This window comes from Rhea pennata, chromosome 3 (assembly GCF_028389875.1).
Source record: "Rhea pennata isolate bPtePen1 chromosome 3, bPtePen1.pri, whole genome shotgun sequence".
NCBI classification, from domain to species: Eukaryota; Metazoa; Chordata; class Aves; order Rheiformes; family Rheidae; genus Rhea; species Rhea pennata.
In genome coordinates this window covers 92,438,130-92,510,218 of record NC_084665.1, presented here as the reverse complement: position 1 = coordinate 92,510,218, position 72,089 = coordinate 92,438,130, and the positions used below count along the sequence as shown (strand labels likewise).

Sequence of the window (72,089 nt, the reverse complement as noted above, 5' to 3'; positions counted from 1 at the left end):
AGGAAGAATATGTTTGCTGGGGACATGAGTAGAGAGACTATGTTGTAAAGACTGCTATAAAATCTTTTTTTCTCATAACAGTGGAAAAGGTCAAGATCGGGTGGGGGACGGGGAGATAAATGGTACAAATAGCTAAGAGAGTTGGCTCACATCCTTCTGAACTCTTGCCATAAACAATGTCTGGGAATGGCCAGAGGCTCCTCCAGCATAGAAGCTGTGCTCGTTCCAATGGCAGAAAACTGGAATTTCCAGTGTAAGTTCTGTGTGAATTACAACAAGGTCAAGCTGCCCAAACCTGCGCTTTTCTGAAGATCCAGAGAGAACAGAACTAAAATGCCCACATTTAATGCTATTGTTATTCTTTTCCTGAGTTCTCGGTGGACACTAGAGAAAACTGAGACAAGCTCTCTGATCTGCTGAGTCAAAATCAGTCGGTAAGGTGGGAAAAAGCACGGGGTGGTTGAAAGAGAACATCCCTTTTAATCTTTACCATGCCGAGGTAGCCCTGGTTTTTCTCTAACAGTTTCAGCACAGTTCATCGCCTCTTCTATCGCCTTGCAGAATCAGTGGTAGCAACGAAGTGACAGGCTTTTCATATTTTATTTGAAAAGAATATGAGTACAAGTTTTCAAAATCTTCAGTGACGGTCCCTGGAAATTACCATTCAAGTAATGTGAGAATTATTTTTGAAGGCATTCTCCATTCTCTTTGCTAAAATTACTTCAAAGTGATATGAATAATATCTATTCTCAATTTGTTAAAGCAGTAACTTCATATGTTTCAAGCTCCAGACACACACCAGGAACACTGAGAACACTAAAGCATTTGGATTTTATAATGATGAATTAACAAGTAAACAGGAAACCATCATTTTGAAAGTCTCATGAGGCAGATAAGGAATGAGAGAATTCTGGCCCAACATATATCTCTTCACATATTTCTATGCATACCTAATAAATACACATTACATAAACACATATATTTTTGAGTACACACATATGTGAAAAGGTTTAAAGATACAATTTCTACATTGGCTTAAATAATAAATACAAACAATTTTAATTTAATGGAATAAGGGTAACACAGTTAAGCTTTAAATATTTAAAATGTGTCCAAATAAGTTTGCACAGGAAACTTTACATTTTTCTTTTCTGTGCCATATGCCAAGACAATATTTCATTCAAGTATCATACACTTATTTTTCCCCAGAGGGTCTCTGTCTGTTTAATGCACAGGATGGACTGTTCTCAATGAAAAAACACTTAATGATAATAAATCAAAATACTTAAATTTTTAAATATGTAGTCTTATGGCTTGTTTACATTATATTATTGAAAACCTGCTCTAGACACATAATAAGTTCCATAAGGGTTCATCAGCATAAGGCGTATTTTACTTTAAACGATTATTAGTTAAACAAAAAACATACACAATAAACAGAAGTAATTGGGAAAATAATAGAAACATGAGTAGGAACTGACAACTACGTCACAAAAATAATCTTCTCTCCTTCATCAGTCCCCTGCCCTAAACTTTATCTACCTTCTGCAGCAAAGGAGGGAGAGATCCTGCAGGCAGCAGCTGCCTTTACTGCATTGCCCTGATTTACCCTTGGAGCACTGGACATGCTTTTGCAGAAAACATGATTAGTACTCTGGTAATTCAGAGCTGCATTACTGTGCCTGCATATACACACGTAACTCCCCTAAAACTTGCTGAATGGCAGCATTAAGTGCTAGAATTTCAGCTGTCTTGTCTCTAAGTTTGCCAGTCTCCTCTTGCCCCACCACCTCCTTGCCCCCTGTCCTGCCACCCACACCAGGCTCCTTTCCCGCAGTGGCCGGCTCTCTTATCCCTCCTCACTTGCTTTGGGATCAAGAGTTGCAGTTCCTGCTCCCAGAGCCACAATGATTGCCGGCCCTTGTGAGGACCAAGGGTCCTGCAAGGTCCCCATCGCCCCTGGAGGGAAGGTGCGAAGGTGCTCAGCACGGTCTGCTGGCGGGGCAGCACAGCAGTGGCAAGTGGCAAGGGATACATGCGGCGCATGCAACATCCTCCAGAAATTAACTGCCGGCTGTAATGAACCGGAGCATTAGCATACGGATTTTCAAAGGCACATTCATTGGCCAAGTATGAGTACATTTACAAAGGAATAACACCTAAAAAGCACCCTCTATCCCACAAACAGCCTCCCCCAATATACTCTGCTTGATCCCAAATGGGGTACCCCAAAAATATTTTTTATCACAGAAAATTTGAGGGTCTTTTTATTAGCAACCATTGTTCCTTTTTTTCAGCCCCTCTCCTTCTCATCTCCAGGGGGGAAAAGGTCAAATATTTAGTGTGAAAAATCACAAACAAATAGGTTAAAGTTTGGACAAGTACATTAAAGTCTGTTTTGTAAGGGAAATTGCCAGGCAACCTTATTTGTAGCCACTTCTACCTGAGCTGTCTGCAGGTAACTCTGCGAATGAGATCAGTTAGGGCGGCGAGTGCTAACGGGCGTTCAGTCACGGCGGTGGCGGTAATGGTTAGCCTGCCTGTACGGCCTTTGGGATACACACTAGTCGAGACGTCCCAGCCCTGTGGTCTGCGGAGCACTTGCCTGTGGTCCACAAAGAACTGCTTTGTTACACGATGCTAGATCTCCTCGTTTCCAACTGCTCGGTTGCGTTAAAGGACAGACCAGCTTTTCTAACATTTGTCTCAATGGACACAGGCCACTACAGGAAGAAATGTTACTGTAATTGTTTGGAGGAAGGGAAAGTTAATGTCATCACGGACAAAAGAGAAGTATGCTCACAAGATGATCACTCTCAGAGGATGCGGTCTGTGGTGTAAAATGATGGAGAGTCATTGCATTACACCATTAATTTCACTGATGTGATGTATGATGAATCCTTTCCCATACCCTTCTGCCTCCCCTCCAGCTTGCAGTCAGTTCTTTACTGCACCAGTGGGAAAACAGCGGGGATGTCCTCAGTGAACCTTGGGCCTTACTGGTTTTGATGGGAGTCCTCCACAGGCATGGGGAAAGCTGCCTCAATCGCTCTCATTTGCAATAGAAATAAAAGGGTTATTTGCTGTGTAAACAAGCTCTATCACACTCTTGGCATGACTTTGTCTGAAAACTCTCCCCATGAAGAAACTATTGCATCAAGGCAAGTGAGTCCCCCCTTCACATCATTTAGACGGTTTAGCATATTCATTACAGTACAGACACTTCACTGTAAGCATAGGCAAGAGGGAGAGGGAAATAAAAAACAGAAATAGCTATTCTCGCCTCCACATCTACACACAGAAGAGAACCAGACAGAGCAGGTCTGCTGTGGTGAGGCTGGAAAACAAAGAAGCAGCAACTCCAAGGAGATACCTCAGACAGACAACTGTGTACGAACATGCCGCAAACTTGAAACATCTCAAATAAGACAAAAAGGAGGAAATGCATTGCCACTGCTGGCAACATTATTTCCCTCTGTGGATATGGGTTTTGCAAGGTATACAGCAGCCCTTCTCTCCAGCACTACTGGGCCAAGATACGGTGGGCCTTTCTGAGTTGAGAAGAGCACTCTGTATGCAAACAAGAATGGAGAAGATGGTTCTGTGGTCTTCCTCTCTGACACGTCTGCTGAGGACAGTCAAAAAAAGAAAACAGGAAGAGAAAATAGCCATCAGTGCAATGTGGCTGGATAGACCTGACTGAAGAAACTTGAATACTTGGCATTGCCCAAGAAAAAAATGCAAACAGATTTAATATAAAATATATATATTAATATCTTAATACATTGAAAATTCATATATATGCACACATTCATGCACAAATTTATTTAAACACACATACAGTGAAAATTGCAGTAACTTCTGCACTTTTAGATACACTGTTATTTACCAAACATTACTTACAGTATCTTAGTTTATCTTGAAATTAAACACAGATTCTATTCCTGTACCTGAATTCATTCTAACACTGCAGTATTTATCAAAAGCTACTTTTGGAGACAAATATTTGAAAGATCATAGCATGAATATACATTTTCATCATTAAAGAGGAAAGGACTTCCTCCTGGGAGGACTACAAAATTTTTATATAGAGAGCCTTCTGGGGAAACTAATTGTAAGAAAATAGTTGCTAATTTTCTGTTCAATATTTCAAGAAAAAGCCCATCAATGGATAAGAAACCTGTTAACATGTTTTAAATCCTAGAAAAATCGTTAAGAACATCACAAATGAAGAATTAAACAACCAAAAATTTGCCAACCCAGAGAAAGAGCAGAGGACTGTCAGATGGCTCATCAGAAATCAAACATATAATATTGATGTTTCAAACAAGAACATACTGTCTATTTAATTCAAAGTAGAGGTCCTTTTGCAATAGAATGTTTCTCATTTTCAACTGAGAACTATCTTAAACAGTGTACTGTAATCAAAAACCAGGAAGATGTGCTATTTTCTCAACAAAATCAACATCTGCTTGCGAAACTACAAATCAGATATGCTAGATCATCTCCATGAATTGCGTAGAGGCAGGCAGGTTTTTTTCCTCTAAATGCCTGCCAGAAAGTAAAGTCTGGAACCCAGAAATATTTGTCAGAGATTGTGGTTATGACTCTGTTTCTAAGTCTACCTTCAATCTTGATTGGACTGCTATAGGTAAAATACTTTGTGTATCAATAATAATAATAATAAAAAGTAGAAAACAATGGTAGAAAGATTTCCTTTGAAAGGTCTTTGGAGGTTCCAAGGTCTAGATTCATCCCATCTAACTTCAGACACTTGACTGAGGCACTGAAGATTATTTTTAGTCAGTGAAGACTATAGGACATTTCTATCAGTCTGAAAGACCTCTTCCTGCCAACCACAGAGGAAATCTTATGTGACTAGCTTTCTAATTCAGATGTCCTAGTTAAACACCAAAAATTGGGTGTGACGAAACCAAACTTACGACGGTACACTAAAGTCTCCAGCTTTTTGTGTTCCTAAGAAACTTTACTTCTAACTAAAAGATGAAGAGAACAACCCCAGCTCTTTGTATTTGTCAACATAAAATAATGACAACCTCTATAAAAAGAGTTCACCTCAGCCATGTATATCCCCCAGTGTCTCAAGAGGTTTGGGAAGTATCTTGTTCTTTTCCCTCCAACCACATCCAGTGACAGTTGCTTTTTCAAAGCCACAACGCAACCTGATGATATCTGAATAACCATATTATTTCAACAAGATCATCTTTGCTGAAAACAACTGAACCCCATCCGTCACTAGCCCATCTTGGTCCTGCAGCTCAATACAGAATTAGGTGCGATTAGTCAGATCTTATTTCAGCGCAGGCTGCACACCGTTCCACAATGGATCCTCTAGAAGTTACAGGCACAACTCAGAAGTCATTTGATTTAATTGCACAGCCCATAATACCTGCAGATGAAAATAGGTAAGCCTGGCAGGACCCATTTAGATTGACATCCAAGACCACAGACTTTTCATGCCTGCTGTAAATGACTACTTTGGAGAAGGCTAACAGCCACAGGGCTCATTTACAGAAACTGAGAAAAAGAGATCGAGTCTGCCAATGACAGCAGAATAACAAGACAGATGGAAAGGAGAATAAGCAGTTTGCTGGATCTGACAGAAACAGTTCATAAAGAAATCAGCATCCATGTTAATTGTTGCTTTAAAGTGTTGAGTGTTTGACAGCAGCCAATTTCTTGATTGTTGAATGAACAACTTAGCATTCATTCATCACACAAAAGAAATACTCCTAGTCTCCAAGGCAAACCCACAAGATACACACCGTATTTTCTTCTACTTGCAGTTATTCATGATCAGCTCGATCTGATAGTTTCAGAGCCAATGCCTCACTACTGTCCCTTTTCCCCCTCCCTGGACCTGGACCAGATGAGAATGGGGGCACACGGCACCACACTGGTCTCCTCACAACTGCATGGGTCTCGTGGGTAGGGAAAATGCAAGTATGAGGGGCAACGTAGCCCTGCAGGTAGGGAATGGCCACCACAAAGAGGCCACAGATACAGAAGCAGCACGAGAGAAGAGGCGGTGGCACTGGCAGGCCTCAGTTCACCACTGAGCTGGAAGGAGTAGGAAGGCTCCAGTGTGGTAGACCATTAGGTCTACTACACTGATCACATCCCCAACATTTGTTTTTCCTCTTCATGTGTGCCTATTAACTCACCCTCTTTAATTTCAATTTTCCCCTCAACTATATAAGATACTAAAGGACTGTATGTAGAAAAAAAAAAGCAAAAACAGAATGATTTTAAGAGGGAGGTGATTTGGGAGGTGGTGCATTGAAGAAAGAGACCAAAATATGAACGCATGCCACTTTCAATGTGAAAAGACATTTGTTTTAGTTTTTCTAAAGGAAACTTCCTCATTTTAGTCACTTCCTCTTCTCTTTTTCTCACCAACACAAACATATATGCACATGTACACACTCCCACAGCATACTCCTGAACCTATAATCCTTTGTCTAAAATCTTTCTCTCTGTTTTTATTAGCTGATTTTTCTTTGGAATGAGCAAGATTAAATAAAAAATCCAGCACAACATTGGAGGCAAATCTGAGGCAGGAATGAATGACCAATAGCATGACCAGGGAGAAAATGCAGAAGCACTGCCAGATAAAAACTTTCATCAAACTATAGTCCTTGCAAGTCTATATTTCCAACTGCCCATTGAATCATCTGAGTTTTTGCTTGGGCTTAGATATTTCTTAAAGAGTGATTTGTAAGGTCAGGGTTTCCAGTGGACAAAAGAGGAAATATCTCATGAGTTAAAACCCTGTAGCAACAGCCTTCACATTATGTGCTCACAAAAGAGGAAGACAGAAAACAAATAAACACAGAAGAATTCCTGGAACAGATTCAAGTACTAAGTACTAATATTAGATTAGATGTACAGCTTATTTAAATCATGAGCATTTGGAAAATAATCCCTCATGTTTAATTTTGCTGTTTAATACCTAGAACTATACAATATGGAAGAATTTAAGAACAATTGATTCTGCTTAAGTTCTAAGGAGTGAATTACATGACTTTTTAGTCTGATGTTTTTTAATTCTTCAGCTCATGACTGGAACTTTGCTACTTTTGCAGTGTCAGTAGGGAAGATGCTACAACACCACAAATAAAAGTAATGCGATCATGGCATCTACTAATCCAACTGGCTTGCCATTTGTAGTTCCCTACTACAGAACACTGCTGTGTAGTAGAATTTTAGACCATTCCACAACTTTCAGTTCACCAAAAACATCCCCATCCACTTTAGAAAATGTTTCATATTCAAGATAAGAAACTTCAAGAAAAGTGGTATGTCACCAGAAGGGAGGAAGGTAAGGTTCCTGCAATAGCAGGAAATTACTACAGTGAAAATATCCAAAGATTAAGAGGATCCAGTCCTTGCAGTGGCAGGACCTAGGCTGCACTTTTGAGACTCTACTCCTCAGGAGAGGAAGAGATGGGCTGGCTGTAAGCTGCTCGCCAGCTGGACCAGAGAGGCTTGGGTTACTCTGGGCACTGGACAGTATTCAAAAAAAGAAGGAAAGAAAAAAAGATCGCAAACAACAATTACTGTAAATCTGACTTGAAGAAAATCTTTTTCTGGGCATTCATTTAAACCTGGCTACATGAGAAAGACATATCAGTGAAGCATGTGAGATTTACAGCACTAAGGTGAAACAAATAAATATCCCAAAGACAACTGTAGCACTTAGCAAAATGAGGTGGGAAGGATGTCTGCCTGACCCCCGTAGATGACTGATAGAAACTCTAACAAATGTCAGTGTTTGCACACAACTGCAATCTGCTAACACTGATCAAGTGTGCTTTCACCACTCCCTTGAGTAAGCCTGAACACCCTAAGTCTCGTATAGGTAGTAGAGGTAAAGCTGGAAATTGATATTGTGCTTCATACACTTCCCTTCATGTGGTCAACAATCATCTAGTATTATTTATGTGATTGTTATTCACATTTTTATTCAGCTTCATATGATTCATATTCATATGTCTACTTATATGATTATTATTCATATTTTAGAGTCCATATAAAGAGACATATGGCAGGAAGAGGATGGGAATTCAAACAATCTTTCCCTCTCTGGCTTCAGTGGTTAAACCATTGAACCCAAATATTTTTTGGTCTGTGAGGAACTTTGGTTTACTCTATGAGAATAGGCCACTACATAAAGCATTAAAGAAAATCCCTTTACAATTCACAAAATGCTTCCTTTTAATTAAAAAAATACATACTTGAGGTACGTATCAACACATTCAGAGTCAAGTCCTCGCAAAGTCCTTGGTCTCACTTAAAACTAGGTGGTAGAAAAAAAAAGACATTTCTTGTCAAATCCGAAGGAGATGAATTAAGAAATGTGATTTGGAATTCTTAGTTATTCTAATGCAAATTTACATCCAGAACCTTCAGATGCATCTGAAGTTTAAAATTACTGGGATATATAACCATGACTGCTACCCGTAAGAAATATGGATATATCCTTCTGCTTTATCAGTTCTGATACAGCTTCAGCTTAACACTAGGTGTGGTTTGGGAAGACATGCTTTAAGAAAGATGTAGTTCAAATGAAAAGCATCTGGAGGAAAAAAAAATGAGAATACTCATAGTGATAGAAAACGTCACCTCCAAAGCACAGGCTGCTAAGTGTATGAAGAAAAGACCAAAGTGTGCAAACAAAATGGGAAGGAGCATATGGCTCCTATATAAAAAGCTTCTAGAAAAGGTGGATCTCAGTGCTTGCAATAGACAGGAGAAAGGAGAGTAAATGATAAATGGAAGTAGCATGGAAGATACAGCTAGATTTGGGGAAAAACCTTCTAATTATAAGGACAGTGAAATATAAGAATAGACTGCACACTCTAGGCCTTTAATGCTTGCATCTATAACTGTAAACATCTGTTAACTTGTTTAAAAGCCAGCTTAATTAAATTAGGACAAATCCCTGTGTGGCATTTTGTTGAGTTAGTTAAACTAAAAATCAGAGGATTCTAGGACTGGAAGGGATCTCAAGAGGTCACCTAGTCCATTCCCTGTCCCCAGGCAGGATCAACTTGACTTACGTCATTCCTGACAGATGTTTGTCTATCCTGTTTTTAAAGGACCACCAAGAATGGAGACTTTATAACCTCCTTAGACAATCACATTACTGTGAGAGTGGTTTTGCTAACCTACACAGTACAATATTACACAGCTGTAGTGAACTAGGAGCATACACTGTCAGATACTAAAGTGATAAAAAGCAATGTATTAAGCAAAGGTAATTGCTTTTAATCATGTGAACATATTTATTACCATCTTTCAACAAATTACAGTGTATCACTGACAGATGGTAACTAACCAAGCACACACACAACGTATCTCAAATATGAAATAAAATACATTTGCTTAGACTGAAGTTAAGCCTTTTACCTCCATTTGCTAGAGTCTAAAAACATGTACATGATTAATTATTTTTGCTGAGTTGGCAGCTGGTTACTTATTAAATCAGAACTCTATTTTGCCTCTAAGCTCATAAGTAATTTACATTATAGGTTGACTTACAAGGGGTTATGTGAGAAGAAGAAAATCATTCTACTTACAGTGTTTGTATACTTTCCTTTATTATGTTCATATGACTAACTCTGTGAGCTCTAATAGGGCAACAATAAAGATACCAAAAAACCTACATTCTGCACATAACAACCAATAGCACTCCTAACCACTCTTTCCAAAACTACTGCCCATGCTTTCAAGACAAAAAGAGGACACAGTCACCAATACCACAGAGTGAAATTTGCTCTTAGCTCTGTATATAGCAGAGACGGGATGTGCCAGAGGAAACATTCTTCTTCTCAAGTATTTTTTCTTTTCAGTTTAAGTCTGGCTCACTTTGCAGCTGCATTAGTGCATTGCAGCATAATACACACACTGCTAGTCTGCAGCATCTGCTGCATGCATATGATCTGGTTTCTTGAGGAAACACCCCAGGCACTTGCACTGTGTCTCTACCAGTGCTAACAATAACTTTCACATCCACTGGTCAGATTCAAATATATTTGATTTAATAAAAGGGTCAGCCTGGATAGAAGAAAGACATCCAAATTACTGCCCAGACAAAAGCAAGGCCATAATAACTATATTGCTTTGTTCAATGAGAAAGACACTAGCATGTGTCTACAGGTTGCCACCAACAACCACGTAACTCCATGTCAACAACAACATACACTGCCCTTTGCCAAGCAAAAATGCAGCTATTTGAAACTCACAGACTGGAAGGGGAGAGGGATGAGATTCACACAAAAAAGACACAAACCCATAGGAAAACAAGCTTTGATAGTTCCCCTGCTCTTTGAACAGTAGGGGTTTTTTTAGAGGTTTTTTTTTTTTTTTTTTTTTTTTAGTTTTTAGTTTGGTGGTACTATACCACCACTTAAGCATATTCAAGGTTTTCAAGCAACTAGGCTCACTTTTCCCAAAAATGATTCTGAGAAGAATCATCAGAACATACACATAAAGATGCTAAAGCATGATATCACAAATCAAATAACTGAATATAATACAAAAGTATTATATCACTGCCATAGAATCAACATTAAATTAATGTTGAACTACTAAGCCAGCTCATTTCGTTGTCTAATGAAAGACTCAGCTGCTCAGTCACTAGAAGTCCCTCCACGTGGAACACAGGTTCCATCCAATTACCAAGATGTGTCATATGGATACATCACTCTTTATGGTATTAATATAAATCCAGGATTTGTATTTTACCTTTTCACAGAAGTTCATAATGAGATCACATGTGTTACAAGAATCAGTTCCTAAACTACAAACATACCCCAAGCTGCCCAGAGTCACCATACTTTCCCTCTGAAAGGGCACCAGTGCTTTACAAGTTTATGAGAAACACTAACAAAGGCATTTCAAAGGTTAAGATAATGTGAAAATTTCTGTTTGGTGTTTCCTTTTATAAGATTTTGGGGGGAAAAGTATCTAAAAGAAATAGTTTAGAAGATATTCCAAAAAATACCAGTGTCCTTTCAACAGATTTGTAATCTAGCAAAGAAAGGATAAAATGAATGATATCATAAAATCCTACTATGACAAGTGATCCAGAATGAATTAACTGCTGGCTATTTAAAACTGCACTGACACTTCAAGATAATTAGTTCTAACATTTTCAGAGAATGAAGAACTTACTAAATCATACCATTCTTCTTAGTGCATTAACATTGATGTTTGTGGTGCTTGATGATTCCCCAGGCTCAGCTGAGAACTTCTTTCTTGTATTACATTTTAATAACCATCAGACTCTGGTTAAATATGCTATCTTCATAAAGCTGATTTAGAAAAAATGAATTTAAAACAGAGAAAGTAATTAGTTAGCAGAATACAAATAATCTCATAGATTTATATGTTTATTGTATCTTATATATCTATCCACAAAATACCTAAGGTTGACACTAGCACACATTAGCCACAATAAAGACTATTTGGCACCTTACAATCAGAGATATTTCCCTGAGCTTTATAGATGAAGCTGCCAGTCCTAATGAGGATCAACCTTAGAATGGCTGGATAACCATCACTGTCAATTACCTGACACTGGCTAAACGTCTAAGGACAACCTTCTGCCTTACTTATGCACAGAACAACGACAAAAAGTGCTGTTTCTGGCTGGTTTGCATTCAGGTTGTTTCCTTGTTTCCAATCTTTGATTGCTCTAGACTTGGGAGGGCATTGCAAATATCTTTGAAGAGTGCCAGGGCATGTCATCTTCAAAATAAACTTTAATAAAAATAATGCAAAAGAAAATTCTCTGTTGCCAAGAGGGATACTTTAAAAGTATATTGATTAAAAAGAAAGAGAAAAAAGAAAAAGATTGATTCAAATCAAGTACCATCGGTGGTAACAAAGATGTTCCTTACCTGAAATTAGAAGTCTTTGGAAAAGATTTTACCATTTTTATGATTCTTTGGATTATAATAAGAACTTTGCTAGAGTTTGCTGATTATCTTCTTAAATTTTTAAATAATTGGAATCTGACAGTAACTGGCTAATGAAAGCTTGACAGAAAGTAACTTCCACCATTAATCAAGCTCATGAATAAGATGCAAAATTGAAAGATTGGCTTGGTTCTTTAGAACTGCGGTAGATTTGAAATTATTGTACTCTAGAGCTAAATACATCAGCATTAATGAGCTGTGCATTTGTAATGTGCTTGAGGTAAGACACAGGTAAGACTGATGTGCTGAAGTTTTAAGCTGTAGATAAGTGCTCCCAAGACACACATTATCTGAGCATCTGGATACACATCTTGTATTCAGCTGAAAATCTGGTTTAACAAATCACTGTCACGGAGATGCATGTTCATGGTTTGCTGTTCTGGCTAGAAATTATCAGACTGCACCTAATCAATCAATAAGTCCTGAAAATCCAGGAGCTATCAGCAGGGGGAACTACCAGATAGAAGAGCAAGTGAACACACAAAAACAAAGTAAATTGTTAGAAAAGTGACCAGCCTAAACTCACGTAGACGAGAGACATATTTTTGAACTTGTGACCGCTCAAGCAGTCAACATATATCTTGTAATTAAAACCGTCTCATTTTAGAGAATCATTAGCTTTAACGTGGCAAATCATTTCTGGGTTCTTATTCCAGACAACCTGTAACCCAGATATCCTCTGCCTTTGAATAAGCTATCTCAAAAGTATATCTCACACATTTCAATTTAGTGCATTTTATATTAAAGAAGTTGTTTTCTGAGAAGTACCTTTTTCCCCTAGTGTCATATGGAAATGTGATACCTTATTTGTTGTTCATTACATCAGACCTAAGAGATTTAGTTTTCCTGCCCTGTATTTGTACAAGATCAGTGAAAGAAGCACCTATTTTACAAAGCAGATGTACATTAAATTGAGCTGTCAATGCTCAGCACAGCACAGATATGGCCACTTTTATGCAAACATCTGGAAAAGACCACCACTGCTCCTCAACCTCCAGAAGACTAAGCAAGTAGAGCACCCTTGTCTCTGTATACTTTGTTAAAATTCATCTCTGGGACTCTAACAATATTCAATTTCCTCATCACGTACTAAGATCATTCTTAAGACACATCTGACAGGAAAGAAAAATCACATTCACTTTTGCTCTATTCTGCTGGCAGCGTCAAAAGGAACATCAGCTAGGGCATTAATTTAAGAAATACAAACTTGTCCCCAAAGAACTAAACTGAGATTGCACAGGCCCCAGAGAAGGAGCTTAATGATTTATTGGCCGGGTTACACTTCAGTGGGAGTTAAGATCAACTCACGCCAAGTCCAAGTTTGGTTCTGTATGTATTTACTATGGGATCACAGAACAGAGCAGCCATTAGACTGGCCTCACTGCTTGCTGATGTTGACCAGAGATCCTGGCCCTCTGCCTTTTATCTTCTCCTTTATAGTAAGGAAATTCCAGAAAATTAAATCAGGCTGTGGATCTTGAAGAGTCACTAATTTGACAGATCATGATTAGAACGTAAGCTGCCGTTACCATCTTTTTAGTATCTTTGATTTTGCATAATCTGTATTAACAGTCAAACCAATTTTCTACAGATCTACTAACTTTGCGGTAATTCAAACACTAACGGTTTCACTTTTAGATGTAGTTGATTATACAAAAGGTCCAAAAATTCTAGGGAAAAAAAACACCTTTATTTATATTTAAATATTTGTAACAGACATAAAGACTTCCTGTTTTTCCCTCAGCAGAATAAATAGAAAAATGCATGCCATCTGAAGAGCTATTCATATGAGTTATTGGGGCAGGCTATTCATTAACTGCTCATTTGTGTGTGAATACTCAGTGTTATGCACCAAAATTACATGTATTCCTGGTTTTTCCAGTTCACGTAGTGTTCCGAACCACCACTTCATTCACATATAACCATGTTCCATATGATGATGTGCAAGAGATAAAAAAAAATAAATAAAATTGGCCTAAAAACAGCTGTCTTGACTAACATTAGGTGGAATGTTTGCACTATGAAACAAGCTAGCTATTGCTTCAGTCTCTGCTCTAATGCAGATCATTCATCTGAGCTATCTCCGGTAAAATGAAGAGAGAACTTCTTTATAAAGAAGCTTTATGTTGCTTCACAAAGCATTTCCTTCTGTTCCATGATCCCCTTGAGTTCCCCTGACTATCAACAGCATTTCAGATTAGTCAACAGAGAAGAGAAATATAGCAGCCAGGACATCAGGTTCAAAACACTGACTTACCACTCTTCTCTCCCCAGTCCCCCAAATCCTTAAAAACAAAAAAAAATTAAGTTTCCTGGACCTTCCTGAAAGGCACGAATGGTCATTAGAGTATTTTAAAAGTGTATTCTAGAAAGCATCTGTAAAATATATGGGAAAACAATTGCTGTACTCAGCTTTTTTTTTTCTTTAAGCAAAACAGTATTCTACAAAGATTAAAAAAAAATAAAATGCTTCAGGTTTGGTTTTTTTTTTTTTTTTTTTTTCTTCCTTTCTGCTTCATTTTCTTCTTTGAGACATCTGGAATCAGTGAAATACATCCTGGTTGACAGACAAAAGAAATACATATGCTTTTAGTTGTAAATCAGTCATATTGGCCAAAGTTTTACTGCCCTGCTACATCACAAGATACAGCGAAAACTACAAAAAATTCAAATCTTTAAAACAAAGAAATAACTATTATTCTTCATCTTTGTTAATACATACCAGGTCAAACACAAGGGCCCAGGATCCAGTAATCAACAAGGAGTAGTTGCAGATGTTTAAGGCAAACACTTGAGGTGTGTATGGTGGGAGGGAGCACATCATAACACTCCACCAAAAGTGTCTCCCAGCCTTCAGCATTTTGTGACACAAAAGCTTCCCAAGACAGTGGTGGTGTCTTTGCATTTGATTGCCAAGATGGATTTCCTCCCTGAATTTCCTTGATCAATTTTGTACCATAAAATATTAATATCTGCAGTATCCCATGATAAGGAAATTGCAGAGTTACCACACAGTTAGTCAAGTGTTGCCCCTGCCTGTCAACTTCACTCGGTGCTTCCGAGCTCTTGCACTGAACAAGACGCTGAAGGATCCTTCATAATTTATTTTCTGCATAGCATTTATGTCTGTGTAGTCTTTATCATCTTTCTACTTAGTTCTCTCTCTCTAGGCTGAAGAATTTGAGTCTTTGGCCATCCTTGTCTCCCCCATTTATTTCCTTTCTTGCCATACCAGATTCTTTTGAATAGATAACCTAATATGCAAAACCGGTATTTAACAGGTAGAAGGAACACTGATATACAAAATGTTTTGTACTGTTTCTTTCCTAATTCTTCTTAGCATTGTTGATTTTGTTCCTTTTTTTACCTCTAAGGATTTTTCAGAACAATCTATTTCAACTCCAACATCCTATTCTTGAGCAGGTTAGCCCAGAGACCAATATAGAGCACTAGAGATTTGGATTTTTCCTCCCTCCACCTTGTTTGAAATTTAACTGTGTTGAATTTGAGTTGTCATTTTATTTTCCAGCATCATCTGATGCTTCTGCAGCTCTTTAGTCAGCCCTTATTATTCTAAGCAATTTGGTATCATCAGCAAATTTTGACTCTCTACTATTTTTCAAATCCATTACTCATACGTTGAGCACTGCAGATCCCAGCACAGCATCTTGTAAGGTCCCACTAAGGATGTGACACATTGTAGTTTCCTAGCTTTTAACCAGTTTTCATCCCTGTAAGGACAATTCCTCTTATCTTTTAGAGGAAATTTCCTCTGTTTCCTCCTCTCATCTCCTAGGTTCCTCAATTTTCATCATGTAGCTTGTCAAACACATTTGGAAAATCACACAACAAGTGGAGACATTAACAAGTCTCTTTTGTCTATAACTACTATAAATTCTTTAGGGGAATCCAAGCATTAGAATGTCCTGTCTACAGACACCGTATTTGCCTTTTTACTAGTAGCCTGCTCACAGGGGGAGATGATTTACAACCACATAAATCAGATAGAGTTTTATTTCCCCAGAATTAAATGGTCTTTGAATTCAGGGTTTTGCTCTGACTTGGTAAGAAAACAACAGTTTCATTAGCATGAATTTTGTCAAATTGACACAATACTAGCAGTTGGTCTGTATAGGCTATTCTGATTGAATGAGCAGCTCCTGTGCCACGGTCGTCATTCTGTCTTACTAGTTCCGTATCAATACAAAGACATATGAATTCATTCACACTTTCTTACTCTTGATTACTGCTGACGGATTCTTGTAAACCAACAGGCTCAACACAATGTAAAATGAGGGTGTGATTGATGCAGTGACAAACAAAAGACAAGGCACCACTAAAGCAGAATTTTTCTAGAAAGAACAAATGGAAACCAGTTTTGCTCAGATTCCTTGACAAAGACATTTAAGTATAGTCATTTGTATGCTAACAAAATTATAACTTAGAAGCAGAAACTTAACCAAGAGAAAAGCTGAGTAAAGTGGGAACCGCAGAGTGAAAAATCATCATGCAAAATGTAGGAATCCCCATTATCTTGTGACTCAAATCCTGGCCAGCAAGGTCCTGAACAAGTTATTCATCTCATACGTAAAACATGCTCTGTTTTCTTTAAGCTGTCAATAAATCAATGTATCCCATATGACCGGAATGGTTTGGGGCCTTACTTCTTACTGCTGTCTGTCCTCCTGTAACTGCTGTTGCTGCAACAGACTTATCGGAGAAACCTATGCCAGAATGAATCCAGATCACAAGATTCACCTCATTAAAAAGATCTGATTTAGAATGTCTTCCATAAAAAGTGACAGAAATAACTTATTTAAGAAGAAAATAGTGGAAAGCATTTGGAAACTTTACAAAAAATCGTCACGGTTCTAGGAAAGTCCCCCAGAAGTCTGAAGTGCCTTAAGGGCCCAGAACGATGGTGTATGTGTCAGTATGTTTGTGTCAGTACTAAGAGAGCGTCTTGCTTGTTTTCTGCACAGGTCAAAGCATGAAATGTAAATTTGGCTGACCTACTTTTGAGAAGTTACTCATACTGGGGTGTGTTCCTTAGTAGCCTTTTTTTTTTTCCAAGTAAACCCCAGTTAAACTCAATTAAGCACATTAAACAGAAATTGCTGGCTTGATGATCGGTCTTTGTTTCCTGGACAGACTCTCTTGCTTATCACATGCAAGTGGGGCACTAAAATGTATCATTTTGGGGCTGCTGCTCAGGCAAAGATAATGATCAATCCCATTAATCCCTCCACTTACAAAAAAGGAAACATTTTAATAGTGTAACTGCCGTATAAGTACGGTTCCCCGGAGAAATGCACACACTGTTTTTCACATATTTTGTTATTCACTGCTGTTTGTTCTGGTCCTCACACTGTTTCCCACTTTATTCTAGCATTGAAAGGTCTGGGATGGACTTTCTTCTTTCTGTAGAGATGGCACCGTAAGAGTATTGAAGGAGGTAGTTCAGCTCCAGAGAAACTTCTGAGTACATCTGGTATTATGCTGTACTATGCATAAGATACAGACTATAACAATTAGCCTTTACCTTTTAAAATTAATGAGGTGGTTTCCCTAGTTTCTTATATTCTGAGTAAGCGCTCTAAAATATTAGAAACTTGACCTCTTCTGGTTCAGCAAAGTAACTTCTAATTTTTCAGGTGCCTAAACCCTCAAAGTACAACATGGAGCCCTGGGTTAGGTACCAAAAGACCTCAGACAACACTTGCTTGTGAATTGTCACATTAATGTACTTCTTGACTCTCGCCAAGCTTTATGTTTTCAAACAATCTAATATGACAATTGTCCCTCTACCTTCAGGAGTTTTTCCTCTTTGACATAGCACTCAATATCATACCATCCTTGACTGAGATGCTGGTCTTCCTCACTCCAAATTACTGGTTGCTTTTATTTCCTTCAGATCCACAAAGTGCTGCAAATCAGTTCTTTGGTTTTCTGTCACATACAGAGGAAATTCCCAGAAAGATTCCTGGAACAATTTTTTCAGTTCCCTTCAGCATGTTTTTAACAGAAGTAAAATCTGGAGATTCAAATTTCAAATGTGAAAATTTAAATAATTTGATGATTCCAAATGCTTGACTTCTACTCAAAACAGAAAATAGCACCCGCTTTGAGCTAGATCCTGGGTTTTCCCAAATCTTACATGTTGCACCTAAGGGAAAGGTTCTCATAGTCCTACTAAACCCTAAACTTATCTATTCTAGCTGCAATCCCTTTGTCATTAATGGATGGAGATGGGACAGTTAAAAGCTAAGCAAAAGGATGCCTCTTGGAGAGCAGATGAGATCTGATTGCCACACTCCACAGGTAGGCCTGGTGAGGGTGAGGTTGGCAAGAGGACTCTCTTCTGTCCCATCACTGTCCCACCTTCTTGCAGGTTCTTCCTTCTAGTAGCTGCATACATTAACGTCTCTTTATCAACCCTTCATAGCTTCCTGCCCCCCCCCCTTTCCATACTACTAGCTTCAAATTTTATTTATATTGCTAAGGAGTTCTGAGCTGGTTCTACTCGACATGGTTACAGAGCTTTTGTGTAGGTTGTTCAAGCCTCCACAGGTTTCCCTCCCCCATCCACCTACTTTTTATTTCTGCTTCCCTGCACATACCAGCCCTGCATGGGTTGTGAGAGACCTAGCAAGGTCAAAACTCAATTTAACGTGATTGAAAGGAATGATAATAGCTTTTCCTTTCTTTCTACCATCTTCCTTTATTTTAAGTCCATCTTAGGGATCATTAGCACATATCAACCACTTGCTGTATGAAGCAGAAATGAAACATCTGAGAGCAGATTTAATGCAGTATTTTTAAATGTTATATTAAATTGTGAAGTACTATATAATCAATCTGTCTGCTATATTCAGTGGACATGAGCTACAAAACAGAAGTGTAGATGCTTATCAGATGTTTGGATAACTTTCTGAAAAGGTATGTCCCAGTGCAAGCTAGATATTACTGGGCTCAGCGCAAATGCCAGGCTCTGTAATGTCAGTTCTGAGGTTGAGCACAGCCATGAAGAGTGGTCTTCTATGGATATGAAGACAAAAAGAAAAGAAATCAACCTAGAAGAACTGCTGGAGAGTATGGTTTCAACAGTGTTAAGTTTTAGTAAAATTGCATAATGTAAAAATAATAAACAGTCACACTGAAGGCTCCAAAGTTTGAAGATGTCATATTCCTATCAATAGCCCAATTCATAATATTATTATTACATTTTTAGCTGCAAAGAAAAAGCAATTATAAATAGGCAATTGCATTGAAATTAAAAGAAAAAAAAAAGTAAACTATATAAACTCACTCTGCTAGCATTTTTTCTCTTGTCTGTCAGATTCCAGTAAACATCTTTTTAACACCTTTATAGCATCAAGCATTGAATATATTTTTATCAGCAGTTTTGATAAGTATAGCCAGCAAAAGCAACATCAGAACAACTACTCTAGCCAGGACCAATACTTTTAACCCATATATAAGTTTAATCTGCAGTGGATAACCAGGCGTATTTTCCATGCCTTGATATACCAAGGAAAAACTAGACAGAATCAAAACTAAATATTTCAGATTGCAGCAGAGTAAAAGGATACGAAGAATACAGTGTCTTAGTCAGGCGGAACTGAATTTACAAAGTGACACTACGGGCTAACTATATCATCATTGCATTATCTGTGGTGTACATGACTACAGAAGCATACATACGAAAAATACGCCTAGTGGTGAATGGCAGCTTATGAACTTGTAAAAGCCTGGATATTTTTCATGTTAATTCCTTCTTGCCAGAGCATCACACATGGTTCATATTATAATAATACTTGCATGTGTAAATTGCTTTCTAAGGCAGTTTAGGCTCTCTGGTTAAGAACAGACAACCATACAATCTGAGATTCTTCAAAATAAAGCTTCAAAGGGATTTCCTTCTTTTTAAATTCTGAATTAATTACATGAAAGAAGAGCAGAGATGTTGGAGGGAAAAGAGTGCTGGAGAGATGACCAGTTTCATTTTCCATGTAAGAGAAGCATCATATTTTGAGAGCAAAATAAGAAGAGAGGTGGTAGAACAGCAGCATCTAATACTTGTTTGATGTCCATTGGAATATAGTGTTTCATTACGCTGCCCTGGAGGTTAACATCCAGTGGCACACTAGAGCTAGGGAGGGAAAGAAACTGGGAAAGAAAGATTCTCTCCAAGGAAAGGTAGAGCAAGGATGTTGCATTGACTAATACCAGCATTGCTGAACCAAGAATGCCACCACAGGAGCTAGCTACCATGGTACCATGCACTGAGTTGCAAAAAGCCTCATACAAATATTAATTCTGTTTTTAAACAATTCTCAGATCATTGCCATAAGGTTCTAGGTTATTATTTTTTTCTCTTTCAAATTATTCAGTCTCAAAGAATTAGCAAGGAATTAGCAAGGAATTAGCTGTCCAGCTGAAAGACTATAAAAGTGACAAATGTTACCTACTTAGCAGAGCAATGCAGTGCTGTGTGCATAAAAAAATCTCTTACAATTTCAGTTACTTCTCTTAGTAACCTATCATATCCCAAGCTGTTGGGTGAGAATATCATATCATGTCAAATATTGACAATACTGCAAAAATTGCAATTTTGTCACAATCAGAGCAAAAACTTAAAGGTCTTTATAAAACTATGTTAGAAAAGATTAAAATCTATTGCATGAATACTTTTTAAGCTGCTACAATATCAGTGAGGAGCTGAAAAAATATCCTACAGATGCCAACACATTCAGTACTATCCCTACACTCCATATCAACTTGTAATCAAAATATGAGAATAAGCTAGTCAACACTGGCATGTCGATCACATGGTGTCATAAGAACTTGCTGGCAAAAATCTTGCTAGTGCAATCGGAAGCCTGTAGCAATTCTCTGCCTACATGAAGAGACCAGGTTTAGATAGTGATGTTAACAATTTTGACTAGCAACACTGGCTTTTGCAGTGCACAATTTCAGAAAAGGGTAAACAGAGCTTGCTTCACATTATCATTCCAGGACCCTACCAAAAAAAAAGTTCACAAAGCAAAAAACACTAGACCTGGAGATGTGACTTGCAAGCAGGAGATACACACGTAACATGATAGCAAATTATTTTAACAGAAGGCCTTGATTACATGTTCACTTGATCTAGGACTCAGCGTAGCAGAAGCCAACTGAGGTCAAATGAACAATTCTGCTCAGGGTGGTAATGCTATAATGCACACAAGACAGATTCTGTAATTATTTTTAGAAGTAATAATTTACAATTTTCTACAAATCTCTTACAGATTATATGCCTTATGCACATTTTCAAGTTCTCAAAATGAGTAGTAATATTCAATGTTCTATTGACACTCCTGGGATATGAAAATTAGATTGAGTGTGCTAGCAGTTGCTGTATAATTATTAAAAAATTATTAAAAAAAAGTGATGATGACCTAGAATTTTTTCTGTATAATTGATACCCTAGAAAATGCAAAAAAAAAAAAAAAAAAAAAAAAAAAAAAAAAAAAAAAAGCATTTTCTTATTAGAAAGGCATAAAAGCAAACTGTATTTCCTGCTGTAAATATGCTAGGAAATATTGTCTGTTGCAATTTGCCTGTTCATTTTTTTTCTGGAGGTTTTATGTTCCCAAACCATAAAAATTTTCATACATGCACAAACACATAAAAAGGCCAAAATTCATAGTAAAATTTTCATTGTCAATAAAAAACATAAATTGAATATTTGAAACCATGACCAAAACTGAGCTTTCAAACAGTTAGGCCTCCTAATTTATGAGATAGGAGTGTCTCAGCAACAAAATTATTAAAAAAAAAAAAAAAAAGAAAAGAAAAGAAAAAAAAAGAAAGAAAGAAAAGAAAGAAAAAAGAAAACAAATCTTATCTCTTAAGAAGCATTTAAATGAAACAAAATAGGAGCCCTAATTTATTGAAATAGGTGATTACAGGTGGCAAGCTCTGACAAGCCTCAGACGTTATGGATCTTTGAACAGGGGATGTATTTGGCATCAAGTATTGCAGAGTGCAAAGCTCCTTGCTATTGCAGCTACTGCACTGCTGTCTGCCTTGCCTGATTTTTCCATTCAATCTCCTTCACCTTTTATTCCTTCATGCTGAATGTCAGACCATTTTGCAATCCAGATTTCTGGAACTTCTTAAGTGTAAGATAAGAAGCAGAAGGAGTCAAAGATGAAACACAATTCTCTCCCTCGGCGGAGGGGAGCTCCCCCTCAGGCTCCTCCTGGCCAGGAGCTCATAGCAAGAACTGTATTTGCCATTGCCAAGCAAAGGAAAATAAACAACAGGAGAGCAGCAAAAGAGCCTGCCCTTATTTCTATGGAGTCCATGCAAATGGAAAATATACAGTGTGCATGACAACTATTTTTCTCTTGACATTCAGATAAGCTTCCATCATACTCCATGCTCTACCAGTGGTAGCCAAAAGATAAGACTACTCTTCGTACAACCTCTAAGCCTGTATGGATAAACAGAGCTGTTAACAAGGTCCTATGTATCAAAAATGAGGAAAAAGAAAATCTTTTTGTCTAAGTTCATTAATTTGACTAAACTCATCCCCAATTATACCAAATTTTATCAACATGACCTGTCCTCAGAGACTTTGCTGGAGAAAGGTTAGAGAGAAAACTCAGATGGCCAAGAACTTGCCCAGCAAGCTCAGCACAGCGAGAAAAAGAGAGGGTTAAACAGCCTGAAAGGTAGAAGGACTAGGGATTCCAGGATGCACAAGTTCAGCATATATTTGTAAGAGCATCTGTCAGCAGGACTTCTTCCTAGAATATGCCAGGCAACAAGCAAACTCCTCCAGATATCCTGCCAGCACTCCCTCACAGCTAAATCCTCTACTTAGTGCAGAGCAGTTTTACTGCCTTGTTACAGAGTATGTCAAGGCCTTTATTTTGCTAATGAACTCTGTATGTCTATTTTAGTAACACTATCTGCTGTGCTGAAATGGAAACTCTGTTGCTCAATTACTGTTGATTTTTTCTTGGAACATCTCCCCAAGCACTTTCGATCCAGGTGGAAAGTGGCAACCATTCTAATGGGTGACCTCCATCTAACAGGAAATCTGCTTATTTTTAGACTGTGATTGTTAGTCGTGCAAATGATACGGCAAGTCAAGCTTGCAGTTTCCCAATGAATCAATTGGAGAATCATACACTGGCAATGTAGCATGATGTTAAGACATCCCCTTGGCAACAAGAAGCCCACAAAACTAAAATGCAAAGAAACATGTGTACAGAAAGGAATATTGTGCATGCTGTCATCCAGCTTTAAAATACAGTAGTAATTCAAAAGCCCAGATGATAAAGAGAATAGTCATAAGTAGCATGCATTAGCCATATGTAGCAAACTACGCAGGGAATGTAATAGTAGCATTGCATCAGCTGGCAGTAAGAAATCAAACTTAGTAATTCACTCTGTCAGATGTTCAGGGGCAAGATGCCATCTTCAGTATATCTCTAAACTCTAGTAAAGTTCGTGACTACTTTTTATGAGACACCAGTCCCATGGGTACTATACAGAGGTCAAAGAATCACAGACCCCACTTCCTGCTGCTGCCATCAACTTTCAAATCCTTGATCATTTTTGCAAGACAAATGACAAGGAGAGGTGTTGAATGACATGTCCCATGAAGAGGAAGCCCAGCATCTAAGACTCAACCCCATCAACTCTCCAAGAGTAACATGATTCTTTTCTTCACATCACAGGATTGTCTAAGAAAACCTGTTAGTGCCTTGTATGACAATAGCACTTGAGGGGGCTCTCAGTGATACCACTCAAGGCTCTCAGTGGGACAATCTCTGAAAGAGAAGTTAAAGTGTCAAGGCTTCTTCCTTTCTCTTATCAGCCTGCTGAAGTTTTTGCTTCATGTTACTTGTAAGTGACATGACTACATAAAGCAGCAGCATACCTAAAAAGGCCCAATTTTTCCTCAGTCTATGTTAAAACTCCATCGTCACTATGGAAATTTTGAGACTACAGGCTTCCCCATGGCCTGAGATTTGTTCTGTAGAGGGAAGTGGAGTCATAAGGAACAGAAACACATACTACTAAGTGTTCTAGACCCTCCTATATGCACATATTTTGTTACCTGCAGGTGCACAGGGAATGCCCTCAGGAGACTTGTTTCCTACCATACATGTGAAGCACAGCATCTCTCAGGCCCACCAAATACTGTTACTGTTCTCCTTGCAAGGAAAGTAGCTGCAGTATCATTTCCTGATGACAGTCTACAGCTGGCGAAGCATGGCAAAGATTTGCCTCAGCATTGTTTGTTTTCTCTGCTTTCTGCACTGTGAACTGGATGGGACAACCAGCTTCCCATGATAGCACACAAGTTATTCATTAAGACAACTTAAATACAGGTTGGTGCAGCAGACAAACTATGTAGGAACTCTTCAATGAGTACCAGTATTTATAGAGCCTGAGTCATTGCCTAAAATAAGCTGCAAGGAAGGAAGCTACAAATGCTTTATGATAAATACCCTACATACACACACACACACAGAGACACACACGCACACACAAACACACAAATCCTGTTCAGCTAAGCTAAGCTAAGCACATTGGCACCTACAGGCTCTTGTAAGTAATGACATTTTTTCCACAACAGGATAATATCTCAAGGATAAACCTTTTCTGATGTCAACGGAAAGGGGAGGGGCTGCAAATGGGTCTTCCGTCTCGACTTTCTCTTATTCTTAAATATTTAAGAGCTGCTGAAAACCAGCCTCCTATTTTGATATTTTGATTTTCATGTCTGCACTACTTTTTTTTTTTTTTTTTTTTTTTTTTTGTATTTTCTGTATGGAGTTGCCTCAGAAATATATGGGGCTAGAACAGCCTGGTTTCACCAACCTATATAAACTTTGTTACTAAGGAAAGAGAATGCTAAATTCTCAAAGAGTAAAAAGAAATCACATCAGTAAGCTGCAACAGCTCCCAAAGTCTCAAAGTCCCAAAGGGAAGGGGTTCCTACTGACAGCATGAGTTCAATGCTGTCCTTACAGCCATGCTTCTGTGGTCCATAGCCTACAGTTCTCGCCTTTAAGCTCTCCCTGCTGCACTGAACTCCACCTTATCAGTGGCAAAGTCCATCAGAAGAAAAAAGGATGTGTGTCCACAATTGTTGCCATCGCTGTTGTCCTCACAATCAGAACTGCATTTGTTCCTAAAACCTTTTTGCAGAACACAAACTAATCCTTATCCACTACCACTAGGAAAAAAAAATGTGAAGGGACAGTAGAATGAATGGTGAATGACAAGACAGAGCCATCCTCTGCCACACTTTAAATGTAGGCCCCATTGAAGAGAGAGGCATACTTGCTGCTATCTTGCTGCTAGGGCTAGAAATCCTGTATGCAGGTTCTGGCTCTTGTACAAACTATCCACTATTTGAGGCGGTGTCTTCCCATCAGCAAAAATCTCTCTGGTCACTCCATAGCAGAGTCTGAGTGCAAACCAATATTTATATAGCAGACTACCAGGAGAGTACAGCCTCAATGGAAATGTGGTCAAATCAGTCTGACAGTCTAAACGCGTGAGAACTCTTCTCCTGAAAGGAGGATGCCCCGTTATGTCATTAGCTCAACAGATAATCCCGTTGCTCTCATCCTCTAATTTCATGCTATGTAACAAGACCATTCTATTCTAAAAGGCAAAGAGGTGAAAGAGGAAACATGAAAGCTAGGATTTACATATTTAGAAAATAAACTGGGCAATAAAGAGTTCTCTGCTTGGTCATTCTGCTTCTATGTGCAAGTTAGTTCTTCACTAATAAAAAAAAATGCCTGTAAGATATGTGTGTTGCAAGTTTCCTGAAGTGGCATATGGTGCTAGCATTGGCATATGTCAGGTCATGTTGTTAGGCTCTGTTGGAAATGGTTAAAATCTAGCTGTATTTATCAAGCAGCATACAAAATAACTTCATTGCCATAAAGTATTTCAGGCATGAATTGGAAAAGGCACAGAATTAACATGTACTTGAAAGCATTTCTCATGGAAGTTCATAAAGACTCCACTACATTGCTGTATTTCTGATAGGTTACAGGGCACTGTTCCTGCCGCAACAGTTATTTTTGTTTTTCAAGTGGTTTATTTATAGTAAATGAATGTTATTCAATCACATGGTTTTCTTCCAATTACCACTTCTAAAAAGTCTATTCCTTTTCCTCACTAAAATGTGTATAGGCATGACAATATTGCACCTTATTTTAAAGAACTCAAATGTACATCAGCTGAAGCTTCTGCAAATATTTAAAGAAGAAAGTAGTAAGTCAGAGCAACTGAAACAACATAAAGGGTTTTAAGAATACATAGTTTTCTAAGCACAACAGCAAAACACTTTAAATAAATTTAAAAATATGGCTAAGTTCTCAAATGTTGTTTTTAACCTATCTGTATGGTTTCCTTGACTGTACTAGAATTTATGCAGGTAGTATAATACCATAAGAGCCCCTGGAAATGCGTTGCTTCCTGCACTGCAGAGCCATGCATGCACTACATTCAACACTGAGCTAATTTCCTTTTCTGACCCATAGAACGTCATCGCTTGAATTACTTCCCCAGGCTGGAGGCTCCATATCTAAATGCTATTATAGCTGGTGGGAAACAAACTGACCCGTACATGCTGCTGACAAACTGTTGCAGATCACGGAGAAAATGCAAATGAGTTTGTACATCCTGGCTCATGGATTTTTTGTGCCGACTTGCTGGTCTAGGGGTCTTACGCAGACTCCGTCTTGTCTCAGCAAACGAAAATAAACAAACAAAAAGAACTGCAGACTCCCTGATGAGCAAACTGCAGTTTCACTACCAGCACCATCCAGCTCAGGCAGAGCCGAAAGAGGCTGTAAATACCTTGAACAAATCATTTGTCTCGGAGAATGTGGAAGTTCACCTAAGTTCTCAGCAGAAAATCTGTTAAAAAAAGAAACAAAACAAAACAAAACCCAGAAGCTGCTGGTGTGAAATCAAACCTCAGCAAGGCAGACTTTCACCATTGACAAAGCAGAATCACATGTGCCTTAGAGGGCAGACACATTTTACTAAGAGCACTGACTTCTGGAGTGATCAAGCCAAAACTGTCATCCTATACAGAGGGAGTCTGCCCTGGTCGTTTGAATGGAAGTTAAACATATCTCTGAGGCCAGAGATACTCAGGCCTACTACATAAACTGATTGCTGCAGTAGTTAAAGCATAGTCCTCTGGTCTCTACAAAAGCACACAGGTTCTCTGTGCTGTCAAAAAAAAAAATAGATGCTTTTGAAGGATACTCACAAATGTTTAGATATGCAGAGAGCTCCTGTATCATCTATCTCCCAGCAAGACCTTCCTAATTATCAGGTTAGCCTGGATTCATGCATTTTCTATTTCTTTTCTTCAAGATGAACCAGTTCTCAGCCATGAAGCCAAGACTGACCACACCAGAAGGTGGAAGTGCAAGATGGATCCTGGCTCTATTGCGCGTAAGCTATGATCCCCCCCAGCAAAGGGCAAAGCCGAATTCTGCTCCTTTAACAAAATCTGAGGGTATGGGAAATGCATGCAGATTCCTGGAAGCCAGACCCTTCAGATACTGCCTCTTCCAGCTGAGTAGAGTTTGGGGGCATCCAGAGAAGCAGTACACCTGGGACCCCTTTGGGACCACAGAGTTATGAAGTATGGTCACCAGCAATACAGAAAGAGTGACGATTCAGCAGCATTGCGGCAGCAGCCGTTCTGAACGGTCCTCAGTACTCGAGTGCTACATGTCCTCTCCAGCACGTACGTTCTCTCCAACATCCACCTCCAGCACTGCAAGTAGGTGGCCTGAATGTTTCCCAAAGAGCTCTGCCAAGCACAGCCTGTGTGTTTTTTTGTTTTGTGGGTTTTAGCTGTTAAGGTTACAGATGTTGGTACTGCTTACAAAGAAAAGCCTCTTCTCCACTCAGATCAAACCAGATACAAGGAGAAAAGTTCGCTGTTTTAAAAAACAAATGCTATGCTTTGACATGCAAAGAGATGCAAGCTCTGATTAGCAAACATATGTTGAACCCCAGCCCATGCTAGCATCTACTAAAATGAGGTTGTAGATGTGTAGTCAGAATGCAGGGAAGTTCAGGGGAATAACAACAAATGGTGTGATTTACTATTACATCCCATCTTTAACCAAACAATAAATAACCCCATGGAGATATATAATTACTTTTGTGTACAGTGTAGAGCCAATAGGGCTGCAGGCTTCTAGTGTAAGGGTAAGTGAAGCACGTTCACCTCTGAAAATCAAGCCCAATGCTAAGTACCACAATCTGAAAATAGTGGTTTCAACTTATCAGATACTTATCATCACCTGAACCTGGCAGAGAGCAAGTATGTATTTTTCTCATCCTTTCAATATTAACTCTCAAGAATTGATATGTTCTTAATTTCCTCACTCCTGGCAGCACAGATAATAGCTGCTGGTACTTGCACAATTCATAAATTTGCTTCTGTTCCCCTTTCAATCTTTATTAATATTGATATTTTCTGGCAAAACCCCTTTCCAAGGATTTAAGATCAGATTTGGTGAGTTTATAAGTGAAAAGATCAAGAAATCCAAGGATAAAAAACAAATCCCCTAAAATCTTGCCAAATATACTATGGGATTCCCTAAAGGCTTACTTGAGAGAAAGAGAATCATTTATTTTTCCTCACCAAGAGCCAAAACAACAGAAAGAATAATACTGGAAATTCTACAAACAGATGACAAAAAGGGGGGAAAAAGATATATTTGGGGTTAGCATTAATGATAACAATTCTAGCATATTAATCAAAATAATAATTAAACTGCATGGTGTAAATCAATTCAGAGCAGGTTTCTTGATAAAAAAAATACAACATAGAATTATGGAGGTAAATTAAGCAAATAACAAGTAACTGCATGTCCAGATTCTAGGAAAAAGCTAGGATTAGTAATGACAGTGAGATAATAAATGAGTCAAAGTCATGAAAAAAAATAAGTTCTCAGATGCAGTGTCAGAACACATTTTTGGCATGTGTTCATTATGATCAGGATTTTATTTTAAGAATTCAAAAAAGAAAAAAAGAATTGGCCTTGTAATTTGTTGTCTTTGTAACTTAACCTTAAGGCTTACATTCAAACATCTCTACTGGAAAAGTAATTCTAAAGTACAATTTATCATCTTTCGATAAATTTGGATTGATTGTTACAAGTTGGCTTTTTTTTAAAAAAACTGTTTTTTAGAATTTTAGATTTCCTTCAGTAATTATATATATACACTAGCTAGGGAAAGAGATCCCCATCTATTATACTTTATAGAACTTCAAACTTACTTCAGAAGAACTCCTCCTGGGTTTCTAATAAGGATGTGGACAGTAAGGTTTTAAGTCCTGTGGAATTTAGTAATGGAAAAGATTCATTGTTCCATTTTGTGGGATCTTTTTGCTTTACAGTAAACACAATTTTACTGAGTTACCATTAATAGCCTCTTTATTATGTTTTGATGAAAGGCCAGTTACACGAGCATAAGAAATGATATGTATTACCTGTTTGCCCCAACTCAACAAAGACCCTCTTTATACCAAGAGCTAAAAGCAGAATTCAGTCTCAGTGCAGTTTAAGACATTAGCCTAAACATTTTTTTCTTCTGTGGTGCAGATTTTTATTTCTCATATGTTTAACGGACAGTTTAGGTGGTTTTTACAAAGGCACTTAATCTATCTGCAGAGGATACAGCAGACAGTAAATGCAGAAATCCTAAGCGACCTTTTAATTTCATGATAGCTGTAGACAGATGATAAACTGGCCTCTGCAGTGGCTGAATGGTGGATGGGGAAAGGGTGCAGGCAATGTTTAAGAGGGGTGAGCTATCTGTATTCTTCTCTTTTCCAACAGCTACTTCAGTATCTCTTTTTCTACGGCTTGAACATAGTCTTTCCCCTCATTTTTCACCCAACTATCAGTGACACTACTCAGACAAAACTTTTCATGTACTGTACATATCAAGTTTTAAGGCATCAAAGCATCAAGAAAGTGAAGGAGAAGTCAACAAGGGAATCAATGGATTATTACTCAGGATGATTCATTTAAGACGACCTGGTTATGATAAATATCTATTTTCAGATACTGTGATTCAGTTTGATTTGAACTGTTTCTTGTTGAACTTGTAACCTTTCACTCCACCCTCTCCCTTTTGAGCCTTTTGGGCCTGAAGTCACTTGGATCTCTGCCATAACATGTACAGGCTGCAAGCAACAGCGTAGAAAAAGCACTACAGAAGGGCTGCATGAGTGGAGAATTTGGCATCATTTTCAAGGAGAAATAAAAGAATTATCAAGTTTGCACTTGAGTATCTAGAACTGCTTTTTTTCTCCTGCTTCTCAAATACTGGATCAAACACCAAAAAAATAAATAAATAAATAAAAATAATTTTGGTCTGAATAATGTCTATTTATAGAATCACAGCTTTTATTGTAAGAAGTCTTGAGTCTGGAATAATAGGCAGGTCAAATTCAAGTTCAATGGGAGAAGTATATGTGAAAACTAATACAACCTTTACCCACACTTTGTCAGCTGTCTCTTAGCCTTTGCTGTGTTAGTAGTTATTCACTTTCAAATACAATTTTTACTTTTACATTAGAGAAACCAAGGGCAGGAGCACTAAGAGCTCTCCACACTGTATTATGTGGATTCAACTTCTGCATCTAATAATAGTTCATTTTAAGGAGGATTTCTCATTCCTTAGCTTCCTAGTAATAGTTTCCATTAAGATTCAACAAGGAAGCCAGGAGAAAAGAAAGATAATTGCGTAGAGTGAGAACCTAACTTGTATGTTTTGATCCATTCATCTTGGACCATACATCTACGCATCTATACACATAGACCATTTATCTTTTCCACCTCTACTTTCCACTAGCTTCGCTTTAAACAACATCAAGGAATTAAAATGAGCATAGATGTGAGAAAGGTTTTTCCCAAAAGTATAAATATTTAGAAGAGAATAATAAAAATAATAATAAAATAATAAAATAATTATCATCAACAACATCATTATTATTATTATTTCGCAGCCTCCATGCCAATCTGGTGAGAGGTGAGAAAGTATTCCATGCACAGCACTATTTACCCATTACAGATTTAATATGAGATTAAAAAAAAAAAAGGGGGGGGGGATGAATAGTAAATTTTGTACTCTGTAGGGGCCTCAGTGAGATTACATTGACATAAAATGGAAATGAGGATTTCTCTCAGTACCTGTTGTCTTTGAGCTCAGAGCCAGAGGTCTGAGTAGAAAGAACCCACTTTACATGCCAATTTCTTGTGTTACCTTTAAGTGAGCAAACCTGACTCAGCCTTTCCTATCTCGCAATGTCCTCCTCACCACACCTCACTTGCTTAGCAAATATAAATAAATAATGCTATCTGAGAAAGACTGAAGGAAGCCAGGAAATGCAGCCTGATAACTTTAAAAGACAGCACAAAATTTAAACAGCTAAACAACATTAGATTATACACAGAGCGCAAACACTGTAGCAGTGTATCCAGCAGCATGGTTAATTTAGGGAAGCTCAGTGACTTTGAGGACATTGACATGAGTACAAATTAAAGACTGATATGAGTATCTGTCGGGACAAGGGATGTAGAAGTGGATAATATTATAAATGGGGTTTTTGGCATTATTGGGTATTTATATCCCTTAACTAGAAGAGTCCCTACACCAGATGCCACCAGATTATTTCCCAGCTACATAAAAGGCTTGCAGTGACAGACAGCTGGATCACTGCACCGCTCCTACGTGCCTTAAACTTATCCCTGCCTCGGAATATGCATGAAGCAGTAACTTAATAGCCGATTATTATTTTTGACTCACGTGTCCTGACACCTTTTCCTTTCAGCTCTTTGACAATCCCATTTAGCTGTAACTAAAGCCAAGAGGGACAATTCGGATCATCTATTCTGATTTCCTGGATAGCACAAGCTGATCACATCAGCTCACCAGGGAATCGTGCTATATGCCCTGAATATCTCACCATGACAAATCTTCTAGACAGCCAAGTATTCTCCCATTAACTAATATGCCTCCAGATTGCATATGCATGTGCTGCAACCTGTACTCTAAACAATTCATCTGTTATTATCATTATTATCATTATTATCATTAAACTCTTTTTGGAACCTACTCAAAAAGTTTAGAGAGCTGCAGACCTTTTCCCCTAGCACTCCTGATTTTACAGAGTTGCTTTAAGCAGCACTATCTGTAATTCAAGCGGTGAAAATCCTGTATCCAGAAAAACAAAAGAGCTAGAGAGAGAGAGAGAAAAGCCATCCATCTAGCATACTGGAGGCTTTAACTAGAACTTGATGAGCGCTCCTCACTCCAAACAGCCATGATGACAAGCCTTCATTTAGACTTTTTTCATCTTCCTTTTGGCACACATGATAAAGTCTCTCTTGACTGCAACAGTAATACTAGGAAATGTAAATCCATAACACCCAAGATTCCATTTTTCAGAACAGCAACTAAGAATCTGAATGGCAGAAGTTAGCACTAAGAATCATGAAAAAAATCTAAACTCTGCTACTGGAAATTGGGAAAAAACGTACACCCTTACTGCAGAGGCTGACATTACTCAGCAGTCAATGGACAGACTGGAAAAAAAAATGGAGCACATTTTAATTAATCCGATCCATTTTTTTTCCAAATACTCCAGGACAGCTCCTTCACCCTTCTCAGGCACAGAATGGCCTTATAGCTGGATATATTTTCCAGATATAAAACTGTTTGAATTAGTTCAGTTTGGCATGCTGGGTACAGGCAAGAGAGAGAATGACAGTGCCTCCGAGAGCATCTTCTGCTCTAAAATTATACACGAGACTGACCAGGGTGCTTGATGTACCAAGAGGGCTACAAAGGTAGTTCATCTTTTCTGGTTGCAGCATACTCTAAGGCCGAAGCTGCTCTCAGCAGAAGGGAATTTATTTTTCATCGCACAAGAACAATATTTGCAGTTATAATTTTCTCTGCCACAAGGCCTGATCCTGTGAAGCGGTGATTAATCTCAGCAACATGAGAGACTAATCTCAAAGGAATTAAGTCCATTCAGCATATTTTCAGTCATGATCTTACAGATCTTGACTAGACAGATACTTTATTTTGATGATGGAACTGCATAAATCTTCTTAGCATCACTGAGCAAGGATACTCATTCAGCTCCACGTCCTGCTGACAAAGTCTCATCAGTCATTTATTCTAGTAAGAGCCAAGAGGTATCCATACTACTTCACAGGCAATTTGGATCAGAAAATGTATACTGCTCATTAAAGAAATTTAAGAACACTTGCTGGAAAGCAAGGGAGAGGGAGATTTTTCTTCTCATTTGGTAGTTTCTGGCTGATCAGGAGTTTTTTCACCATATGCTAGTTTCCCAGTCACTGATCTGTTCAATACATTTGGAAAAGGTCTTTTTCTTGGGGTGGAGGGGGATTCATTCTTGAAATTGTCATTTCAGCTGGGTTTCATGATAAAAATTCTGATTACTTGCAAAATTCTTTTCCTCAGGTAACTATTTCCTACCTTTCACTCCCCCACCTTGAATTGTTCTACTGCAACAATATATTGTATTTTCCCATAGCATGGAGTAGCAGGCACCACAAAACATTGCAGATTCTGTTTGTCTTCTGCATTCATACCATACCACTGTCCTCTGTAAACCTGCGGGAAACTACAGCTCCCAAGACTTCCTTTTCTTGACAGAAATATTTAGAATATTTATACCTCTTTGGCTGTAAGTGTATGACATTGTCAACTTTAAGAGCTCAGCAATTAATCCACCTTGCAGCACCACAGTTTAAGGAAATGCTATTAATATCTATGCTTATGCATGGATAGGTTCACAGATATTAAGTTATTTAAAGCTACACAGCATTATAGATAAAAACATGCATTATAGGATGCTATTGCCAAAAGACTTACAAGAACGTGCTACCTCCCCAGAGGTGCAGGAAGCATAGAAGCAGATGGAGAGGACCATAAGAGCTGTAAGGGCAGCCAAGCTGTAAGAGGTGAAAGAAGAAAACTATTGTTATCTGTTTTGAAGGTGCGCCCAGGTGTTACCACCAAATTTAAAGGGATAGCACTAGAAAAATCATGCTTCTGTAAGAGAATAGTCTTACACTAATAAACTAGTATGAACTAAAATAAGGAAGGCAGGGTGGTTGGGGAAAGAGAAGGGCATAACTATGTCTGTATGCCATTACACATCCTAAAAATTTGGTAGCATAAATTGTCAGGATGTATGAAGGTAAGTAGGGAAGACACAGCAGCAAAGTATGTTAAGTTGCTTGGGTTATAAATACCTCCACTATGATCTAATTGATTTCTATTATTTTTATTTATATGCTTAGCTACTCAAATAAAGACAAGGGACTGAAGATTGGCATAGAGAAAACTGGGACTGGAGTCCTTTCTCCGCTCCATGTTTCTTACATGTCTTGGAAGAGCATGTGGTAAGAGCAATAGCACTACTTCTGCCTCCTGCTTTTTATGGAAAGCATTTTTCTGCAGCCTTTTTTCCATTCTTTTTCTGACAATACCTATCAGGAGGAGGAACAGATCATCTGTAATTGGGCAGGGACTCTCATGGCTATTACTACAACTCCTAAGGCTTCATACTCTGACAGACATTTCAACAAGTAGAGAACACTGTGAAAATACAAATCTTTGAAATGTGTATGCCCCTGGAGTTTGCTCACAACTGAGTGGTAGTTTTGAATATCTGCAGTTTGGACTTACAGTGGCACTCCTGTTGCAGATCTACCTCAAAAACTGTTCTGTGTGCTGAGAAACTCTAAGTCTAAGGCAGAGTAGTGGTAGATACGTGGGCAGTTCTTTTAGCACTTTGCAGTTAAAACCACCATCATAAAATCTACCTCTGTGAATCATATAGTGTATCAAATGACAGCAAAATTAAAGATGTATGAGTCAATAACTACTTTGCTTCTCTGCTCCATTACAGAGAAATGGAGCATTGCAAACCATACATTGCAATGGTTTAAATATGTGCCGCTTTTCTAGTGTCATTCTTTTTGGCTGAAATTCCCACAACCATGAGCTGTCTTCATTCTGCAGCTCCATGCATGGTATCTCTAGTAGCAAGTTGGTAGCAATATTTCCTCTCCTGTCTGTTCCTTTCTCTCTTCATTCATCAGGTGTAGGAATTCAAATCCCATGGGACTTTTCAACTGAAAAGTGCCTGCTAACTCAGGGAAATGAGGTTCATGATGGAATTTTTGGAATTTTGAAAAAAACAAGGAGGAACCAAACAGTATAATTTCACCTTGCAATCTGAAGCTCATGCATTGCTTCTGTGCAATTCCTGACCTACAAAGCCAAGAGTATACTCCAGATTGATACACTGGACGTAGCTGTAGCTGCTGAAATCAGGAAAATACAGAAAGAGGAGATCATAGATCATCTGTCAGAAAATCCAGATAGGAAGGGACCTCAGGAGGTCTCCAGCCCCACTTCCCACTAACTGCAGAGATAGCAACGGGGCCAGACCAGGGTGCTCAGGGCTGTGTCCACTTGAACTTGGCTAAGAACAAAGACTGCTGGGTCTCTGGGTACCTGCTTGCTGCTTGGCTGGCCTCACAGTCAAAAGATTTTTCTTACATCCTGTCTGAATCTCTCATGCTTCAGCTTCTGTCCACTGCCCCTCATCATTCCAGCACACTCCACTGTGAAGAGCCTGGCTGTGTCCCCTTGATGCTCTCCTCACAGGTACCAGAGGGGTTGCTGTCAAGTCCTCCTCAAACTGTCCCATCTCTGGGCTGAACAAGCCTAACTTCCTCAGCCTGTCCACACAGACCAAGTGCTCCAGCCTCAACTATCAGTAGCTCTTGCCACCTCCTCACACTGACACTCATGTTGAGCAATGTCTGATGTCATGTTCAGCAGTTTCCCACATCCTGTTCACTTAGCTTGCTCTCAGGCCAGGGCCTGATCAGCAGCTCAGGCATTTGCCTGCTCTGTTGGTAAGAATAGCAGACAGCAGTGCACTGTGTCATCTTCTCCAGGTCATTGATAAAGATGTTAAACAGAACAAGTCCCAGATGTAGAACAAGCACCTGATATCCCTATTACTTTTTGTCATTAAGCAGAGGATGGTTTCAGCTACCTGTCACAGGTGCTGGTCATCAAAAAGGACTGGACAAATCATAGATGGGCATGCTAGCTTTTACGAACTGCTCACACAGCTTCCAGGAGAGTCTTTGAGCTGCAGCAATCCTCTGAGATCCACTTCTAGGACTTCCGCTGGACATAATTCACCTGGCACTCATTGATCTCTGCACTGCTCCCGGTTGCGTGACACAGAAGAACTCTTCTCAAGAGATAGCCCCACTAGCAGAGTAGTCCAAAGCAAGTGGAGATGAAGCCCGAAGAATTCTCCTTCCTGTAGAGCTATATCACAGTTACTTCATAATGCCTCCAGCTACCATTGCAACAGCTTCCCAGGCTACAAGAGTAAAACAACTATGATGATATGCTCTACAGTGAAGGTTTTTCTGGAAGAAAGAGGATTTTTAGAAGTGGACATAGGCCTCTGATTGATTTTTACTATCTTCTTGCCTGTGGTCGTGACTGCAAGCACAAAAACTCAGAAGAAAAAAACGCTTTTGGCCCAGATTTATTCTCACTGAAGTTCTGTCACTGAATATCTTCTGGGTATCTGGACGAAGCAGCCTGATACAGTGAAAAAGATTATTGGCTTATTTTTCATTTTAATCTTCTCATACATCTTCTATGCAGTCACAAAAGCACCTTGTACATTTTTAAATCAAGTAGAAAAATCACTATTTTGACTCAAGTGTGAAGGATGAAATATCAAAAATATCAGTATCCACCTCAGTAATTTTTAATGAATTGAGTCCTTTGTCCAAGAATAAAAGAACTTGAGCCTCTGGCAGAGAAATACAATCTAATCTGTTCTCTTTTTTGGGGGGGGATTAATTTCAAAAACTGTATTTCTGCATTGGAGAGTTTTCTATTCTCTTTCTATATGAATATCTTCTTTTTAAAAATAAACTCTAAAAATTATTTTCACTTTCCTTCATAATTTCCATTTGGGGAAGATTTCTTATTGTAAAAAAGCTAGAGCTAATCTGACAAATTCTTGCCGATGTATAGTTTCGTTTGCATTTACCTCACAGAAATATAAAAAACTACTTAATTTGTCTTCACTTGAAATATGCAGAATATGACACTCAATCCACTCGTTCTAGTCTGATATATATATGTATATATATATTACTGTCAGCTGGAGCATGCCACATTTTTCCCCAGTAGATCTTCAGGAAAGTATAAGAGACACTTCAGTGTCATAGCATTCTTCCAAAGAATATCTGGTATGGATTCTGTGTGCTTTATATAGGTTTCAAATCTGGGAAGCTTGGACTCCCCTTTTCATTATATTTAACAACTCAAATAATACATATAAATATATATTCTACGTGTTAAATTGTATCATGCATAAACGTCTTAAAAATGTGTTTTAAGATCATTTACTCTCAAGAACTTTCTTATTTTCTCTGTCACATGTTCCTATTCATGACAAATTCCTTTGTCTCCTTTTCATGATATGCAGCTATTTCTGTTTTTGTTCACCCAGTGCCAGACTCTGATCTCAGTAACATTGGTGTAATTCCAGTGTAACTCCAGAGTGGCCCCCAGTGTCTGGATGAAAGTTTGATACTCTTGGTTCAATCCAGATAAAACAGTAGTAATGCTTGCTGGCAGAAGGAAACATTTGGGGGGATTTGACAAGGACTCTGACCAGACTTCAGACTGAGGGCAAACATGTATATCCATCTGTTGTCAAGACAATCTGCAGTCGCCGGGTCTGTTGCATTTGGCTGTGGTGAGTCTGCTGTCGGTCCCCTGGGTTGAATTCATGGGGTACGTTCTCAGGATCCTGTGCTCTAGCATTCGTTCCCACTGCTGCGTACTGGACCTTGGCTTCGTGCCAGTTTTCTGCACTATGTAAGACCTCACTGGACCAGTTTCTTCCTCTTTGGCACAAGCAGTGTCATACCCTTGGGCAATGATCTCTTTCAAACAGTGCTCTGCTGTGGGGTAGGAGAGGCAGGTTTTGCTCCGCAGAAGATGGAGACTTTCTCAGGATCTTGCAAGTCGTCATAGCGTAGATATACGTTCACCAGCTTGAGCTATTTAATTGTTTTAGTCACACCCATACAGAATATGGGAGGGCTTTTCTAAAAAGAGATGTAATGCATTAGGGTATTACTTACATACATTAAGCAATGTACAGTAATACAAAACGATCTCTTTGTGAGCTTTCCAACTCACTGATGGCAGCATCCCATCAGTGGCTGTCAAGGCCAAGAGAAACAAAAGCGTTTGCACCCTAACAAAGTATCTCACTCTTCAAAGAAGGAGCTACTGCTAGAGAAGACCATCTCCCCCCCCTTTTTTTTTTCCTATTTTTTTCTCTTGTGAAAAATCTGAGAGTTTTAATGAAAGCTGGATTCTGAGTCAACACTGACAGGCTGGGACAAACAATGAAATGCAGGCTGACAAAGACACTGAAAAGCAAATGTGTGGAGAACAATTCTTCCATTTTATCCTGGCCAAACGGACACCCTGCTTTCACAAACTGAGAACTGTTTTTACTCTCTGAATACAGCTCATATGTTTTTAACTATTTTCACTGAAAATTCATGTTTCAGTAGTCTAGTTCTCCTGCTTGATTTGAGTTTTTTGGGTCAAGGATTAGCTATCTTGTATCTGTAATTTCATTTCCAGCTACAGAATTAACCTGCTTCATCAACTGTTCTGACTTTTCAATCTCACACAATTCATCTACTACAGCAAACCCTTATTTACTGTACCTTAAAGATCAATGATGTTTTTTGCTAGCTGATATATCCGCAGGCATGCTGACTAGTCTCATTTATTGTGGCCCTTCCCTTTCTGAGATTTCCCTTGCTATTTTGTCCTCCACAAAAGACTTAAAAAGCATCTCCCTCTACTCATTTATCTGCTGAGACTAGCAGGGGATCAGAGTCTACCAGTAGATACCATTTAACAAAGTATTATGTTATCTTGACTCTTAAACTGTAGTGCTTACTTGTCATTGTACTGGTACCACTTTTCCAATGGTTTTCATACTGAGTGCAAAAGAATTATTGCCTTAACATTCTGTTCTCTTTCTTTATTTGTTGTATTAAATAGTAGTCAGGCAAACACAGGACAGTGCTCCAGTTTCCAGTATGAAGGATAAAACTGCACAATTAAGTTTGGCTGTATACCAGTCCTGCCTCCAGTGCTCACACAATTTGCATTTCCACCTAGATCCTTCTCCTCCCTGAAATTTAACTGCATCCAGATGTGATTTTTCCATCATACTTGTTGATCAAGTGCCAAGAGGACTCCTAGCTAGTGAGGAAATTTCAGCTACTTCTCATATTATTAATAAGTCAATTCCAAATAAAATCAACAATACAGTAATTCTATTACCATGATCCAAGAATCCCCCAAAATCCATAGATTGGTGGAGAATATTCCAGGCCACTTCAAGGACTGTGCACCAGTATCCACATGATGATTATTTTTGTGAATAACACCATGGTAAATAGCAATAATAACACTGTATGCTCTGGTAAACCTCATAGGATGATATTCCTTACTGTGTTCAGTGGGACCGGGATTCATCTGGGAGTTTCACCTTCTGCATGCTTCAGCACTCTGCATCACATACCACCATTTTGTGAATCAAAGACCTGACACAAAAAGTCTGAGAGGGAGAAGCAAATTTTGCAGGAATGCCAAAAATTCCCAGTTAGGGTCTAAATTCAATGTGTCAACCAGGGACTGATCTGTAATCCTCACACTACGAATCATCTACTCACAAGCAAAACAGAAGTCGCGAGAATATGACAGCAGCAAATTCATATTATCAAAGACAATCAAACTGCATGTGTTCTCCTGCTTGCACTGAATATTGATTGAATAGCTGTCAAATTGCAGTAAGTGATCAAATGATATGCAGTACAACAGGTGTTGTACCTGTTACCCTTTAAAAGGTATGAGGGACTCTCAAAACCAGAATTATACACCCAGGCTGTTACTGGATCCCTTGCTTTTCCTAGGGAAATACACATCAGTCTCAGAAACTTCTCTTTTTTTCTGCTGGGTTTAGAGACCACAGTCTCTTTGCATGGGTCCAGATCTGGTTGCTACAGCTATCTTCACATCTGGATTAGGCTTTGCCATGTGCTCAGTACCCTAAACCAAGCCTATCTGTGGTCCATAGATGACAGCCTACTTCAGTTTGCAATGGAAGTCACTGGTGAAACTGGTGTTTGGCATCTGTTCCAGTTGCCTGATGCTTTCCAGAGACAAACTGCAGTTTTGTTCTCTAAATACTAGATGTCTTGAACTCTGGTTTCATCTTCCACCATGATGCTGTCACTTCACTGATTAGTGCGGCCACAGGAGCTGAAGTCCCCACAGTTTAACATAAAGTGACTTTGCATCACGATGCTGTGAAGGGCCCTTGGATTTGTGATTTAGTCCACTTTTTTTGAGCTGTAATAGCTTGAATCTGTTTACTTTCAAGGCAAACTTCATTTGTGAATAACAAATGCAAAACACGGCTGGTGTTTATTCCTCACAAGTAGGATACTGTTTTGTTGAATTTATTTCAATAGGAGGCATATGTGAAGACTTCTGGTTTACTTGTCCTTCATTATGTTTTGTTACAGTAGAGTACTTGGAAAGAAGATAGGCACTTTTAAAATGTTTATACTTGTTAAAACTCAAAGTAATAAATTGCACAATCATCTGCACACACACACTGCTGAACGGAGCACAGCTCCTCATGCTGCTCAGTCAGAGCCACACCAGTACTGACCCGCACCCATTACCCAGTGCTTCTTGTTCCAGGATTTGAACAGATGGAAACAGCTTGTCTCCACTGGCATAAATACACCTTCAGGTCTCCAGAAGAGTCTGGCAAGGGCTTATTCAAGTAGCGTAGAGGAAAAAAAGGATAACACAGCCACAGCAGCCAGCAGCTCTACTCCTAGTTTGCACCAAACGTCCTTCCAATTATCACCTGAGAGGACCAAATGCTCAGTGCACCCATTGCACCTTCCTCTTTTTCTCTGTCCCAGTTCAGGAAATCTTCTCTATTTGGTGCAACATTAGTGTGCAGACTTAGATGTCAGTAGAGCTAAGTAGGGTTGTAGGTGGTACCCAAGTAGCCATAGGGAGGAGTTATGATGATATGCAGAAGTTGGGTACTTAAATTCAATCTAAAAGGAATCTTAGGTGCTCCAAGAGTTGAAATTAATCTTTGATGCCAGCAAATAAAAAAGCCCAGCTTTACTCCAAAAAAGTAACATACAGTAGGTTATCACAAGGGAAGTAGAATCATTTGTAAAGCAGAAATTAAGATACTGAGCAAGATGAATTACTGCTCCAATAAGCAATGACTACTTACTGACAGTTCATACAGTCTCTAGATAAACCTATGAAAAATGCCAGACACCTTTTAGCTATCTAAAAGCTAAACGTCTAGTCTAAACTGAACAACTAGCACTCTCAACAGCCAAAGGGTGAGACAGGCGCCTCCAAACTTTGTCCTTCCCCTCCTCCTATACACCTGCCTAGAAATGATCGTGCAGCCTCTGTAGACACTTATTTTCTTCCATAGACTAACAGGTATCTGGATGCCAAACTGCCAGTCCGTTCACGTTTTGGTGAGGTGAATGCCATAGTAAGTGGATTAGGCTCACTCTTAAGTGAATTACCTCAGCACTCACAGGGATTCGGACAGAGATTCTCCTCTGCTTTTCTTTCTGCCCCAGACTAGACAAAATATTACCATGACTGATGGCAGATTGTTGCTACGTAGTCCATTGCTTTGCCACTGAACTGAGTAATGAGGGTAGCCCTGCCTGAAGGCTCTCTGACTTTGCATGCTTTAATCAAGAGTAGAGGTCAATGGAGAAACATTAAAGTTCCCATTTTTCCAGAGGATGTAATTTATTTTATAATTTAATCAAGACTAACATGCTTTTTTTTTTTTTTTTACTTAGAATACTATTTATGATAAATGGGCCAAATTTCCGCTAGGATTTGAGTGACTGAAGATATAGTCAGGCCCTCAGTGGATTTTCAAAACCATCTAGCTCTTTTGAAAACACTATCAAATATATTCTAGTCTATAGGATTCCTTTCAAAGTCAGGCCCAAACCATTAACTCCTAAAGCCAAAATCAGAGGAAAAGTTAGTTACATGTCATTAAATCAGCAGGGAAGCAAATGTGAATGAATAATTTAAAGGAAGAAACAGAAAAGCAAGGTTGCAGCCAAAACAGTAACCAGCAAGTGTGCATAAGGAGAAAGGAAATCAAATTCATCTCTTTGTCAGACAAAATCACACGTGTGCTTTCATTCACTGTAATTACCTCTGCTGATCCAGCCCTTCCTGTCTGCTCCCACACAGAGTACCCGAGGTCCTGCACTCTCTTCCTTTACTCTACTTTTATGGGGTAAAGGGACTAGAAAACTGCTATATCTGGCTATCCAAGACTTTTATATAGGCATCTGTAAAGAAACTGTGCCACCAGCACATCTCATCCTACGCATCCTCATTCAGTGTCTCTGCTCATTGTACATTTTTGTAGTCATGTCAGTAAGAAAACAGGCAGCCCAGGGCCAGAATTGTGTCTTAATTCTCATAGGAGTTATGTTACAGTTAGGTGGAAGATACTACGCAGACTTCAAGGAGATGCTTGAAAATGCCAGGAGGCAGTGAAATGTGGTGCCTGCTAATGCCGAGGGGCTGGTTTTGCTCCTCTGGGCTCCTCTTCACTGAGAGGCAAGAGCAGCACCGTGATGTGCTATGGGTGATAAGAAGGTTCTGGCAGCCCATCATGCCACGTTCCCACTATGGTTCACGTTTGGAAATGCAGCCGTGGTCTCCCTGGTTCACATGCCTTCCCTTGAAGTCTGTCAGGGAACTCTGTTGCAGGCTCGCAGCGAGCAGGGGTAGCTCTTCACCAAAACAAATAACATATGTCATCTGTATCCCTACTCATATTCCTGTTCTCTGTGGACTTGTAGGACCCAGTGGGAAGGCAGCACCATTTGTAGAGAGACTGTGTAATCTCCATTTCTGCACTATTGTTCTTGTTTCTCAACCAACACTAAGCTGTCCTGGGATTCTTTGGAAAGATAGTATGATGCAGAAGCAATCAAGAAATTTTGCAAAAGCAACTTGGCTGTACTAAGCAGGCTAAGCAGCAGTGGAGAAGAGGCTATCAGAAAATTGTTTACACCCCACCAAGACGGCTTTTGTCAGAGAGATTTGCCCAGCATAGTCATGTTTACCAAGAAAGGCAGTAACAAGTGCCCAACTCCAGGAGCTCATGTAAAGCCCATGTAAATATTAAAATGAAAAAAAATTTGTTTATTGGCTATTCTGTTGGTAGTTTACATAGACAGCTCTCTCCATCAGGCAACTGTGTGTTTGGATTCTCCCACTCATGCCTTTTTTATCACCTAGAAATCTCTTCCAATTAGAAAGAGAAGGCTTTGGATGTCAGTCCCACATGCCCCAGACTTTTTAGCCTTCTCCTATCCTGTACAGATCCCTGAAGTTAACACTAGATATTGTATGCCAGGGGGTATCAAACTACAACCCTGAGGGGTTGTAAAGGAGCAGGACATCAACACGGTCTGACTGCAGTCTTCTGTGCTGCTACCACAGCCCATCGGGACATGCCAGACACATCATGTGCACATGTAAGACCTGTGTGGGAGAACCATTTCTCCCCACAAATCATCGGGACGCCTAAGCCCAAACCACTTCATATGAGGCTACTGTTTCTAACCATTTTTAATACCCTAGTTATCAAGGAGAAAGAAGGTACATTGAATCGCACAGGAAAAACTGGACATGCTGATTGTTAATGAATACAGGCTTTACTTTTTCTCTGTTACTCTTTTTTGGCCTACTGAAATCAACCTTAAACTTTCTTTCCAAGTAACTGTCACTTTAAAAATAATAAGTCTCTATTATTTTGATATCTGCTTTATAATTAATCAGAACTATATCAACAAAAGCACTGATATTTCTATAAAAGGTCAGGTTACCAACTTGGTTGAATTATATATTCAAATGTAATACGTGGATACCTTAACCAAAGCCTATCTGAATTGGCTTAGTTATCTAAATTGGCATATATTCCTTTCATTAGCAGATAGAAAAACCTCAGTAAGCTAAAACATGATATTAAAGATAACCAAGTGCTTTTCTACCTCTGTCATTCTAACAGAGGGTCAGGGGCCTTGCAAACCTAGGAAATAACCAAATTCATGTTTTTAAAAGCTGGTATTCAGGTTTTAATAAGTCTAATTTTAAGTTATTTGTGAAAACAGAAAGGCCCTGTTGAGTTTGCCTTTAAAACCTCTGACCCAAGAGAAAATAACATAGATGAAAGGAAATTTGTCTGTTAATTAGCAACCTGTCTCCTTTAGCATGAGGGTCTGGCTCATGTCTGAGTGTCTGCTAGTACACTTACACTGATGTACATATCACAAAAGATCCTCTCAGCTCACCAGAGGGAAAGGTAGGACCCATGTGCGGTTGGGTGGGTTTTTTTGGGAGATTTGGAACTGGACCTCTCCCTTTTTGTTATTTTTTCCTAAGCTATAATCCAACCTGTATGACCTAGAAGAAAGCTCTTTAAATAGGGTTTTAAGAGGCCAAGTAGAAAAAAGGTTGATTTGGGGTAGTAGGGAGGGCATTTTAATTTTGATGAGGAAAGAACTATGGGCACAGAGCAGGAATGGGACAACCTAGCGGCAGATGTTGCCTAGGTCGGATACGCACTCGTTACAGCATTTGTCCTTGCACCCACCTCTACCTACAGATGTAAAAAAAGCCAGGACTCTTTAGGACCGAGGAGTATCTGCTCTTATCCAGTTTGCTTTTCCACATCCCTTTCTCTGCCAATAGGCTAAGCTGTTCCCTGTAGGCTGGATATAACCTCCAAGTGAGAACAAAGATCCACAGTCTTGAGACTACTAGGGCCTGCTACATCCAGCTCTCAGAATTTCACTTCAAAAGGTGGGGGGAGAAAATAAATTTAAAAAGATTCCACCTCAAGACACTGTGCAATTTATTAACTGCAGCAAGCCAGCTGGGAAGGTATCGGGAGGAGAGTCACTAACCATGATGTTGCCAGAAATTTCAAGTGGGTATATTGGATCATCAGTCCCACTGGTATGAAGGATTCTGAAAAAAACATGTATATTCCCAGAGAGGAGAACACAATGAACTGCTACTTAAATAAAGCTCTCCTCCAAACCAAGGCTCGCCTTCAACAGGTATCTTGAGAGCTCACCTGCAGATTCTGAATAGCTCTACAGGGGCACGTGCAATTTTCCTTCTACTTTTAGTTAGATTCTTCAACAGACCCATCGTTCCTTGAGTTGGCTAGTATGGGGATGTACTTTGCTGAACTTCGAGGGACAAAGTGAGATAGAACTGGTGGTACTTGGACTTCTAGGCCAAGAGCTGAGGCCGTTAGCAAGGGCTTTGCTGCCCAGGGGTGAACTGCTGACTTAGAGCCGTGGCAAACTGTATTACGAAACAGACAATCTCCGCCACTGCGTCTCCAGAAGATTTTTTTGAACAAAAACAGTTTTATCTCCTTACCTTCTTCCAATACATTGATGACTTTTCTGTGAGCATGTAACCAGATCTGTGTGAAATGATCGGTAATAGCAGTCTGGAGTAATGGGGGGAAAAAGTTTTTATTTTCTTACATAAAATGTCAAAACATGGTTCAGACTGGCTGAACATCCAGAAATTCTTTCCATCAGATCACTGGATTTGCCAGCCATTCTGGGATGTCTTTTTCAAAAAAATGAAGATGACTTATGAAATTGTTTAGCTTGAGTAAAGACAGATACTGTTTCCAAAAGGAGGGGAGAGTTTATTTTGGAGTTTTAGATTATCTCTTTTTAATGTCTTATGTTTCTCATTCCAAAATAGTCAAAGATGCTTTATATCATACCAACAGATCCCTAAAAAGTGTGTTCTTAGCATTTAATATTGGACTTTTGGAGTCCATTAAATCTTGTCCAAATTGCTGACCACGTAAAATTCCAAATATGTAAAAAGAGGCTAGCAACAGTACAAGGATTAATAAACAAAATACAGCTGCCCAACTTTATGGGCAAAGCAAAGTGCCCTTTCAGGTATTTCCTTTTACTTAGGTAGGTAAAAGGAGGAGGAAAAAGATAAGTTGATTATCTTTGCAGAGGGCAACTAGTGGAACTGCAATTTTCATGGTAAATGGCTCATTAATGATGAAACTGAGAAGGAGACAATATAAGTGATACAGAATCCTCAAAGATTTACCAAAACCTCTCCATTCAGGAAAGATTTATTTTTTTTCAGCAAACAGAGTAAAAACTGGTATGTATGATTACTGACTATTTTTGGTGTTTTGTATAGCAGCTACAGATGGTAGTGACAAAAGTCAGTCAGTAGCTTTCTGTGCTCTGTATCTACACTTGGCAAAACCTCAAGAATAAACTCAAGAGCATTTGGAGAGTCTGTGCTGGGCATGCTTAGCAAATCTGAAGCTTGAATGATTAGAGATGTGGTCAATGAGAACAGAAAGGATTGTGTATGTACCTGCTGCATATGTATGCTGCACTGAGAGCAAAAAATATTTGCCATCTGGAGAAGTCATAGCTGGAAAGCGTTTGTGTGCTGAAACAGTTTCAAAATAGGAAACCTGACATTATTTTTCCTACCTTTGCCAGTGGTGCTTGTCAATGTGTCCTTTGTTGGGAATGTGTTGCAGTGTCAAGAAGATATGACACCTTTAGACCTTCAACTCCTTAAAGTTATAGCCACACAGTTACTGCAGATCTGAGAGCCTTCGTTCTGTTGAATACAGCAAAATAGTCTAGCTCTGACCAAGAAGAAAACGACGCTCTTAATCAGTCTACCTTCACACTAACTCCCCTGGTTAAACGTAGCCTGTCTTTCCACTTTACTGTGCATGTTATCTTTCTAATGCTTACCAAGCTCATGTTAACACCTGAAAGGATCAGTTATCACAGAACATTATGTGTTATTTAGGAGCAACTAGGCCACGCACGGAACACACAAAGAGTCACAGACTAGTTGGAGTTGGAGGGACCTCTGGACATCATCTGGTTCATCCACCTGCTCAAGTAGGGTCACCTAGAGCTGCTTGCCCAGGGCCTTGTCCCATCAGTTTTGGATATCTCCAAGGATGGAGACTCCATAATGTCTCTGGGCAACCTGTTCCAGTGCTCAATCACCCTCTGTGACGCACCCTCTTCTATGGGCTGCACCATCGCAAGTCCCATGCTTGCCTGTGTGATGCCCATCACCCTCACATTATAAAAGTGTATTATGATGTTCAAGTGGAAAATGATCGTGGCAAAATACCATGATTTCAGTCACACACTGTCATTTCACACTCAGGAGAGACCAGCTCTTTGCATTAAGTAAGTACCTTATGAACCAAATCAATTTTGGAAGAAGGCTCCTGTTTTTTGAGGCTATATCCCACTTCTGGGTGAGCTGCACCAACTTCGGTGCATTGTTTCTACTCCCGAGCAGGGATCAGGGCCCTGCTCACTCCTGTCAGCCTCCTTCACTCTGAACCCTGCCGCACTTCAAATCCCCCAGGAGCCAAGGCTGGACCAGCTGAGCAGCCTGGCAAGCCATAGGGAACATAGCTTGTCAGTCTCGCCAGATGCTTCAGGCAAGGACAGAAGGCAAATTTTAGTCATTGTTGTAGGGCAAGAGGAGTTGGAGAAGGAGCAATCCCCATAGAGGTAGCAGAGGAGAGGCCAAATTTCGAGTCTCTTGCTTTTACAGACACTGGAGAAGATGCCTACTACGAAATAATAGTACTAGAATTTTTGTTAGGTTACTCATTGTAACATCTTGTTTCTATAATAGGAAACGTAGAGTGTGTATGTCCGTGATTCGGCCTTATCCTCTGCTCCACCAGCTGCAATTTTGGGGCTAAGGTTAAGAAATAAACCCTGCAAATGAGCAGCAGTAGTTATTTTATTCACTCCCTTCATAGGAAAGAAACCAGGTGGTGGCTTCAAATGGGCAATCTTCCGTCAGAAGACAAATTTACAAAGAAAAGGTTTACCTCAAATGACCTTAGAATGAAGGTGTAGCCACTCCTCCCAGCCTTCACCTTTGTAGCAGCAGCTTTGTATATGAGTAAACAAGTCAAGATCCAGCTATTGACACCTACAGAGAATCATTTCAGAGCACTACAGGACACTGTGCAGAAAAAGACTATCTAACCTGAGTACGTGAAATAAACTTTAGTTGCTAAGATTTAGTATTAGCAACTTTTCCATAGGAAAGGTGATATTTCTACTGGCAATTTCCAGTTGCAAATAAAATACTACAGCTGGAAAAATATACATACTGGAATTCACAAAATTCCCATGAAAACGAGAGAGGAAGTCTTCTCCTAGTTTGAAGCTGTATGTGGAAAAGACATTAGATACTGTCATAATCTGACTTGAAGCCCGATATCTTTACTCTGTGATTAATGTGGAAAAATGGTGACTTAACAGGCAAAAGTAATGTCTATATGAGCAGTCTCCAGCTTTTTCTTTCAGCTTCTCAGAGAGTGGAACTTTAGGTACCCAAGCAGAGCACACAACTGGAAAATTCAGCTTAGGAATGCTACTGTTTAAAGAGAATATCCTAGAGAAACATGAAATAGATTTTTTTTTCTTCCTTTCTCCTAACAGGATTTTAAGAAGGTTAGTGAGCTCACAAGGAAGGGAAGTGAGATAACACAGAATCTTTGGGGTATAGGTAAAATTCAGATATTTGGATGAACCCTAGATAGATATCCAGATTTTGAGATGGCAAGCCAAATCCAAACCTTCTCATGTTCATCCATGAGGCTAGATGACAGTCAATAGTTCACCCAATAAACAGCAAGAAGAAAGTCCACAGATTCATGTAATATTTTATTTTGCAACAATTTCAGAAGAAATGCCAGATATTTTGACCTCGTGCAAGGGAGTACGCGCTTTATACTGTGTGAACCTTGTGAGTACGATCTGGAGGCCCTCTAAGAATCCTGCTTATTAACCAACAGTCAAAACCAACTGCCTTCAGTAGGTTTTGGGTCATGTATTTGGAACCTGCAAGCTCTGCCAACTCCTGGTTAGCAACAGTGGTGAAATCAAATGCTTACTACACTGGAGGCTAGAAGAACACAAAACTATTGTGGCAACCAAGCAGAAGCAATCGCACACAAAACGTACTGAGATTTGGAACGCAAGGCTGCCTGCAAACTTTTTCCTCACAGTAGAAAACGTGGGCATGTTGGAGAGACCGAAATTACGGAGAGCCTGCAAGTAATCGCGCGCTGGCAGGCTGGAGCCCTGCACGCTACAGGGAAGAGGTGTAGGGACCTGAGAGCTGCTGTCACAACTGGTTTTAATTGCTCCAGTTATAGGACAGGAAACAAACGTGGGTCCCATGAAAGCCAAAGGTAAACCATTGGGCTCGGCCCTAACATCAGCTTTCTCACCATTAACGTCTTGCTTTTTAGAAAAAGGAAATTGCTTTTAGCATTAATGCTATATTGCTCATTATAGTTCATAATGCTAATTCTCATTAACATGCTACTATTGCTTATTATTTCCAGTCAATTCTACAACCATGTGTGATTCAATTTACAGAATCAAATATTGGCCTCAGCGCAACTTTTAGTTTCGTGCTTTCTAGTTTTATTAAGTTGCTGATTTCTCATTATATGTACTTACAGATTTAATGACAATCACTTTTTTCACACTTTTCTATGTAGCATCATCTGTTGATGTTATCAGTTTACCAAAATTCCAGTATAATCTCAGAATTATATCACACTCTGCATTATGCTCAGCTAGCTAAAGGAAAATTTGCACTCAACTGTAAAAGTGAAGAGTTTTCTAAATAACTTGTGCAATTCTAGATGCGATAAAGTTTGGCTACCAGATTCCCCATTTCAAAGTTCAGTGAAGTGTTAGTAGATTTTGCTGAGCAATTGGTTTGGAAAGGAACAGGGGATTTAAGTCATGCTATATTGGTAGAAAAGCCTGATGAACGGGCAGTTCCACTGTCTCCAAAACTTTTGTGAATGTCTTTGGGGGTCTCATGACCTCCGAATTTTATGGTTACGTTGCCCTGAGATAAATTCTGTGGCTCTCATCATAATTTATGTAGACAGTGCACTATTCATAGCTAAAGGCCAAAGATGGGAACAAATCTCTTAAGTGTTTAAAAGTGCCAAAACAGTGATGTGAGAGACTATGAGGATGAGAGTGGCAGTGAACAGAACTGGTTTAGACAAAATATGAGCTGCCACCCATTGACCAGGCTGAAGGAAAGCAGACACTCGAGACAGGCTCTCAAAATTACACCTGTATCAGTAAACCTGGCTATTGCTTCCTCTTGTCTTCTTCTCCCACTGCTACAGCGGGCAGCATCTGCAGCAGGTGCCCAGGTCTTGAAAAGAGCATTTAAGGGAGTGAGATGTCCTTGCTACAGTCTCTGTCCTTTGGTCCTTCTCCATCAGATCACAGAACTCTGAATACTTTTTTTTTTTTCAAATAGGTAGTTGGCAATTAGCTCTTATAGTCAAAAGTTATGAGGGGAAGAACAGATTAAATGTGTATTGTATGTGTGAGGAAGAAGTGAAGTGACTCCGTTCCAGCCAATACCATGTTTAAAATTCTGCTCCTTTTAATGTCGAGCCAATATTCAAGCATCTAAGGAGACGCTAAACAAAACCCCTTGCACGACTGGGCACTGTCAGCACAGCTTGGTGTCAAAATGCAATAGGAAATAGACGGCCCTGGTGAGTCTCTGCAGCACCCAGCACGCTGCACCTGCTCCTCAGCCTAGCAGCTTGAACTTGTTGTTCACGGGCTTCACGTCATTTCTTCTTTCTTCGCAGTCTTTTTCAGCAATGGAGAGCCCGATACACAGAATAATAGTGCAAAAAAGGGAGTCTTAGCAGCTTCTGTTTGGGATAGTTGTAGCCACCAAAAGTAAATGGCAGAGGAACACCTAACTGCCAGGAGCATGAAAACTGTCAAGAGAAACTATCAGGAAAAAGGCTGGGGCATGGTAGCAGGGATAGAGGCCAGGGGTTTGTTACTGAACTATGTATGCCCTGGAGAGTGGGGACAAAGAGAAGAGACTAAAAATCATTTCGGGGGGGAAAGACAGGAAAACAGAAGGTAAGGAGCAGGAAAAGAAAATCTGGGAACTTGCTTAGTGCCCTGGTTTGGGGGGGTCAATCCTCAGGCCTTGACTAGGGATGTAGATGAGGGGCTACTGTCTCTAAAGAAAGAGCCCATGCTGCAATATATGGGAAAACCTTCGGGGTCCCTTCTCCCATGGTTTTCTGTCCAGTGCTTTAAGCGAAATGCCTCCGCCTTAAAACAGCCTCATCCAGTTTCAGCGACCAGCGAAAGCTCCTGGGCAAACAGAGCTGTTGGCTGGAAGAAGTCTTCAGGCTGCAGATGCTTCTCCTTCCGCATCTTCTGCTCAAAGTTTTTAAACAGAAAACTTTCCACTCTTCGTCTCCTGGCCGGCTCCTGACGAGATGCGCTGATCTCCTGCCTGCACCCACCCTCAGCACACGTGGTTTCCAACTAACCTGAGCTACGAAATCACCCGTCAGCTCCGGAAGATGGTGAGTTAATGCCACCACTTGCCCGGCTGGGCAAGGAGCAGGGCGCTCGGCTCCTGGCCACCGACCAGCCCAGGTGGGCAGAGGGCTCCCGCGGCGCCGGAGCCCCCCACATTGACTGGCCCCACGCCACCCCAGCGCTCGCTGCAAGAAAACATGTCACGTACTCGTTTGCTGCGGCTGCAGAGACGGAGTAAGAAACAGTTTAAGGACAGCTGATCCCACCTTCAGGCACGGGACGGTACATACGCTCCGGTAGGCTCTTCTCATGCAGACTGACGGGTTCAGAGCCGCCCAGAAGCAGCCTTTGCAAAAAGGCTTTTCCCCACATCGCCTCCTCCCTGTGCTGACGGGTTCGAGCTCCCACTGCAAAAAGGAAGGCCACAGGAGAGGAACGGGGAAATAAATGGGATTAATAAACGAAGAGCAAAGAGGGAGGAAGTCTGGAACAGCACAGCTGAGGAAGGAACATAAACTGGGTCTTGCTCCGGCCGCAGACGGACGAGCCAAGTTGCACTTCCCGGCTTTCGAGGCGAAGGGAAAGTGCCAGAAGAGCTAAGAAACTTCTGCAAGAGGCCGGTAGCCTTCCGGCGAGCCTTTCCCGCGGGGGCTTAGACGGCCGTGCGAGCAACACGCTCACGCTGCAGGGGAAGTGCCCGCAGATGGCATTTTGGGGCCGGGCTTCCTGCCTGCCGGCGAGAGAGGACCATTAAAGCCGATCTGGTTTCGTACGGGAGCCGCGGCGCTGGGAGGGGAGCAGGCCTTCGCTGAGCCGGCCTTTCACGCCGCTGGACTGATAAAGCTTCACAACGCGTCGCGTTGTGCGGCGCACGGGTCCACGCGCTCTGTCTGCAGGGCCAGAAATACTCGCTGGTTCAGAAACAAATTTACCACGCAGCTCCAGATAGATATGCAGGATAAATGCCAAAATAACTGAAGTTATTATTGTGGAAATCACTTTTTTTTTTTAATTTCTACTATGAACTATACTAAAAAAAAAAAAGTCAAAACACATTTTAAATATTTTGTTTTCTTTCGGATGGGCAAAAATATCTTAAGCAAAACTAAAACACAACTGTGTCCTTAACACTATCCACCACAGGGCAGAGCACCCTGGGGCGAGGGAGGTGGGTGCCCCCGAGCCCAGCGCAGAGGGAGAGCAGCGTTTCGGGCAGAGGGAGCAGGAACTTGTCCAGAAATTGCGAGGGGATGGTTTAATCTCAGTCTCCAATTTTCTCCTTCCCTTGGCTGGGTCCGGGAAAGCTCACAGCAGTGAGCAGCCCGGGCTGGTTTGGACCACGTGTAGGAGGAAAAAAAAAAAAAAAATGCTCAGTCCTGAAAATTGGCCTGAACGTGAGCTGCTGCTGTATCGCCCGGCGTTCGGGTCCTCCTGGGTCGTCGCCGGTCAAGGCCAACCACGCAGTGTCTCCTCGCCTGGCCTGCAAGGGCCACTGGCATCAAGGGTGAACATTGCCCACAAAGTCTGGGAATCTCCAGGAAAAGGGAAAATAATAATAATAATAATAATAATAAAAGAGGAAGTTGCATTTTACACTTCCGCAGGACCCAAGAGGACAGGACATATTGCTTCCCCTGGGCCACATGCTTTTCAAAAACACATCTGTCCATAGAAGAAAACAGAAAGAGTGCCAACCCCATACGAGAGGGAGCCTGACCCACGAACGATAGTGAGGGAAAGTCACTCTTTGAGGGAAAGTCAGCTCAGACCAGTACGAGAAGGATCTTCTCGACAGGGGCCTGGCCATATCTCTGATGAGCTAAGTGGTTACTTTGCAAGAAATCTATGGGTTTTCATATATGCCAATTTTTGTTTTTACTACATTCAGGGAAAACTGGATCTAAAATTATTAGTGCAAATTAGATGTACGTGATCCCGGGCTTTCTAAATAAGCACGTTTCCCTCTATTGCACAATAAAAATGAGTGATTCTTCGAATCCTTTTTTTTTTATGAAAAGTTATCCTTCTGGCCATTCTCAGCACGTTATGTAAACTATATCTAACAAATGGATTCATTTAGAAATCCATATGCCTTTCAGAGAGTAAATAAAATTCTCGTTGGAATAGAGTCTTATATTTATGGCCAAGCTCTGAGGGAAAATGTCCACTAACATCTGTCACAACATGAGAAACATGAGCCAAACTTTTGCCAATGCACTATATTATATTTTATTAAAGGGTAGGGGGGGAAGAATGATATATTGAAAGAGTAGCTAGTATTAACTGGCAGTTATACAGGGGAAAACTGCAGTTTTCATGAAAGAAGATCATCCACAGCTCAGAGGCCTCCCTGACACTCATAGCACTGCACAACATGTTGGCCAAGCAGGGAGGTAGACCAGGCAATTCCAATCCTAGCTCTGAATTTTGGGCCTTCTGTGGGTTGAAACCACATATGGATTCACCAAATTTCTGATGGGAGTTTTATAGCCGAACTATAAGCCCTGGAAATAGGGAATGATCATGGAAACAGAGACTACCCCATAACCACAGTACATGGCTCTCGTAGGCGCCACTGTAGTCACCAGCTTGCAGCTGAGCTTCAAATTATTCTATTGAATTACCAAAAGGGCTATTATTAGGCTCCCTTTCCCTCGGCCTCATTATTTACAGTGGTTTGCCATCATTAAACCCACTTTCTAACAACTTTTGTCTATAAACTGCTTAGCATATCAAGATTTTTCTGAACACTGCAATTTGATAAATTAAGGAGATGATACCCATGGAATAAGACTGTGCACCCCAGAGTAATGATTTTCCACTGCCAGTTGTGGATTCACAATGGGGAATATTTTGGGGGAGGTGGATTCCCTGGTTGGGCTCGCCCTGCAGAGTGGTGGCACAGTCAATCTCTGTTTGTGAAGAAAATCGCTGAGCCCAATGCATTTGTCTGGTAGCCAGACTAACAGGGAGGAAAAAAAATGAAAAAAAAGAAAAAAAAAAAAGAAAGTGTGGTGTCACCTTCATACAAGGAGAAAGCGGTAAACCCAGTCTGGACACCAACTCACTTTTGGGAAGCTTGATTTCAAGAGCTGCAGCTTTTTCAGCATGTTTGTAACTTCTGGCTCTGCCAGAATAATAACAATATTGCCATATGTTACTCAACCATTGCTTCGCTTAGCCTCTAAAAGTGTTTTTGTAATTCAGAGGGGGGCAAATGCATCTGTTTCTGCATTATTTACACTATAAAGAAAGAGGACTGATTTTACCTCTCAGTGACAAAAATATATCACATCGAGCACTCAATCTACGGCTTTTTAAGCCAGCAAGTTGCTTCAGTTATTCATGAAGACAAGCTGAGATCGTGATGTGATGTTCTGAGCAAGTGAACAGATTCACAAAATTCTATCTTAATTCATGAAAATTGCCTCTTTGGGAACACTTTTTGCAGCATGCGTCCCAATTCTTAGAAAAGCAAATGCTTTCCTTAAGCAAATGAGCTGGCGTATTGCAAGGCTGGTAAGGAAAAAGAATGGACTTATTGAAAACCCCACGCGGAGAAGCTCCAGGGGAAGGTCTTGCACATGGGTGTTTGCACAGCGCCTGGTACAATGGGTCCTAACCTGGTCATGCCCTTTGGTTGGTATTGCAGTGCAAACATTCAACAACAAAGAGCAAGCAAGTATCGCTAGGGTCAAGCTCAGTTACCAAATCTGCATTGTGTGCTCCTTGCGTGCCTCTACAAGCAGCATTTGCTCCTACAGCCTCATCCAGAGGCCTACTAAAGCCAGAGGACAACTCTCCTGTTGACTGCACGAGGCTTTTGGTCATTGTCAGGAACGTCATCCAGGATTGCTCTTTCAGATCAACCCCATCACTCATTTAGGTTCCCATTCCCGTGGGAAGGTATTTTTGAGAGCATGGAAGATTGTCATCTGACAGGAAAGACTCTTGTGCAAATGTCTTCAGAGTCTGAATGGTGAGCTCTTGACAGTGGAGGGTACCTGCTAGTCACCTTTCTGCACCCCTTAGATACTGTGCATGCATTTCACAGAAAAATTGCTGGTAGTTCTTCACTAGCAGCCAGAGTCCATTATTCTCTCCCAGCAGACTACATCTGGGATGGCCACCAGCCCTGCGGAGGCTGCGCTGCCCAACAAGTTGCCTCCGTACAAGAGACAGGCATTGCACTCCTCATTGGCGAGCAAGATACAGATTTTTCTACTTGCAGCGGGAGAAAGGCAGGTCACAAGTGGCCACAGTCAGACTCTGGAGACAAACGTGGGGCCGTCCAGGTCTGGGGTGAAGTTTGGCTAGTTTTCAAGTTCTTGAGACTTCTGGGATTTTTAAAGGATGTTATGAAATGTGCCATACGCGAAGATCCACGAGGGCTGCAAGAAAACAGCTGCTGCTCCCCCAAGCATCCCGCACACAGCACCACTGCCTCTGAGCTGCCCCACAGGGGACTGTGAATTCAGCTCACAGACACAGATTGAGTTTGGCAGACTAGAGAATTCAGCCTTAACATATTTGACATTATTGGTGGCAGAGCAGGGAGAAAAGAAAAGCAATTTGGGAAGCTAAATCTAAGAAAAATGTGCAACTCAATTTTACAGTTCCATAAAAAAGGCAAAAGAGTAGTTCACAGCTAGTATGAAGGAAGGCCTCGGTTCTCAGTTTCACTTCCACCACTGGCTGACATTTGTAAGATTACTTATAAACAGCATTTATAAGAATCAATCAAGTCATAGTTCACAATAATATCATAAAGCAGAGAAATTTTTGTCATTTTCTAAATGCAAAAATATGGGTTGAGGGTAATGTCAAGTATATGTTCAGCCCAAACCCAAGTGTCTTGTTTGTTAAGAGTATGAACTTACAGCAAACCAGAGAGGCTTTCAATCTGGGAAAGAGCTTCTCTACTACTTTGGATGCTGACATTTCTTAATAAGTACCTTGCAGTGCACTTTATTACTGTTTTAAGCATGATTATTCTACTAAAGTTTTAATTCATTTAGCTATTATCTTGCACTGCTTGTGATGGCCAAGCAACTGCTTATATGAGCCTGCATGGATAACACCTGTGTCACGAGGAGCTGCTCGTGGAAAATTTTATTTCAAATATTTCTGAAGAGCATTTCACAAGAGACTCAGGACCCCCGTCTACCTGGATATACCTCACACTGCTTGCAGAACCTCAGCTAATGATCCATTATTGAGCAAGGCACTACCTTACATCAGTGGCTGCCAACCAGCAGGTACCACCAAAATTACTGATAGCCCAAAGAGAACATGGTGCTGCTGCCTCCACTTCCCACGCAGGAATCAGGATGAAGAGTGCAGCAGCGAAACATGCACAGAATAGCAATGCAGAAGTGAGAGCAAGAGAAATTACTCAAGAATAAAAGTTTTTTTTATTATTTATTTTTTTTATTGTGGCTTTAATTTCTTCTCAAAGCACGAGTTACAAAACGAAAGGTTACAATTTTTGGAAGATTTCCTTACAATTACTGCTCCATGTCAGAACATGCTGCAGAAACTCCACGGCCCCTACACTGTTGAGGACTGGGGCAACATGCCAGTCAAGGGACTCACATTTAAAAAAAAAAAAAAACATACGGCAAACGCAGATAGAAAAGTGCTGTTGAAACACTCCTTTAAAGCACGTTTCCTGAAAGAAAATGGTTGGAGTGTGCATCCCCCTTGGGAATTCCTGTCTTCCCAGCTCAAGGTGTCTCTCCTCACCTCCCTTCAAGCGGCAGAGGGTAACCACGCTGAGAGGGATGAGCTGGGGGTCTCCGAAACGTGTTTGCTGTGTACTGGCTTTGTTTCAGTGGCGGTATCAAAAGCAATACTGCTCTACACCCCTGCAGGAGAGAAGTCGAAGAGAAGACGAGCCCGTTCTGGTTATGCAGGGAGACTTTCGCTTTTTAAAACTAACTGCTGGCTGTCGTGGAGCTCTCCGTTTTCAGGAAGACGATCGATTGCCAGAAGAGCTGCTCGCCATCAAGTCTGAGGGAAGGCAATGTACATTTAGGCACACGACCCTCTTCAGAAGCAGGGATTTAGGCCTTTCAAGACGTTATCTGAACCTGAGGGATTTTTTTTACTCTGGAGAGTAACTGTTTTGTGCTCACAATATTGAGTGTACATTTTAGGCATATTTTTCCCTGGCAAAAAAAGGTAAAAGGAAATTTCCTGGCAGGCACTGAGAGGGCATAGCCACATGAAATGGTGCGAATTTGCACCCACAAAACAACCATTTTGAATAGACTACGGTTGTGCAAGCAGGTAGGAGGTGACAAGCTCCGTTCATCATGTCTTCCCAGGCCTTTGAAGGCTTAGGATTTCTTTTCCGAATGGCAGCGCAGATCCTGATTTTGCATTCCCGCTCCTCCGATAAGGACTAGAGCCCCCCTCCCGACCCCAAGGACTGTTTCCGACAGGCCCGTAAGGACCCCAGCTAGGTGATGGCTCCAGAACTGCAGCAGCTCCAGCGCAATGGCACGGTGCTAGGGACCGTGCTTTAGCTAAGGGCATACGGCAGCACGCTCCGAACTGGACTGAAAAGAAAGAACGAAAGAAAAGGGAGGAAGTTGCACGGCGGCAGCTTCAGGAAGGCTTGAGCAGGTCCACGCAACCACTTGGCAACAAAATGCATGTGACTAGGCAAGAGGAATCTCTGCAAAGGATTCGTGGGGGGTTCCCAAGAGCAGGTTTATAACACTGAGCTCAGTATTATTAGTTTATTGCCTTCCAGGGACTACAAGGTACATTTACTAGAGGATGTAGAATTGACTTAGCCTATGCTCAGCTTCATTCCTAGGCAAAAGGATTCCTGGGGATTTTTTCTTTTTAATGCGATAAAATAAAAATGCGCAGTGGCGGTCAGGAGAAACTGCAGGCTGTTACTTACCAGCAAAAGCGACAGCTTCGCCGTTCTAGCTCCTTTAGCAGGGAAACCACAAATTAAAGACTTGAGCCGTTTCTCCCCTCCCAATTTAATCTGTCGACCTCTCCCAGGGCTTTGCATGGTGTTGTTGGCGATTCGCACCTCGCCTTTGCCCTCCCTCTTCCACAGGCCTGAGCCCTCCTCCCTCCTTTAAAACACACGGCGGCCCACCAGCTCCCTCGGACTATTCCTCCGTTCACATAAGAAAAAATAAAAGACTCATGTCCGGATATCTGACTGTCATTTGTCTCTCCCCCACAAAGCAATTAAGCTCAGAAAATGGGAAATAACTCAGCCCAAAGCAGAGGGGCATGCACCGCGGCGCAGCACGGCACGGCACGGCGCGGCGTCCCCCAGGCTCTTCCCGGGGCGCCGCGGGCTCCTTTGCCGGACTGCCCGAGACGTCGGGGAGCCGAGCAAGGGGAGGCGGCAGGAGCGGGCGCCCGCGGGGAAACCAGCCCTCCCCGCTTCGGGGGCCGGCTCGGCCCGGCACGCGACTTCGGCCGGTCCTCGCACCTCGAATCCCTTCAACCCAGTGTTTTTGGTCTGGTTCCTTCGAAGCCGGGCAAACTGGGCCGGCAGAAGGCAACGCTTCTCAGAAGGAGTCGTGCTCCAGCGGGAGCGCAGCCCTCGTCCCCTCTCCCGGGAGCGAGCTGGTACTCGCTAGGAACTGGCCAGAGCTACTCCAGACACAGAAGACAGCAGACACAAATCAATAGAAAAAAATAACTTCTTTTTATTTACAAAAAAAAAAAAAAAAAAAAATCCAAATATTGGATGCTGTAAACAAAATTCACAATCTGTTCCCTCTAGAGCCTGTTTTCCATCAGCTCTTTTTCTGCCTGTGACAAAGCCTATAGTCAAAATGTTCCAAAAGAGCAATCCAAGGAGCAGTTTGCTGCAACAGGATGCCTTGCAGAAGGCAACAGTTGTAAGGAAATCTGAGGGAAAGCATATCTGCACAGACTCCTACGGACTGCAGAAGCTTGCAGTGCTTTAGCCAAGCTGTCTTGAAATTCGCAGGCTTTTCTTTTTTTTTTTTTTTTTTTTTTTTTTTTGCTTTTTTCTATTTATTTTTGTTAGCAAACCATTATTACAACAGCAAAACAGTACACTGATTTCCTTTCTTGCAGGGGAAACTCTCTGCTTAAAGAAAACCATACAAAAGAGTATATTCAAATAGGAGCTGAATATGCAATTACATCTTTTCCTTTGCTGTGCAGTCTTATCTAACACGCTTCATTTTCAGTTAAAAAAAAAAAAAAAAAAAAAAAAAAAAAAAAAACCTTCCTTTGAACGGTAAACTGGTAGGAGCCTATGACATGATGCAGACCAAGCATTTAACAAGAGGTATTTACAAGATTTGTGAAGGCTTCTGTGCAAGATAAAAACTTTTTTTTTATTTTGAAGTATAATATTAGAAACTACAAAAATATGACCTTTTTGGTGTTCTAATTGCCCTTCTATTTTTAGAAGAAACTTTCTTGCATTTGAGGAGATGGAGCTGGCTCAGAAAAAATAAAATAAAATAAATCCCATTTCGAAGCTCTCGGTTGTTTCACGATAGCTACATTTAACCAAGTTTAGCTCCCTCTTGGTTAGCAATAAATTCAGCTGTGGCACAAACAGTTTTTCTGTAATCAGGTCAATGTTTTTAATCAGTTCAGCTCTTTAAAAGGGGCACTGTCTCCTGTAGCAAGTTCTAACCTTACATCTGATTGGATGGGAAAAATGCAGCCTACAAAGCAAGAATGCAGTTGTTAACTTTCAACGTACCAGTGTGCTGAAGAGGAGGGAAAAACTAAATAAAAAAAAAAAAAAAAAAAGAGTCGGACTGTGTGCAGGGGAAGGTGTGCAAACCACAGAAGTAAACCAGCTTTGAAAAGGGGTTCTTATTTCACTCTTGGCCTGAACTCACGCCTTCTTCCCACCACTAATACCATGCACCTTTGAAACTACCAGTCACAGATAAAGCAAAGCTCTACCAGTTCCCGCACTTGATCACTAACATATGCAAAACAGATCCATAATACCTATATAATATATATAAAAACATATTATATATGTATCAAAATGCGAACGCTGAAAGGTGCAGTTTAGCTCAGAGCCCTGCTGCATGCACTATAAGATAACTAGCTGCTGTCACTCAAAAAAAACACAATAAAATTTGAGCTGAAAGGAAATAAAACAATTTGCTTTGAAGCAATGGAAAAAAGAAAAAAAAAAAAGGTCCTTCAAAGGAAAAATACATTGTGTCATGTATTATCAGCATTTTGTGGTTGTGGCACAGCTATAGATTCTCAAACCCTTTTAAATAGCGGATGACTCATTTATTTGCTGCAAATAGTTGTGGTAAGAGAAGACATACCACATTACCAGCTGATCCCATTTCCCCAGCGCTCCCCTCAGCTTCCGTTCGGAGCCCTCCGAGGAGCCGCGGGCGAGCGGCAGGTCCCGGGCCACGAGCGCGGGGAAGGGGGCCGGGAAGCAAGGTGGGGGGCAAGGTCTCCGGGCAAACCACGCCAAACTGCCTTTTCTTTCTTCTTTTTTTTTCCCCTAACGATTCCTGAAGAATTCCCAGGGAAGGTGCCTCAGTAAACAAATCAGGTTCCTGCTAAATCGCCTTCGGAGATAAAAGGACATAAGCGGAACAAAAATAGATGTACCTTGGTTGCTCTGCAGGGAAAATTCACTGCCGGGAGACGAGCCCTGTCCCTCGCCCTCTTCCCCTGCCTCCTTGAACACGCGAGCAACCAGGCAGGTCGCACCGCGTTTTCTTTCCAAAGCCCTGAATCCCCCCCCATCTCTTTTTTTCCCCCCCTCTTTCTTTTTTTTCAGTAAGAAAAAGCAAAATATTAGACTCAAGTGTCACTTAGTCATTAGGTTTTCAAAGGCCAACAAAGAATTTAACACCTTCCAAGATGTCACTGAAGTGAAAACTACAGCAGAGGTTGATTTTCCTCCTACTGATCTTTTGGGAGAGGAAATGAAAGTGAATAGTTATTGTTCCAATGTAAAGTGATTCCATTTAAATAAAGTACAGTACTGAGGTTGTAAATGCAGTGTGACAACCAGATCAAAGATGTTTAATATTTGCATAAAAATATATATATATAATATATATATATTTATAAAATATAATTTTAAGCAATCGTGCAACACTCTTAAAAAGGGTTCATTTCACATTTACTAAATTCTAGTGGTCCTGGAATGCATAACGCATCCTATTAAAATATTCCTTTAAATATTAACAATTAGTGTTCAAATCACCAACTAATACAATATCCTTTAGCTGTCAGGGGGTTTAAATAAACCTATCTTTGATCCACGTTCCACTGAATTATACATCATGGAGGTATGCAGTCACGACATTAGTGGGTTAAATGTCAAAATGGCATTACAGTACAAAATAGTTAAAAAAAAATAGCTAGTCATATGTTTCTCCATTTGTGGAATTATTATGGCTCACAAGCAACCCACTGAATTACTGTAATCCTTGTTCTTGCAACCAAAGACATTATCTGAATCCCACCTTAATCCTGACTGGTTCATCTACTCCAATTTTTTCAGATGTGGGTTAAAAAAATTCACTGCAAGGTACCCACTGTCCTATGACATCCTGTTGCAAACTGGAAAACACATAGTACTTTATTTAAACATTCCTTAATTGCTACATTTTCCTAGACCATATTAATATATATTGTGTGTGTATATATATAGATATACAAATATAACATGTACATATATACACACACAAACATATATACACACATACACACACGTACCTAGGATAATATCACACCGACGTAACATTAACTCTATACAAGTATTTGCCAAGAAAAAAAATAGGGCACTTCCTCCACCACTTATTCACAAGCTTATGTTATTCGTTTTTAATCCTTGTGTCCCTGATAAAACAAAATGCATGGTTAAACCACAAAACTATATTTTCTCACTTCAAATTTTATGAAGGCATCAGGCACTTTTGATTACTATTGGTGTGTACAAATATAGCAACATCTGTTTTCTTTTATATATATATATGTGTATATATATATATATATACTCTACTGTATCTTCTTTGCTCGGATAACTTCTCTGTGAAATCTTTGGTCCTTAAGTATATTTTGTTTGCCACAGCTGGTTCTCTTGTATTCTCACATTTTTAAAATGTGAGGCATGCACACAGCTGGAAATATTGGACTTTGTCATCGTACGTGCTTCTGTTTTTATAGCTGTACCAATCTACTACTGTTCATTTGGAGCAAACTGTTTCTGTTAAAGCATTTCTATTCAAGCAAGCTATACATTCTGCGGGATCATTCCATAGATGGCACTTGCTGCAAGCCCCAAATGCAGTAATTCCAATATACATTTTTATTCAGCTTATCTCTGCTTTATGCCTCTACTCTTAATTCCTGAATATATATATAGAATTGTTTTTGTGTTTTTTCATTTTTGTTGTTTTTTTATTTCTTTCATATTCTCCCTTTTGCAGATCCCATTCTAAAGTGAGAACAAAAAAAATTTTTTTTTAAAAAAAAGAGGCTTTCCCACCTTCTCTATGCCAAAGCTATGGGAGTAGGTACTGCCAACCCATATTGTCATCAAGCATTCCTCCCTCACTTCTTTCAGCAGAAGCTGTTTGCTTTTAATGACAGGCCTCTTGTGCTCTGGGGTAGGATCCAATTATTGGGGGGTTCCTTCTAGATCATGCTCCCGTTATTTATTAAAAGAACCACAAGCTTTTACCAAGCTTGCAAACCAGAGCAGATCATCATTGCACAAAACACCCCATTTCGCAGGGGCGCATCGCCCCTTCCTGCACATTAAGAAACGTTCTCCCCGCCAGGTCTGCCAATCGTGGTCCTTAATTACAGGGCAGCCAAGTCGAGTAGGTGTGCTGCTGGCAAGGGAACACCGTCTGAACCTGGGCAATGTAGTAATTGCTGAAGTTGGCATCTGCTACATACGGGGCTGGCTGGTAATAGCAGGTGACATTGGCCACATTGGGGATGATATTTTGCTCGGCTAGGACCCGGATGGCCAGCATGGTGATCAGGTTAAGAGTCTGTCTCCTCTCATGTCCCATCAGGCACACTGTGCTCTCATTCACCACACCGTGAAGGGTCATGAGATAGTCATACTTGCGGTCCTCTAATCCCACAAAGTGGTTCTGCAAGTAGGACTCCAGCTTTCTCTGCTGCTCTCCAATGTCTGAGAAGTCAATGAAAAATCTCGAACACATGTATCTCTGCAGGGACTTAATCTCGGATTCAGAGGCAGCCCTAAAGCCCCTTACCAAAAGGTTGCAGTACTTAAGTAGACCACCTCCTCGGATTTCTTCTGGGTTTCTGGTGGCGATTATCTTGTTGCAGAGGTGATCAAAGGCTTCTTGGAAATCCCCATAGACGCTCTCACCAATGATAGTCGGGTGAAAAGTTTCGGTCATCGGATTCTCTGAGCACTCATAAAAAAGCAGCAGGGAGTCTAGCTTGATTTGAAAGGAATCGACACTGAATTCAAACTGCCGCCTCAGAGAGTCCACAAATTTCAGCTCCACATTTTTGCCACTGTTGTTGGACAAGGAGATGAGACTCCATCGATCTGAATCATTGCATACCTTTACCATTTTCTGCACATAAGCTTCCTACAATCAGAAACACAAAATGAGCAAATGAAGACACAAACGCAAGGGATTTCCCTTTGGCAGCACTTGTTTGTGTTCTCCCCCACCTCCACCCTGTCCTACCATTTCACAAGGGATTTTAAGGAGGCTGCAAATACAAACCCGAAGAGATATGTTTAATGTAAGAGCTTGGAGTGTGGCTATTGCACGGGAATGACAGGGGAGGACATTCTGGGACTGTGTCGTGCGAGGGAAATATTTTGCAACACTGCTTCTTTCAAGCACCTCTAAATATATCTGCACACAAGACGGGTGGCACACCCACCAAACATCCACGCACTAACACACGAAAGGTCACGGCTGAAGAAAAACCCACAGAAGTATTCGCCCTCCTCAGTCTGCTCCTTCAGTGCAGATTCTGCAAATCTACCCCATGTTCAAAAAAGAAAGAAAAACTGCAAAAAAAAAAAAATCTTAAAGGCATTTGGCATTCAGCCTAACTCACTCAAGTGGACTGTCGTGGGCAGCAGCAGACGTGCCTCCACACCACGGCACTTCCCCACGCGAGAAACCGCCCGCCGCCACAGACATTTTCTCGCTGCGGATGGTGCTGCCCTGCCCAGGCACAGCCGAGCCGAGCCGAGCCGAGCCGAGCCCGCAGAGCCACCCCGCGCCAGCGGGGCCGGCGCCCCCGAGCAAGCGCCGCGAGCAGCGCCCGGCCGCTCCGCGGGGCCCCGCGGGCCGCGCACCACCGCGCCCCCGGGATCCTCCGCGCCTCGCCGCGCAGCTTTACCTTGAGGGTGAGCGGCGTGATCTTCTCCTTGTTCACCCCCTCGGGCAAGAAATCCAAGAGGCAGTCCAAGACCACGTCCTTCACAGTCTGAAACTCGGCCTCGCCTTTGAGGTCGGCGCAGAAGATGAGGTCCAGGTCCTTGTAGCCCAGGCCGCTGTGCTGGTGCAGGACGTGGCTGGCGGCCGAGCCGTTGAGGCGCACGTCGCGCACACCGATGCCGCGCAGCTCCAGGCGGCTCCGCACCACCTTGACGATGAGGCGCGGCTGCATGGCCAGCGTGGGGAAGTTGCCGCGGCCGTGGATGGGGATGGTCTCGCCCAGGATGCGGTCCAGGCGCTGCACTTGCTCCCAGCTCAGCACGTTGCAGTGCGCGCTCTCGCCGCAGCCCGCGCAAGTCCCGCCGTCCTCGGCCATGGCGCCGCGCCGCCGCCGCCGCCCGCTCTCGCTCCGCGCCTGGCAAAGGCGGGGGCAGCCCGCAGTGAGCGGCGCCGCTCAACCCGCACCGGAGGCGGGGCAGCCCGCGGAGCGGCCGCGGAGCGGCGCGGGGGCGGGAGGACGGGGCAGCGGGGCGGGGGGCGCTGGGAAGGGGCAGAAAAGGGGGCACGGGCTGCGCGGAGCCGGGGGGCGCGGCGGGCAAGGCGCCGAGCCGCAGAGCCGCCGTGCGCCCGCCTCCCCGCCGGGGCAGAGGCCGCCGCGCCGCCGGCTGCAGCCGTCCGCGGAGCCGCCGTGCTTCTGCCCGCCGAAGGTCCCCGGTAGTTTTTATACGGGCTTTCTCCGCTCTTCCGGGGCTCCGAGTCACGGCGCCCGCGTCCCGCCCCCTCCATCTGCATGGCCGGCCTCGCCGGTGCCCCCGGCACGCCCCCGCCGTGCGCGCCCCCGGGTCGCGCCGCTGCGCGGCTCCCCGCGCCGCCGCCCGCCCCCGCGCGCCGCCGGGGAACCCGCGCAGCGCCGCCGCGCAGCGCCGCCTTCCCCCCGCAGCCTCCCCCCGCCCCGCGGCAGCAGGCGCCAGGGCCCGCGGGAGGCGCGGAGGGGCTGCGCCGCGCTGCGCGACCCCGCGCCTTTGCCTTTCCCCTTGCCGCCGGCGCTGCGCGGCAGCGGCCGCCCCCGGGCGCGGCCGGGTTTCCTACCGGAGCGCTGGGGTCTGGCGAGGGAGGCGGCGCGGGCAGATGCCGAGGCGCCTCCGCTGCGCGCTGCCAGCCGCTCGGTGCCCGCATTTTCAAAGCCGCCCGCGCAGCGCGCAGACACCGCCCGGCGCTAAGCGCGCACAAGCGGCTCCCCCAGGCTCGCGGCCGCCTCCGAGGAGCCGTCGGGGGGGTCCCGCCTGCAGAGCGGTGTTTGGGGGTCGGGGCGGGGGGGGGCAGGCGTGCAGAGACGCCTTTCCCTGCTTCTGAAGCGCCAGCGCGTACCTCGGCGCGGGACACGGCACCTCGGGGCCAGGATGCCCGAGGGCGAGGGTTGCTGCGCGGCCCCTGTGCGAGCCGCGCACAGCTCCGCACCGTGGCGCGGGGCGGCCGCAGGGGCCGCGCTCGGCTCCGCGGGGCGCCCGAGCCCCGGCGCGCTCTGGGGGGCGGCGGGGCCGAGGGGGGGGGGGGGGGGAGGAGGGCGCGCGCCGCGCCGCGGGGGTTCGCCGCTGCGTCACGGCCGCCGGCGTTCGGCGCTCTGTGACGCGCGCCGCGCCGCGCCAATGGCCGCGCGCGCCGCCGTGACGCGCGGGCGGCGGCGGCCGTGTGAATGGGCCGAGCCCCCCCCGGGGCACTACCGGGAGGGGGGGCGGGGGGGGGAGGGGCCGCCCTGGCCGGCTGCAGCCCGGGAACCTCCCCCCGTCCCCGGGCGGCCACCGGGGGGGAGGGGGGGGAGGTGCGTCCCCTCCCCACCCCGAGGGCCCCGGAGCGCGGTATAACCGGGGAACCCCCTCCGCCCCCCCCCCCCCCCCGCGGTCGCTGCCCGCAGCCGCGTGACAAGGGCGCCCCCTGGCGGGCGCGGGGAGGCGGATGCGCTTGCAGCCGGGCCCGCACACCCGGCTCAAAGCTGCGCTTGGAGGGCGGGCTGGGGGGCGGGGGGGGGCTTGGGGGCCTTGGCTTGAGGGAGCCGCCGGGGCGCGTCCCGCCGCCCGCTTCGCGCCTGCCTCGCGCCCTTGGGCCGCCAGGCGCGGCCTTGGCAAAGGGCGATTTCACTTTGAAAAGGATGCGCGGCCTCTTCCGTGGGCCGGGAGCTGCGTCTGTAAGGGCTGGCTGCACCCCCCCCCCCACCACCACCCCCGTGCAGGCTCCTGGCCACTGGAAAGCGAGGTCAATCTTTTATATATATAAGTGCAATAATAGAATTAGCAGAGACGCAGACAGCTGCACCGCAAAACAGAGTCAGAGCGGCTCTGAGGCATTCAAGGGGCTGAGCTGCGGGACTACTGCAATTTTCTGACTCAGATGCACATCTCCTTGCACCCCGCTGGTTCGTGGAACAAATACCCTGCCCGGCATTGCTTCGGTTTTGCAGCGTAAGCTCAGGGCTCGAGCAAGCCTTGCTTTGGGATGCTCTGCAACTCTAAGGGACGTGGAGGGCGCGCGAGCCCTTCCCGGCTTACCTTGCTGCAGGAGAGCGCCGCGCTGCTGGGGGGCCGTGGGGAGGCCAGCGCAGGGCCACGTCTCCGCGTGAGCCTCAGGTGCCTGTTGGAAAGCCAGGGCAGAGCTCTGTAGCGCCGTGCGCCAATGCATTTATCAAAGAAGAAAAAAGCCCAAAACAAAAGGCAGGAAGCTTTTAAAATCTGAATGTGTACAAGTGAACGCAGCTTGAAAGCAGCCGTGGAGGACTGTATGGCTGCTGGCAGACTGCACACAGCTTGTCAGCCTACTTAGTTACTTTAAATAAATATTGAGACTAAGAGGGGCAGCAATTAATGACTTCTTAGGCAAGTCAGCAGTACCGCTGGACTTGTCCTCTCCTCACATGTGAAGCTAGGCCAGCCCACAACCGTGGTGGTGGGGAACCATGGCTAGAAGTAACTAACATTTCATTTGACTTGTGTTGCTCTGAAATTTTACCAGTATTTCAAACACTGCAGAATGCATTGGTACGTTTACACTGGCCAGTAGGATTTAATGCTGTTTTATATGCATCACGTTTCATTTCTCCACGAAGTACCATTTTTAACCTGTTTCCCTTTAGCCTGTTACCACTTACAGCTCCACGAAGAAAAAAAGCAGATGATCATTCCGGAGAATACTGTTGGATCAAAGCAAATGCGAATGTAGTTAAGAAGGAATTAATTTCCATTCTGTGTGTTTATGAAAGGAGCAATGCTAGCCAAGCTCTTATCTCCTGAGCCCTTTCTTAGTGTAAGACACCGTCAAATTACATCCACTCACTTGGAACAAGAGGAGACATCATTTGCAGCCAGAATTGTAACATTTACACTTCTTTTTAGTTCAAAGGGATACACAGGATATTAATCAGCATGCTTTTTGTATCCATGAAGAATTATTTAATCAACATGAAATTCTGTTCGCATCTCTTCCCTGATTAATACCCACTAGATGGATAGGTTATTATTTTTCTCTATCTAAATACAGTAGAAATGGAACATTATTAACAATAGGTGTCACCTCGAAAGTGAATGCAGATTACAGAAGAATATATTCTGAGAATATAGAGCAGAATGCATAAGAACATGTAAGTGGGGAAGGGGGGGAAGAAAATTTTTTAAAGCTCTACAAGAACGATTGAGACTTTGATAATGCGCAGTACACAGAACAGCATTCTGAAATGTCACGTTACTTTAAACAAGTAGAAATATCAGAACTGTAGCAAGAAACTTAACTAGGGTTAATTACATCTAGAGAAATTTAGAAATATTTGTGTGAGTTATAGGCAACAGTCTAATTATGACTGCTATCGGTAATACGGCTGCTGTTAAAAGCATTAATTCAACTCATGAACGTTCTCTGTCCAATGACAGTCACTGTGGACGCTAGAGAGAATTTTGATCACATTACTCAAGCACATTGCTTTTACTGCCCAAGCAGTCAGTGGGAAGGCAAGACGTGTGATGCGAACCATGTCTTTCTGTATGGTCCCACAATATCGTTCAGTTAGACCCTAGACCTCACCAATACTTTCAGTTCTGCCTCCAAACAGATGGAGATTAATAACAATAACGTGGTTTTGTATGCGCTTGGGTATCTTTGTCTAATGAATTCCTTGGTGCGAGCTGTTCATTCAGCTCTGCTGCGTAAGAGAGCATAATCAGCAGGTGATTTCAAGAATTCTTCCATTCTAAGATTCTAAGAATTCACCATTGAATTTAAGAATTCTCAATATTTTCTTATCAAACCCTATAGTCCTTGGCCATAACGGGATTCTGTCTCCCTTTCACCCATTACATGGTACCTAAAACAAAGAAGTACTCTCCATGTGGAAAAAAAGAAGGAAAAAAAACCCTCTAACTGTGTCTGTTAGCTTGGAATTGGGTGCAATGGGCGCAGATCCGTAGAGGAAAGCAGTAGCTTTGGAGTCCCCTGCACCTACACTGCCCCCAGCACCGGGGGGTTGCTTTGGACTGTGTTTTGTCGAGGGGCCCCGCAGCCCCACTGTGCCTGTGTTTCAAAGCTATCTGAAGGATTAGACCACATGGACCATTATGCCTCTCTGAGGAGCTGGAGCACATTTGGTGAACGGTCAGGGCAAAACTTTGGGGTAAAACTTCCAGTTTCGTGGGGTTTTTTTTCCCCCATGAAGAGTTTGGGTGCTACAGCAGCCGGCCAATGTGCAGTACCGTGGGACAACCAGGGAATCCAGGGAATCCCTTCCAAGCAACACTACATCCATCCAAAATACTAACATTGATTCAGCCAGGGGTGTCATTATTCATTTTTGTTAAACAAAATCATAACATACATCAATGCTGTCGTCATCACTAGATAGTAAAAGTAGTAGCTCTCTGTCTTGGATTGACTTGGCGGAAGCAAAAATGTTCTAGGAAGGGCCGAGGAAATAAAAAGATTGCTGGAGTAATATCCTTCCTCCTCTTATCCATTTCTTTCTAATCCTTTATTAATGGCAGTTATTCACAATAGAGAGAGAAATAGCAGGTACAGCCATGAGTTTTTTTCTTAATGAAAACATTTCTCTTGGGAATGTTAAAAATTAAAATGGATGTCCAATACATTAAAAAAAGCAATAGGCTGTAGCAAGATGAGCATCCAAGGGACCGTTTCCACATAGCTGAAAATGCAGTACATCAAGTGTGGATTAACAGCATGGGCAGAAGGGAGCCTCAGGGCCCCTCTTAGCTGGGGGGGAGGGGGTCTCAGTGGGGTGCTCCCAATCACACAGTGATGTAGCACCCCCACAATCCTCCCCACCATTCCCACTGCAGCTGTATTAGTATCTTAGCACGACCAGCTGCTGAACTGGCCTACTTCAACGTAAGAATCCAAGAGCAGTTAAAACTTTTTTAAAAAAGGAAATTTTTACCTCCCTTTTTTTTGTTCTCTGCTTGCTGAACATGGAAAGACATAGGTGGGCACCAGTCATCTGAAAACTTCTTAATATTGCTCACTGCATCGCTACACAATTTTCTTGCTGGAAACAGCTGATAGATGCATCCTAGCTGTTCTCCACTCAACAAGTTGAATTTATCAGCTCATCTCCAGATGCAAATTTCTGGGGCGTTTAGGCTGTTGTGCCATTTTCCCTTCCTTCACGTTGCCTACCGTGCTCCTGGTGGCTGCTCTGTGCAACCTTGGGCTCCATCCCTCGTCTCCCGTCATAGTATGGCTAGGTGAAGCACCAATGTGCTGGATTCATTGGGACTGTTTTCTGTGAGGTTACACAGCACACTAGAGAGTGTAAAGAGGCTGGGGAGGTTTTTCATATCAGGACTCAAGCCTAATTTTAAAACCCTTTTCAAAGACCTTTCACATACATGCACAAAGAAGTTGTCTGATACTGAGACAGACATGTCCTAGAGTTAGCACTGATTCATTTCCAAGATTTATATCCTTGTTTGATACCATTAAAAATTATTACATTTTGCACTTGGATAGTCTCTGAGCATTGTTACAGACAAAGGAGACTTCAAAACTAATGTCCTTTTAATAAAATGAAAATCAGAGTTATTTGGAAAATGATCTTTCAAAGATAAATAGAAGAAATCTTTGTGCTTGCAGAGTACTACAGTTATATTATTTTTCCTCTGCCAGTTTTTACTGGAAAGATGTTTTACTCATCCTGGGAAAAATGTCAATGTTTGGATTAAATGCTGTGCTGTTTTGAAAAGGTACAATTTAAAATAGGCCAAATTATCAGAATTTTCTGATGAGACTGCCAGTAGCTCTCTGCTATTCTGCTGAAAAAGTGTGTGTTAAATGAAACAGTAGCATTCAACATGTGCATTGTTGCAACAGCTACAGGCCAAAGCAGGGATCAGGGCACCAAACAGTTTGCACAGATCTAACCAAAGACATATTCCTGCCTAAAGACAGGAATCTAAAGAGTCTATAGTTAAAATGCATCAGTAAATACCAAAATAGCAAACCCATCATCATTTACTCCCACAGCAAGGAGTGTTAGGATCACGTCCTCAACAGGATCCTTCGGAGCAGGGGCAGACAGGAGACAGCAGAGGTCTCAGCAGCTCAAGACAAAGCAGGGGCTATAGCCCCTCCTGAGCATCACCAGAACATCTCCAAGAGCGTTTAGTGCTGAGAGTAATACCACACTCCCCCTCCGTGCCAGGCACAGCCATCCTACCCTGCAAGGCATGGAAAGATGCAGTCCTGGCAACCCCCTTCTTTCCAGCTCACCTGCATAAGACATAGCTGTGCTCTAAGACTGAACATAGCACTACTCTGTGGTTCAGTTCATTACTTACCAATACTGGTACCTTGTGTTTAAATGCAATTAAAATGAACTCTACTAAGTATTCCTATTCAGATGGGAG

At 41.9% G+C, this 72,089-nt stretch overlaps 1 protein-coding gene across 1 annotated transcript; it reads right to left on the bottom strand.

Annotated features, from left to right (window-relative positions):
- Positions 1-59,442: 59,442 nt before the first annotated feature.
- On the bottom strand, positions 59,443-65,925 carry TENT5A (terminal nucleotidyltransferase 5A). Its single transcript, XM_062572814.1, has 2 exons — positions 65,153-65,925; positions 59,443-64,380 (listed from the first exon to the last, which is right to left on the bottom strand). The coding sequence occupies exons 1-2, from the start codon at positions 65,564-65,566 to the stop codon at positions 63,601-63,603; spliced, it is 1,194 nt and encodes a 397-aa protein (XP_062428798.1). The 5' UTR covers positions 65,567-65,925; the 3' UTR covers positions 59,443-63,600.
- Between the last annotated feature and the right edge of the window lie 6,164 nt (positions 65,926-72,089).

Excerpts from the sequence above, each read along its gene's own strand:
- TENT5A (XM_062572814.1), bottom strand. The coding sequence starts at position 65,566 with ATGGCCGAGGACGGCGGGACTTGCGCGGGCTGCGGCGAGAGCGCGCAC. Across the intron at positions 64,381-65,152 it reads TCACGCCGCTCACCCTCAAG|GAAGCTTATGTGCAGAAAAT; the intron begins GTAAAGCTGCGC and ends TTCTGATTGTAG.